The sequence below is a fragment of the Spinacia oleracea genome, chromosome 6, assembly GCF_020520425.1.
Source record: "Spinacia oleracea cultivar Varoflay chromosome 6, BTI_SOV_V1, whole genome shotgun sequence".
Classification (NCBI taxonomy): domain Eukaryota; kingdom Viridiplantae; phylum Streptophyta; class Magnoliopsida; order Caryophyllales; family Amaranthaceae; genus Spinacia; species Spinacia oleracea.
In genome coordinates this window covers 24,636,007-24,708,095 of record NC_079492.1, presented here as the reverse complement: position 1 = coordinate 24,708,095, position 72,089 = coordinate 24,636,007, and the positions used below count along the sequence as shown (strand labels likewise).

At 37.2% G+C, this 72,089-nt stretch overlaps 4 protein-coding genes across 4 annotated transcripts; 1 reads left to right on the top strand and 3 right to left on the bottom strand.

The window, feature by feature from the left end:
- Window positions 1–2,728: 2,728 nt before the first annotated feature.
- On the bottom strand, window positions 2,729–6,302 carry LOC130463017 (uncharacterized). The gene is made up of 4 exons (XM_056832029.1): window positions 5,028–6,302; window positions 4,258–4,889; window positions 4,062–4,149; window positions 2,729–3,400 (listed from the first exon to the last, which is right to left on the bottom strand). Exons 1-4 carry the CDS (start codon window positions 6,300–6,302, stop codon window positions 2,729–2,731), a joined length of 2,667 nt encoding a protein of 888 aa, XP_056688007.1.
- A 28,067-nt stretch (window positions 6,303–34,369) lies between these two features.
- On the bottom strand, window positions 34,370–36,767 carry LOC130463016 (protein FAR1-RELATED SEQUENCE 9-like). Its single transcript, XM_056832028.1, has 3 exons — window positions 36,351–36,767; window positions 36,166–36,244; window positions 34,370–34,650 (listed from the first exon to the last, which is right to left on the bottom strand). Exons 1-3 carry the CDS (start codon window positions 36,765–36,767, stop codon window positions 34,370–34,372), a joined length of 777 nt encoding a protein of 258 aa, XP_056688006.1.
- Window positions 36,768–40,031: 3,264 nt separating this feature from the next.
- Window positions 40,032–40,898, top strand: LOC110802453 (pathogenesis-related genes transcriptional activator PTI5-like). The gene has a single exon (XM_022007887.2). It carries the CDS (start codon window positions 40,078–40,080, stop codon window positions 40,588–40,590), a length of 513 nt encoding a protein of 170 aa, XP_021863579.1. The 5' UTR covers window positions 40,032–40,077; the 3' UTR covers window positions 40,591–40,898.
- An 11,552-nt stretch (window positions 40,899–52,450) lies between these two features.
- Window positions 52,451–55,018, bottom strand: LOC130464351 (protein MAINTENANCE OF MERISTEMS-like). Its single transcript, XM_056833895.1, has 3 exons — window positions 53,631–55,018; window positions 52,898–53,557; window positions 52,451–52,812 (listed from the first exon to the last, which is right to left on the bottom strand). Exons 1-3 carry the CDS (start codon window positions 53,841–53,843, stop codon window positions 52,735–52,737), a joined length of 951 nt encoding a protein of 316 aa, XP_056689873.1. The 5' UTR covers window positions 53,844–55,018; the 3' UTR covers window positions 52,451–52,734.
- Between the last annotated feature and the right edge of the window lie 17,071 nt (window positions 55,019–72,089).

The following is a 72,089-nucleotide window of genomic DNA, read 5'->3' as shown; positions in this document are numbered from 1 at the left end:
TTACGAAATTTTGCATTCGAAAAACTAAAACCTCCGAAAAGTCATAGTTAGGCTTCGAATTTGAGAATTCTGGGTTCGGCCGAAAAGTACAATTTTTGTCAAAATTTTAGAATGCCTTTTACATGCGGAATTAACACAAAAATTACTCGATTTGGATGAGTAACGAAGAAACTGCCGAAAAACTGCGTACGTATAATTAAATAAACGCAATTTGCAATTAATTAACAATTACGAAAATTAATCACCCCTTTTAATTCTTGAAAATTTGTAATATTTAACCATGTTTATGCAATTTAGATTATGAAAATAATAAGAGGCTCGTGATACCACTGTTAGGTTATGATACATATGACAATTCATAAATCACGCGGAAAAACCATAAAGCCAGGAAAGCATATTATTTACACATAATCATTTAGCATAGTTTAGATGCATACACTTTGTTGCGTGCCTTCCCTAGCTGCGCCCGAACCGAACAAGAACAAGTCTTTAGGACTCCAAGTGTCGTCCCTCCGTAGATAGTCCACAGCACGTCCGGATCCGCCTTAAGCTTGACCAACTAGGATCGCCCTTAAGGTACTTAGAATTTTCGGCTAATGTAGGCAATTGTATGACTGAATTTTTGCTCTCAAAAATCACTTTGAATACTTGAATCGTGTATAAATAATGACCCTAGGCCCTTATTTATAGAGGTATGGAAAATGAATTGTAATCCTACTAGGATGTGGATTTGTTAATTAGAAGTTTATTAGGACTCTACATAACAAAGAAAATCTAATAGGATTAGGATTTTAATCTTCGCACGAATCCTAATAGGATTAGGATTTCCCGCACATGCATCGTACAAGCCGTGCACCCGCGCAGGCCTTGCGGCCCACGACAAGCGCACAGCCCATGTGTGGTGCTGCGCGCGCGCGCGCCCTTGGCTGGGCCTGGCCTTGCGCTGGGCCTGGTCGAGGCGTGCGTTGTTGCGTGCGGCTCGCTGGGCGATGGCCTGGCTTCGTGCTGGGCCTTCGTCTAGCGGGCCTCGTCCGATGCTAATTCGTACGATACGCTTCCGATAAATTCCCGATTCCGGAATTCATTTCCGATACGAACAACATTTAATATTTCCGATTCCGGAATTAATTTCCGTTTCGAACAAATATTTAATATTTCCGTTTACGGAATTATTTTCCGATTCCGATAATATTTCCGATTCTGACAATATTTCCGTTTCCGGCAATATTTCCGATTCCGGCAATATTTCCATTTCCGATAATATTTTCCGATACGTACCATGTTTCCGTTTCCGGCAACATCTACGACTTGGATAATATTTATATTTCCGATACGATCCATATTTCCGTTTCCGGCAATATCATCGTTTCCGGAGTATTCATTTCTTGCCTGTGACGATCTCAGCTCCCACTGAAACCAAGATCCGTCGATTCCGAATATCCATAGATGGAGTATTTAATGCCATTAAATACTTGATCCGTTTACGTACTATTTGTGTGACCCTACGGGTTCAGTCAAGAGTAAGCTGTGGATTAATATAATTAATTCCACTTGAACTGAAGCGGCCTCTAGTCAGGCATTCAGCTCACTTGATCTCACTGAATTATTAACTTGTTAATTAATACTGAACCGCATTTATTAGACTTAATATTATATGCATACTTGGACCAAGGGCACTATTTCCTTCACCATCTACGTTAACATCAGAATCATCCCCAGTATGAAGCCCTTTGGAATTATTCTTTTGACCTTGAATGGGCTTTAATACCTGACTGCCTACTCCAGTGGACGATTTAGCCCCAACTCCAATTCCTACTAAAGAAGTGGTTGTAGCTTGTCTTTTGAAAGTATACATATCTGCTAACCTTTGTCCACGTCCCCTAGCCAACAATTGAGGTGGTACATAGCTCCTTTTAGATCCCGGCAAAGAAGCTTTATGTGTTGGCTGAATCGTTTTCTCATTTAGACGAACTACTTCCTCCTTTGAACGAACCATTTTCCCTGCAATAAGTGAATACAATTTCAAGTATTCATAAACAATATTTATTATCTCAATAGAATGATAAATAAACCTAGTAATGTATAAAGGAAATGACAAATCGAGTATCTTACCGCTAACATTCTGCATTATGTGCACGAACAGGAAGAATATCACTCTGCATGAACATGAAGAATATCAGAAAGTGCAAGTCTGTACGAACAGCACTCACAACACACATTAAAAAAAAGAAAAGCACATGGAGAAATGATCTAAAGGTATATCAATGTGAGCATGCATTACAGTTGTGTGAGCATGAATTGTTGTCCCTTCTTAACTATACTTTGCTGAAAACAACTATGTAACCAAACTAGAAAACCTCAGTTATGATATTATACAAACCTCTAACATTTGAAATATCATATCAAAGGTGCAAATGGAGCAAGGTACCAAGGAAAATCAGAATGCAGTAAGTACCACCAAGCAAAAAACATGACTATTTAGAAATGAGCATCAAAGTAACAATAAATATAGCAATAAGAGCCATAATAACAACAACCAGTTGAACAAAGTAGTAGCCAATCTTAAATGTCAAAAAAAATCGGAAACTATTAAATCAAAAAAATAAGAATTAAAGAAAAAGTTTAAAATAAATCCTATAAGAAAATCCTAAAAGAAAAAATTAATAATTGCACTATTGTAAAAGAAAATCCTAAAAGAAAATCTTTAAAGAAAAAATAAGTAATTGCACTATTCTGTTCTTAGCCTCTTCATGGGTCCTTGCTCTCCACTTATTATATCATCGGTCACAAAAATTGGATCCACGCCATCCCTACTTCTACAAACTTCAGCACTAGCGCTTGTCAAAGAGGATGCTACGTATGTAGGTTTGAATAATTCACCGTGCTGATACGCATCACCTTCCTCATTATCATCAATTTCATCATAGTTGCGCGGTTGAGTCTTTGAAACGAGCTTCCAACCCTTATTTAGGTTGTCAACGGCATAAAAAGCTTGTCTGGCTTGACTAGCCAAAATAAATGGTTCATTAGTTTTTAATTGCTTATTGCAATTAACACTAACAACTCCATATTCATCAACTTTTACTCCCTTTACCTTATCATAAACATCCCACCATTTGCAACGGAATAACACAACTCGGTTTCGCCCAAGATACTGGATCTCTATTATATCTGTTACTACTCCATAATAATCAATGTTCTCATCTCCATCCCCTGTGTTTCCTATAACAACCACCCCACTGTTTTGTGTACTCAAAGACATTTCATGACTTTCTATGTGAAACCTATATCCATTAACAATATAACCGGTAAAAGAAGTAACATATCGTGTTGGCCCACGTGATAATGCAAGCAAATTTTCCATTTCCATGCTTTTATTATTCTCATATAACCGCGCAACCTACCAAAAAGAAATATTTAAGAATTAATTTATTAATTTATAAAGAGAGTTCAGTTTTGTTCGTTCAGAACTGATCAGTTCTGTTCTAATCAGATCACAACTAATCAGAACTGTTCTATTCTGTTCTGAACAGTTCTGATCAGATCAGAACAGTTCAGTTCTTGATTAGTTCAGTTCTGTTCGTTCATAACTTATCAGTTCTGTTCTGATCATATCAGAACTAATCAGAACTGTTCTGTTCTATTCTGAACAGTTCTGATCAGATCAGAACAGTTCAGTTCTTGATTAGTTCAATTCTGTTCGTTCAGAACTGATCAGTTCTGTTCTAATCAGATCAGGACTAATCAGAACTGTTCTGTTCTGTTCTGAACAGTTCTGATCAGAACAGAACAGTTCAGTTCTTGATTAGTTCAGTTCTGTTCGTTTAGAACTTATCAGTTCTGTTCTGATCAGATCAGAACTAATCAGAACTGTTCTGTTCTATTCTGAACAGTTCTAATCAGATCAGAACAGTTCAGTTCATGATTAGTTCAGTTCTGTTCGTTCAGAACTTATCAGTTCTGTTCTGATCAGATCAGGACTAATCAGAACTGTTTTGTTCTGTTCTGAAAAGTTCTGATCAGATCAGAATAGTTCAGTTCTTGTATAGTTCAGTACTTACTTCCATCTTGAACCAACTTTTAAAGTTTTTGCACCATTCCTCTTCAGAGATTCCAGGATTCGTCAATGCTTGTATTTCAGAATACTCTCTGTGAATATATTAATAAAAATTCATTTGAAGTGACAAACTTTATAAAAAAAAGAAAAGGAAGTTATTAAGAAAAGTGAAATTAACTTAATAAAACTCGTTCTCTTACCTAAGAAAAGGCTGAACCTCATCACAATTCTTCAAAATATAAATGTGAGCGTCATCCAATTCCCCCTTTTCAAGATCTCTAACACTTGCAGCCCCTAGGCTTTGACCATAATGACTAAAAATAGGCAGGGTATCATCATGACCTTGGCTATTTTCATAATTTCGATCAAGTCGATTAAATCGGGTCTCTATACTCTGCATATACCTAGAGCAACGATTCATGCACTCTTCTGCTACATAGCCCTCCGCAATTGAAGCCTCCGGATTAGCCCTATTCCTTATGTAAGACTTCAGCTTATACATGTATTGTTCTATTGGATACATCCATCTGAACTGAACTGGCCCTCCCATTATAGCTTTGTTAGCTAAGTGGATAGGTAAATGCATCATCACATCAAAGAAGGAAGGAGGAAAAACCTTCTCCAATTTGCAGAGAGTTATAGGAATTTGGGACTCTAGTTGCTTCAAATCATCCACATTAAGTACTTTCGCACATAATAAAGTAAAGAACAATGACAACTCAATTAATGCTTCACGTACAAGTGGAGTGAGAAGACCACGTATTGCTAAAGGAAGAAGATGCTCAAGTATTACATGACAATCGTGGCTCTTCAAACCCGAAATCTTAGCTTCCTTCGAGTTTACACAATAAGATATATTTGATGAAAAACCATCAGGGACTTTTAGCTCTTTCAAAAAGTTACAGAATGTTTAATTTTCGGAGGAGGAAAAAGTATATGGAGCTGGAGGCATCTTCCATTTGTCCCCTACTTTGATAGGGTGCAATGTAGGCCGCAACCCCAAATCTTTCAAGTCATGACGTGATTTTAAAGTGTCTTTTGTCTTCCCTTGAATATTCATTATTGTCCCAAGAACACTATCACATATGTTCTTCTCAATGTGCATCACGTCTAAATTGTGTCGTAAGAGATTAGTCTTCCAGTATGGAAGTTCAAAGAAAATACTTTTCTTATTCCAATTGTCCCCCCTAACTTCATGAGATATTTTTGTCTTCACACTTGGATCCTTAGACAATATAATGTTCTCGAGATCCTTAAGTTCATTAAGAATATCATCTATTGAAGAAGGTTGTGGAGGTCCTTCACGCTCGACTGTTCCATCAAATGATTTCTTATCCTTTCTCCATCTATGATTCATTGGCAAATAGCAGCGATGACGCATATAGCATTCCTTACCTCCGTGAGGTAGCCTCATTGACCGAGTATCCCTAAGACAACAAGGGCATGCTAGATACCCCTTAGTGCTGCAACCAGATAACATCGCATAGGCTGGAAAATCATTAATGGTCCACATTAAAGCTGCACGTAGCTGAAAATGACGTTGCGTTACTGCATCAAAGGTCTCCACACCAACTTCCCACAGATCTTTCAATTCCTCAATTAGAGGCTGGAAATATACGTCAATTGCATCACCAGGACCTTTAGGACCCGGAATAAGCATTGACAAAATCATATTAGACTGCTTCATACAAAGTTCGGGAGGCACATTATACGGAATAAGGATATTAGGCCATATACTATATGATGTTTTTGAATTTGCAAAGGGTTGAAAACCATCACTAGCAAGCCCGAGCCTGACATTTCGAGGGTCTGATGAAAAATTAGGATGCTCTGTGTCAAATGACTCCCAAGCCGTTCCGTCAATTGGATGTCTCATTGTACCATCTTTCTTCTTTTTCCCATGATGCCATGTCATCAAAGAAGCAGTCTTGGAGCACATAAATAGTCTTTGCAACCTCGGTTTTAATGGAAAGTATCGTAGTGTCTTCTGAGGTATTCTCTTACCATTCGATTTACACTTCTCTTCCCCATTGTGTTTGTTACTCTTCCATCTTGATGCACCACATATGTCACAGGCATTCAACTTCTCATTCTCCTTCCAATAAAGCATGCAATCATTGACACATGCATCAATTTGTTGATATGACAAACCAAGGTCTTTCATTACCTTCTTAGACTTATTATAAGACTTTGGCAAATTTGATCCCTTGGGAAGAAGATCCTCCTTTAAGAAATCTAAGAGCATGGTAAATGATTCGTTGGTCTAACGACCCAAAGTCTTAATATGAAGAAGTTTTAAGAGGGCAGACATTCTAGAACTCTTGCAACCTTCATAAACCGGATCTTGAGAATCCTTCAACAAGTTATAAAACCTTTTGGCATCTGCATTTGGTTCCTCAAGATTACTATCATTCGAGGAAGAACCAACATTATTGCACTCGGGATATAAATCCCGAATAATACCAAGCATTTCATCTAACTCGTTTCCATTTTCTTCCGCGATATTATCATCCCCATCATCATCCCCATCACACACAAGTTGAGGCTCTTGCTCCAACCTTTCCCCGTGATGAAACCAAAAGGTGTACCTTTTGACTACTCCATAAACTAGAAGATGTTGTCTCACTTTTTCTAGGTCCCCAAACTCACCATTCACACATACGCAACAAGGACAACGAATATTATCGGTTCCCAACTTTTGAAATGCATAGTCTAAAAAACTATTAACTCCCACTTCAAATGATGGGTCATTAACGTAATCTTCGATCGCCATCCAATCCTTACTAGGAGTCATTTTCCCAAAGTGAAAAAAAAAAAGAAGGAAAACAGATAAAGGACCTAACTCAGCTGCAAAGAAGAAAAAAGAACCCAAGTACTAATTAAGTAAACCATAAGTGGGGATAAACCATAAGTATCTATATAAAACACCTATATAAAATGCCATAAAAAATATTAGTGACACCAGAATACAAACTATAGAACACACAAGTCTCTACTACCCATTATTCACACACAGAAGAAACAACTTAGAAACTTTTAACTTAAAACCGATCAAAGAACACTGAACATAAATACTGAGAGAAACTAGAATTAGGACACGACAATGAATTAAACATTGATTTTTAAGGAGATAATAAGTTCTTAAGGAGATAAAAGAAAAAAGCTCTATGCTCTTTTATACACAAAGGTCTAATCACATAAACCCCAAAAATCATATCTCGAGAAATAGGCGTAGATCCTGCCTAGTTCTCCAGTGTTAATTCAAGCACCATTAATCTAGACATATATTTTTATTTTTATTATTCTTTTTATTATTCAAAGTTTCTAAAGTTCAGGGATAAATATTTGTTGTTAATTCAATTAGGTAGTGGCAAGTTATTAGGAAGTCAGTTTATTTGTTTAGTTGTGTTAGTGGGCTGTTAGTGGAATATCAAACATGTAGGTTCTTAAGTTTTAGTTAGTCAATAATGCACTTAGCCTAAATAAAGCTTTCTAATTCAGGTTCCGTCTTATAGGACATACATATTGGTTCTAGCTTTCTAATTATAGGGTAATCTGCTATTTTTTGACTTAATAAGTTTAGGAAATAACAACATAATGGAAAGGTTTGGCATTTGTACTATGTATCTAACAAATATATTAAGTATCAGGATTCAAGAGTATTGGGAGTTACGGCTAATAGTTCAACTTAAGTCACCCTTTGGTTTTCTTAGTCGGTATATATAAGTGAATGGCGTGTGAACAGAACCTTGCAAACCAACTGATGTATGGTTTTGGACTACAATGTTGAGCATATTTATCTGACATTACAGGTGCAGTTTCATTTACTTTGTGAAATATGGTGATATGAAATACTGTAAGACACTGGTAAGCTGAGAATTAAGGAGACAAATATGCAATTAATTCATTATTACTAGAATCTACATAGATGAACACATTGCAAAGATATCTCCATTTAGAAAGAAGTAGAGAAACACATGAATGATCCAACAGTATCCTTAAAATGAATTGAATAAGGCACTTACAAAAAGACCAGCTTAGAATGAATTGAATAAGGCACTTACAAGTAATGCCTTCTCTATTACAAGAATTAGAGATCCAATTTGGTCAGCTAAGCTTTCTAACAGAACAACGACGAGTTCTTTTTAACACAGAAAAGACAGCAACCTACCAAGATCAGGAACAAGATCAAGAAACCTTAATACAGAAAAAATATAAAATATAGTCAGAGGGATAGTAAAAGGCCAAGAATTAAAAAAAAAATCATTATCCAGATCTCATAATCACTGTCAAAACCATGTATCCCATTCTCATCATTCAAGAATGTTATGAATGTTTTACTGCACAACAATCACCAAAAAAAAATAGGTTTCATTTGAGAATGTTATGAATGTTTTAAGCTAAATTGTGCATTTGAGAATGTTATGAATGTTATGAACAAGATCCGGCCCCAAGTACGCAACACTTGAGCCAGTTTCGAGATTTTAAAACTTGTATGAAACAAATAGTATAATCATCTTAAAATCAAATATACTCGGGTCTTGTTCTTTTCACTTAATTTAGCTTAACTTCAAAAACTCTTACTGCTTTTTACTAATTCAAACTAATTGAGCTTAATTTTTACAGATTAATTAATTTATTGATTCAATGTTGTATTGGTCCTGTCCATTAGCTAATTTGTTTCTACTGACTAAAACTCAATTTTACTTGTTAAGGGTGTGTTTTACGAAGTATTCAACTAATTTTTGCTTATCTGAACTTAAATAAACTTATTTTAGTTGTAAATTTAACATGAGAGCACTTATTTTAGTTGAATTCAAGAACATGGAAAAGAAATAACATAGGTCTTATCTTGCTTACACAGAAAATTACCCTAATCAATGACATAACTACAAACCTATAATCATAGTAGGAGTATTATTTACAGAATTACAGTAGTCATTTATAAAGTCAATAATCAAAGACTGACCTTTGTCAATAATCAAAGACTGACCTTTGCCAAGTCAGTAATCATAACTACAAGCCTGTTATACAACCTCCCACACTGAGTTTAAGACATGAAACTAGACAACTAAGCAGCCAAGGGAACTATATATCTATATTTACACAAATGGAAATCACATCATGTTAAGCACGGGACTATATGGACACGAGAATGGGGCATGCGATGTGAAACAAGAACATTACTTTAACCTTGTTGAGGAGTTGCCGAGCATATTTTAGCAAGGGTTTTTCCATTCCCCAATATCCAAAGGCAATGCCTACACTCGTGCAAAAATGGGGGATTGGAATTTCGCTTAATTAAAGAACCTCCAACACAAAATAATAATATCCAGAGGCAATAAGTTTTTGGTTGTAACACTGCCATTCAGTGTAAAATGGCAAAAACTTGAGGTAGTATGAAAAATACCATATAGAATAATAGAAAACAGGCAATAAAATGCCCCCCTCCCCTCACAACACCTCCTGAACAAATTGAATTTGATGAAACTCTAGTCTAAACATCTATGTACAGAATTCTGATTGGGCAGATTAATGAGCCATATAACGAATTCAAGCAAATAAATACTGAGATTTGAAAACTATTCAATGTACAAAAACTATTCAGCATAAAAACAGAGAAGCAGCAACAACAACAACTGGCTCAAGTGTTGCGTACTTGGGGCCTGGTCAGCTGTTACTTGGTTAATTGAGCGTAGGAGGGCAGAGGGCAAGGAGTCTTAGACTAAGGCAGGCAGAATTCAATACAAAATTTAAGATACCATTTACACAAAAATTACCAATTCACAGTTGTTTTTTTTTAACTGGTCACTCAAATAAAACAATTGGCCTAATGATCGAGTAGTAAACCAGTTTTGACTGTATTTAGAGTGCAAAGACAGCGACATGGCAAACATGATTTCCAAAGACTTCACCAACAAAGCTAAATAAACGTAGGCACACACACACACAACAGACTCACACCAACTCGCCTATAATCATACGGGTAAAGACTAAAGACAAATAAATTAGTTCAAAGTTAGACAGATAAAATTACTTTTGGGATAGTAAAAGGCCAAGAATTTTGACCTGAAGCAAACCAGAAGGCACGCGGGCAGAAGGCACACAAGAGCAGCAAAATTCCAAACGAGTAACCTAGAGAGTTGAATTTACATTATCATCATCCTCAAACAAACTGATAATGAAAATTACAGTATAGGATTCAAAAAAAAATCACGTTATTTGAATTTAATTGTCATCAACCATAACAAAACCAAAAATCAAGAAACCGTAAATTTAGAAATAGGGGATTTCATGGCCAAAAAATTCACCCAAAATTGAAAATCAGAATTTTCGAAAAGGAAAAGGAGACATACTCAAGAAACAATAGAGAAAAGGAAAACATACCAATCGAATTCAAGAAAATTCTTCAACCTTCGAATCCAATAATCGTCAAATCTGGTTAAGGATTGAAGATTCAGTTTTACCAATTCAATTTCTAGGAGGAATTGAGATTGAGAAGGAGAAATACTCCGATTTTTCTGAGTTTTGGTATTGACGCTTGCGAATAGGGTTATGAGTTTTGGTATCTTTCTGAGGTTTTTTGAGTTTTGGTATCTTCCGAGTTTTTTTGAGTTTTTGGTGAAAATCACCCGCTATCAAATCCCGCTTCCCATTTTGTAGGAATAACGACGACAAGTTATATTTTTATTAATTTTTATTTTTTGCTGCACGCATTAGCGACGACGTTGGAATTAAAAAACAATATTTTTATAGTTTTAGGCTTATTCATTAACGACCTACAGTATGCTTCTTGTTAATAAGCAGAAAATAATAGTTTTTACGACAGATATTTTAGTTCGTCGTTATTAATTTGTTGTTAAAGATGCTAATTCTAGTAGTGTTTTGAACGGAGCCAATATTGCATATCCGTAAACGTTAAGGCCTTATTTGTTCGGGAGAAATTGGAAGGAAAAGAAAAGAAAGGAAATGAAAAATAACCTTTCTTATATTTGGTTCCAAAAATTATATGAGAAGTGGAAGGAAAGGATGAGAATTGGAAGGAAAGCTCCTTTATAAAAGTTTCACTTTTTTTTTCTCCCAAAATTGGAAGAATTTTGAAGGAAAGAGAAAATTAAATTATGTCAAACAAAATATTAAATTTTATACCCACGTTTTTCCTTCCCTTCTCTTCCCTTCCTTTACTATTGTTGTACCAAATATTGGGATGATGACGATATCATTATCCTTATTTGTACCTAATTTGGGATGATAACTAGTCCCATATTAGTTGTTACACTTACCTTTGCACAAAGTTTTAGGTGATAAGTGGTTGTTTGGTTATCAATTGTTATTTTATTCAAAAAGTAAATGTGATAAGAGTTAGTGGGGTATTTTTTTTAATTGAATAAGAGAGGGTGTGGGGACAAAAAACAATTTAGTGGGAAAAGAGAGAGACAATAAAATAATTGTGGGGTCATTCCTATTTTAGAAGTGTAACAACTAATCTGGGACGGACGAAAAAGGAAAGTGTAACAACTAATCTGGGACGGAGGGAGTATTTTATTTCATTTCCTTTCTCTTCTCATCATTTCCCTTCCTTTGCCCTATTTGTTTCATTATTAGTAAAGGAAAGGAAGGGAAAAGAAGGGAAGGGAAAGAGATTTTATTTTCCTGTGTTTGATTTAAGGGAAAGAAAAGGAACGAAAGGGAAAGGAAATATAAATGACAGCTTTTAATTTTCTCTTTCCTTCCAAATTCCTCCAATTTTGAGAGGAAAGGAAAGTGAAAATTTTATAAAGGTGTTTTCCTTCCAATTTCCTTATTTACAATATAATAAACCCGGTCCATGCTATGGACCAGGGTATTATAGTCTTTGCGTGTTGTTATGTTGTGTAACTGCCACGTTCTTTCATTATTATATATATGTTTTTTTTTTATTTCCTTTTTTCCCGGCTTTTGAACTTCCCACTCAACTTCTCTCTCTAAACTGCTCTGAACTTCTCTCTGAATTTCTCTCTCCATTACAAATTTAATTTTAGTGTTTTCGCGATCAATTTCCATCAAATTACTCTTCCCAACTTCGTTTTCGTAAAAAATGGTGAAGAAAGCGGCACCAAAGAAACCTGCAGCGAAGAAACTGGTTGAAGTTACTCAAAGCGATAATGTCGCCGCTGAACTGGCAGTTGAAGGTCCTCGAAGGCGAGGAAGACGGCCAAATCCTGTTTCTGATATAATTCCTGGTAATTTGAACTTATATTTTGTTTATGATTTTGAATTATTGAAATTTTTGTGGTTTTGTTGAAATTAGGGTTTGTGTTTCATACAGTTAGTGTATATTTGATATATAGTTACCTTTTATTTTATTTTACGAAGTTTTTAAGTGTTTTTATTAGTGACTGGAATGTTCGTAGTGCTAGTAGTTTTTTAGAGTAACTATATTTTGAAAAAGGTTACTATCTTTTTAAAACAGTAACTATGTTTTTAAAATAGTTACTATCTTTTTTAGAAAGTTATTATAATTGTTAAACAGTAACTATTTGTTTAAAATAGTTACTATCTTTTTTAGAAAGTAAATATAACTTTGAAACAGTAACTATGTGTTATAAATAGTTACTATCTTTCTTAAATGTTATTATAAATTTAAACAGTTACTGTCTAATAAATAGTTACTATCTGATTTAAATGGATACTCTATGTGTACCGTATTTACATATTATTTGAAAGGTTACTATATGTTGTACAATAGTTACTAACTATTTTAGAACTTATTATGTGTACAATAGTTACTATATGGTTTCAAAGGTTACTATATGTTGGTAATAGTTACTATATGATTCTAATGGTTACTATATTCTATTATGGTTGCTATATGATTTTAATGGTTACTATATGATTGTATTGGTTACTATATATTAGTATTTTGTATTATAATTGTTTTGTTTTCAGTTGCTAAGGAATCTCTGGCTATTAAAAAGAACAAAAAGGCTGACAATCGGAAGACAAAAGATAATGAGGTAGAACCGGAAATAGAACCAATTGAAGAACCAGAACCTAGTCAACAACTAGTTTTACAAAATTCTTCTTTGGTTGACGTTCCACGGCCTGATTGTCATCAACTCCAGGCACACGTTATGAAAGAAGTTGGCGCTGATGGCCTGCCAATTGTGTAAGTGTTAATTTAATTTATATATAGTTACTATATGTTTTAAGTAGTTACTATATCTTTGTAATAGGTACAATAGTATCTTTATTTTTAAACAGTTACTATATGTTTTAAATAGTTACTATATGTTGTCAATAGTTACTATACGTGTTAAATAATTACTATATGTGTACAATAGTTATTATATCATGTTTAAACATTTACTATATGTTTTAAATAGTTACTATATTTTATAGTTACTATATGTGTACAATAGTTATTATATCATGTTTTAACAGTTACTATATGTTTTAAATAATTTCTATATGTGTATAATAGTTATTATATCATGTTTAAATTGTTACTATATGTTCTAAATAGTTACTCTATGTTCTAAATAGTTACTATATGTGTCCAATATAATAGTTATTATATCATGTTTAAACAGTTACTATATGTTTTAAATAGTAACTATATGTTCTAAATAGTTACTATATGTGTACAATAGTTATTATATCATGTTCTAACAGTTACTATATGTTTTAATTAGTTACTATATGTTTTTAGTAGTTACTATATTTGTACAATAGTTATTATATCATTATATTAGTTATTCTTTCATATGTATATATTAAATACCTGACTTACTTTCATTATTCATTATTTTCAGGTTTACTTTTGATACACAATGTTCAGGAGGATCATTGTGCAAATTAATTAAAGACTTTTCACCTGAACAAAAGGCAGCTGTGTAAGAGATAGGCTTTGGAGGATTGTTAGGCCTGCAACTAAGTCGAAAAAATACTCAAATGATGTACTGGTTCATCAAATGTTTTGATGGAGGGAGTTCTTTGTTCACTATCAGGGATTCCAAGCAGTTTGAAATCACTGATTATGATGTGTATGATATGTTTATGCTCCCCCTTTCTGAGCTGGAGGTTGAAGGGGTTAAACGTGGGCGGAATTCTACTAATCCTGATTTGGAGTTGAAGGTCAAGTGGCGAAAGGTGTAATCCCCCGTAAAATTATAAATGTTATTAATATATTTTAACGTATAGTTAATTATATTTAAATAAAAAATTTATGAATTTTAGAAATAAATATATAATTAACGTATATTTATTTTATTACTTTTTGAATATTTTTAACGATTCATGATATCAAAAAATAATTTTGGAATTTTACGTTGAAAAGATTTCGAATTACGAAAACACGTTCAATTGAATTTGGAAAAACAATCCTAACAGTTTTGGATTCAAATTCTAAAACTAAATTTTATTCCTAGCCCAATTTAATAAAGCCCAAAACAAACAGTCCATAACCCCAAATCCTTATTCACGTAAAACCTCAAACACTTAGTCCTCCCCCTTCAGGTGAACTGTTGCTTCCTCCTCCCCCTCTCTTTTCAGTTCCGCCGAACACCAACCACCACCATCTGTTGCTGCGTCACCACCGCCGGCCAACCAACTCACGACCACCGCGCCATCTCTCCTCCGCCGCCCTGGTCAGTTCTGATTCTTCTTCTTCTCCTCCTCTTTTTCTTTCTTTCTCCTTTTCGTTTTCTCTCCTCTTGAAATTGTTGGTTTTGTTTGCTCACACAGCCGCCACTACACAACCACCGGCGGATACACCTGACCGCCGTCGACCGTGTCTGCGGCCGTGCCAAGCCGCCGTCCAGCCTTGCTTCTCCTCTCTCCTTCGTGAGCAAGCACTCCCTTTGTTTCTTTCTTTCACGCCACCACAATCAGCCGCGCAACCACCTGCGCCACCAGCTTTGTTGCCCTGCCGACGACCACCGCCTGCTGCCGCCACTGTCGCCGGCCAGCAGCTTCCTTCTTCCTCACTTTTGGTTATTTCTAAACCCTTAAAACTAATTAATGTTTTGATTATGTTTTTATAATTTAATTTATGTTTCTTGAATTAAATTTATGATTTTTTTTATGATTTATTATGAATTTCGGATTTCATGTTTTACAATAATTATATTATTAATTTTAAGATTATATGATTTGATTGAAATAATGGTTTTAATTATTAAAGTATGAGTTCCTAAGGTTTTTATAGTTTTGAAACCATGGTAGGACAATTGTGGATTATTAAATTTATTGTTTCGATGTTCTAAGAACGTAGATTGGCCTTGGTGAAATTTTTAAATGAGTTTATATTGCTGAAAATTTAAAGTACGATGTTTGGAAAGAGTTTTCAACGAATTTCAATCTTTAATTCAATAATTGTTATGCTAGGAAATCAAATATTCAATTTTTTATGTTGGGGAAGGTTCTAAATATGTTTAGGATGTATTTAGAATGCTTTATTAAAATTGCGAATGATTAGAAATTGATTGGGAATATTTGTTGGTCGTTTTAGGAGGAGAATTCTCTGTAGGCGACTTTTGAAAGTGTTAAAGTGGTCTATCAGTTTGTTTACACAAGGTACGTACACACCTGTGTGCTTGGAGATGTGTGTTATTTGTTGAAACCATGTTGAAATTATTGATGAACTTGGTTATGTTGAAATTACATGTTTAATATTGTTGGATGGACATGTTGAACATATATTTTGTTATGAGAATTATAACATGTTAGTAGATGATTGATGCGAACATGTTAGTTGGGAACATTAAATTATTATTATTATTATATACTATATATATATATATATATAATATATATATATATATATATATATATATATATATATATATATATATATATATATATATAGATAGATTGATTGTTCGTTGTTCCCTTTTAGCTTTTAACTACTTTATGAGGGCCGAGGACCTTGTTTAGTAAGTTGAAACCTTATACCCATATAGAGGGGTTAATCAGTATTAAAGGAAAGGTTGAATTAATTGGAATAAGTCTTGATTGATACCTTTGTGATCACTTACTTAATTCCAAGATAAAAACAGTTGTGATTAATTGTTGATTGTATGACTTATGTGATTGTTGAGTCATAACAAAGTATTAATATGTAAACCATGTAAAGTGAAACTGAGTAGCAATAGCTTTAGACTGTGCACGTATGAAGTGACGGACAATCAGGAGTTGGGGTCATGGGTTGCCTATGGCTTTTTCTGGGCCGGATTGATCACCGGTTCTATTTTATTCAAAAGTCCCTCGATATCGCAGGTCATTGGGGTTTACGGAGTCGCGCCCGTACCTCGTCTTCCTTAGTGAAGAAGTTTCTAGTAGACAACTAAGTCCATTGACTATTTCAATTAAAATAATGTTAATGATACAAAGGTCTCGTTCAGTCAAATATAGTCTTCAAGTCAATATGTTTTGGTTATCCTTGCTTATGTTTTATTAGTATCATGTTAGGATTGTTCGTTTAATAGAATCATGTTAGGATTATTATTGATTTAGTATGCAGTCCTCAGCTTTGCTGATTACGTGCTTTTGCTTGTGCATGTTGATCATGGCTATGCCTTATTGATCCTGTGATGACCCAATATTTGGTGAGCAGTCTCTAGGGATCCATAAGCATTGTCCATTGCAGGTTTGAAGATGATGCATCACTGGGGTTCGGGATCTGGAGAGATTTGTGTAGTCGTTATTTTATTTCATTTGAATTTGGTTTTGTTGAACTTGTTTTAATGGACTTGAATTTGATTTTAACTAATTATGTCGACTTCGGTTTGTTGGTTTTGGGTAGTTGATTTATTTAATTTATTAAAGTTATCTATTATGTTTTCCGCTGCAAAATTCTGAATAAGCCGAAACGTTTTCACACGGGCGTTAATACCTTGATAATTCTCTATAGTTATATTTATAAAAAGGTTGTTTTAGAAAGAGGAGAATTGTCGGGGAGTTACAAAAGGAGTTTGCTCAAATTCCTGTGAGGTTGCTTGAGGAAAGAATCAAAATGTTGACAGAGGGTGGTGATCTGTTTAAACAATTGTTTGTTTTTGTTACTTTTTCTACATTTCTGACTCCTACATCCAATAGAAGTGTAGATTTACGATTGGCTAAATCTTTGGAAGATCCTAAAATGATTCTCAAATATAATTGGTGCAAATACGTTCTTGACGTATTATGTGAGGAAACAATGAAATTTAAGAATTGTTTATTGAAAGGCAGAGATGAAAAGACTTTTGGAGGTTGTGTTGTTTTTTTGCAACTTGTTTATTTTCAAAGGATTAAGTTTAGGAATTCGAGTAGTATTCCTGATCAATTACCTCTTATTCAGCATTGGACATTGAAGATGGTAACTGATCGGATTCATGCTGAAAATGCAAATATGAGTGCATTATATGGTTCTGGAATTTTGGAGAAGGAGAAGTATCCAATTTCCAAAAAATTTGTTTTTGTTGATGGTCAAATAGATTTGACACAAATAAAATCTATTTCCAAAGAAAATGAACCTGGCAGCAGTGGGAGAAGAGCTGAAAAGCCGTCTGTTGGCCGTCGAGTTCCAAGTCGGCGTCCTAGGATTCTTCAGTTTAAGATCCCTCAATCTCATCCTACTGATGAAGAAATTCTCTCCAAAGCCAGTGATGTAAGTTTACTTTATACTTGATATATTTGTCATTATATACTATAATTATTTTTTATATCCTATAGTTATCTTTTATACACTATAGTTATCATTATCTTTGTTTTAGTAATTGTATTATATATTCTATACTATAGTTACCTTTGATATATTATAGTTACCTTTTATATACTAAGTTATCTTTTATGCACTATAGTTATCTTTTATACACTAAGTTACCATTACTTTGTTTTAGTAATTGTATTATATACAATAAATACTATAGTTATCTTTTGTATACTATAGATATCTTTTATATACTATAGTTACCTTTTATTTACTATAGTTATCTTTTATTTACTATACTATAGATACCTTTTCTTATAATATTTGTTGTACTTTTAATTAAATTTTCCTAATATGTTGCATATTTAAATTTATGTATTTTGTTTTTCAGGATTTTCATGGTCAGTGGTTGTTGATGAAGACAAATTTGGATGTCGTTTCACCCATCCATGCTGAAGAGCTGTTCAAAATAAAGGCTTTGATGCCGACGCAGAACCATGGAGATGATATTTTGGAAAATTCCACTTATCAAAAGATGGTTGATGAGTTAGTGGAGATTCATCAATTGGTGAAGAACCTACCAAATGGTTGGGACGATATTTTTGGTGCAAGTAACAATCCAGTTGTTACCAATGCCCCTCAACCTTCTGCTGTTGTTCCAACTGAGCCTGCAGGTTTGTGTACTGCTGCTATTGTTGATCCAACAACATCTACCCAAGCATTTGCTAATCTAGTTGATGTTAACTCTCAAATATATGAAGTTCTTGATTCTTTGAATACCAAATCTAAAACAACTACAGAGGATGATGATGATGAAATGGAAGAATGTGAGCGCGTGTGGGCTGCATTCCAAAAATGCATCATTAACAATCTTGCTGTATCAAAAGTGGATGTCAGTGTCTATGGCATAGAGGAAAATGTGTTGTTCATGTCTCCGTTTATGATTGCATTTGAAGATTTAATTAGACATCTTCCAGCATTTGTTCAAGAAGTTGTGGATTTTGCTGCTTTGTTAGATGGAGAGGGTATTTTGAATGAGTAAGTAGAAGTTTTTTCATTTCATAATTTATTGTTTTTCTGTATATGTGTTATAGTAACTTTATATTTGATATAGTATCTTTATATTTGTTATAGTAACTTAATATTTGTTATACCTTTATATTTGATATAGTTACCTATTATATACTATAGTTTCTTTGTATACTATATAGTTTTCTTTTTATATTTTGTAGTTACCTTTTATACTTTATAGTTATCTTTTATATATAGTATTTACCTTTTATACTATATAGTTACCATTTGAATACTATGGTTACCTCGGTACTTTATAGTAACCTTTCATATACTATAGTTACCTTTTGTATACTATAGTTACTCGATATTTTACAGTTACCTTTTATATACTGTAGTATCCTTTTATTTACTATAGTTACCTTTTATATTCTATTGTTACTTTTTATTTATTATAGTAATCTTTATAATATTTCTGACATAGTTATTGTTTCTTTTTTATGTTTTTCAGTGATAAAGTTATTGAATACAATCCTTTTATTGCGGTAGCAAGAGATGACACGTGGACACTTCCTTCTACATTTGATATTCTTTTGATTCATATTGAAACATGGGCCTTCTTATTGAATGAAAATGAAAGGAATCCTGCTGGTTGTCCCCAGAAGCTGTTTTTAGGTGGCACATATTGTGTAAGTTATATTTTTAATAATATTGAATGTTAATTATTTTAAATTTTTTTGGCCTTTGTTTAATTTTTCTTTTAATATTCATTTGCAGAAATATGTTGCTGCATTGATTGAGAAACCAGATGATGCAAAAATCCAGTCTGAATTGTCTGTTTGTCTTAATTATGGTGTGAAAGAAATTAATGGAGTTAAATCGTTGAAATATTGTAATATATTATGACTTATATTTTCTTTATATAACCATATTATTTTCTTTTTTTTTGTCTCCTTTCTTGTAGTTGTAATCTGTTGTTTTTGTTTTTTATATAGATTTTTACTCTTGTTCTGATTGAAGACCCGAAACATTACTACATGTTTGTGCTTAGTATGAAAGACAAAAGTGTCTATTTCATTGATAATATGTTTCTTGATCCAAAAGAGTTTGAAGAAAGGAAGAAATCTTTTTCTGTCTTGGTATGTTTTTTTTGTAGCTACCTTATATTTATTGTAGTTACTTTATAAATGTATAGTTACCCTTATATTAGTCTTAGTTTTTTAGAGGAACTATATTTTTAAAAAGGTTACTATTTGTTTAAAACAGTAACTATATTTTTAAAATAGTTACTATCTTTTTTAGAAAGTAATTTTAACATTAAAACAGTAATTATGTCTTATAAATAGTTACTGTATGATTTAATATGATACTCTATGTGTACTTGTGCAATAGTTACTATACTATTTTAGAATTATTATGTGTACAATAGTTACTATATGATTTCAAAGGTTACAATTTGTTGGTAATAGTTACTATATGATTTTAATGGTTACTATATGATTCTAATCGTTACCCTTATATTCCAGTCCTTATTGAATACAAATACTATGTTTTGTACAGTGTTCTTCATTGGAAAACCTATTGAAGGATATGGATAACATTCATCATGAAGATATTAGAAGCTTCACATTTATCCCGGTCGGTGGTAATTGGAATCGAGGTGCTTATGACAAGGACTGTTGTGTCTATTTAATGATGTTTATGATGGTCTTTCATGGTGTTGAAACTGTACAAGATGGTGTTGGGATTTTTGACTTTGATCCCTTGGCAAATGTAAGTTTTTGTGTTAAAATTAATTAATGTTGTTTATAGTTTCTCTTCATTCTTTATAGTTATTGTTTTGTTATCATAGTTACTGTTTTAATTCTAATAGTTACTGTTCAAATATTTGCAGGAAGATTTCAGGAAGTTTCTCAAGGCTTGTATGTGTGGCATCATTGTTTTGTCAGATTTGAATCTTTTCAGGGATGAATTTCTAAAACAAATAGTTGCATTCAGGGAAAAGAGGAAACAAGATGTACTGGATGCCCTAATTAAACAGAGGGAAGAGTTGACTCAGGAATACCTAAATGACCCTTCAAAAATTGAAATTGTGGCAAGATCGAGTTAATTCAACAAGGAAATCAAAGGATGTTGAAACAGAAGATGATGCTGAGCCAAATGTCATTGTTGAAGATAAAGGACGCGGCAAAGGCGGGAGACGCACCAGAGGAGGTAGACGCAGTAGGGGACGTGGACGAGGTGCTTCACGTGGTTACTAATTATTATTGGTGAAAAAAAAATTTAATTTTTAGTGTTAATGCGTAGTCAAATTACTGTTTAGAAAGTAAAATTAATTCTAATTTTGATATAGTTACTCTCAGTGATTTTTAATTGTTTGATATATGAGAGTGATTATAACTTCTGCAGTATCTGTGTGATATTGTTCAATTTACTCAGTATAAATATAGTTTCAATTTTAAAGAAATAGTTACCTTTATAAAAATATAGTTACTCTTATAAACTTATAAGTCATTTTGATTGCATAAAGACTATTTTGAAAATATAGAGTTACTATATGTACAGAAGGGTAACCACTAAATGTGAAGAGTTAGCATGTATAAACAGTGAATAATTTTGTGTATAAATCATAATAGTTACTATCTTACAGATATAGTTTTCTTTATTAAGATATAGTTACTCTTTTTTTTTTGTATTTTATTACTTGATAAACAGATAGTTACTATAAGTCATTTTGATTGCATAAAAAAAGTTCCTATATTTTCAGAATAGTAACTATATTTTATAAAAAGTTACTATATGTAAAAAAGGATAACCACTAAATCTGAAGAGTTAGCATATATAAACAGTGAATAATTTTGTGTATAAATCATAATAGTTGCAGACACCTACTTTTGTCCCCATTCCCGAAAGGGAAGGTTCGATGATGAAAACATAAATCTCCACTTGACAACGCATCTCCTATAAAATAACGAATCTCAATCACCCTTCTCGTTTCACCCGAAACCTGCTATTTATAGAAACCTGCTATTTATGGAAACCTGCTAAAAATAGTAACTGCCGTAAAGGGTAGCTTCTAAAAGTGGCAAGTCATAAAAGATAGAAACCTGTCAGAATTAGGTGTTGCACTCCAACATAAATCCTAAATGAGATAGAAAACTGCGAGAATCCTATTCCTAATATGATTCGGAAATAAGAGTTACGTATTAATTAAAATCCTAACGAGCCTAGAGTTCGTAACGGGCCCAGACGCATTCCGTCATGAAATTGATACGCACTAAAAGACTCGATTAAGTCTCAAACACTACGGATTTCAGGAATCCGAATCTGACTAAGAAAACAGCCCAGACCCTATTTTTAACGCCTGGCTCTGGGCGCCGAAATCTTCGGCGCCCAGGCCTGGGCGCTGGAATTACCTGGGTACGTGTTTTTTCCTAATACTTTGTGGATTAGAGCTCTACTATTCTATCTTTCCACGAACTCTTTTCTATAAATATAGCCCAAGTTCGACGTAAAATCAGAACACACAATTCATATTCTGAGTATTGACTCCAACCCCTAGCCTAAGCCTCACGCTACGAAATTGTTCACGCGTTCTGTCGCAATCGATCCATAAATCGAACAGAACGTATCCTGTCCCATAATTTGAGATTCGTTAAATAAAAAGGAGAAATAGCAAAGTCAAAGTGGTTAGTTTTCTGAGAACCGTGACGCACCTCTCAAGGGTGCGTCGTAATGTGCCCCTTTTCTATGATTTAATTGCTTTCCTCGCCCTTTTTATGAACTGTTCGACTAACTAAATCTGATTGTTCTACCACGCCTAACAAATATAATATCTTGGGAAATTGGATTATCATGCTAGGTCCCTTAATGCTATTTAAATCAGATAATCGCGATCGATCTAGTATTATATGTTGCATATTGCTAAAATCAACTCAGATTAGTTTAATAGTTAACGCATGTCCCTTCAATTATTTATGCTGAGCTAGTAAGGATATCCTGCCTCTGGAGTTATCGACGAGCGAGTACTCCTCTCGGTAGTTACAGTCCCCCGAACCCTCAATCTCTACCCTACGGGTGTATGTTGAGAGATCCCCACACCAGGGATCACAAGGGAACCTACGGCCGTCGTGGTCAAACATAATTGCACTCCCTTTATGTCACGATAACCGGGTTTTTTCAGTTTTTCTCATTGTCGTTAAAAACTGAATGGCGACTCCTATATTACTAGTCAATTGGGTGTAAACTCACAGGAAATCCAATTACACTTGATTGAATAAAAAGAATCGTCACACCCACGAGGGACGAGGTCACGCATTAGCCTCGTGCTTTTTCGACCCCCTCACAGTGGCGACTCCACTGGGGATAGTGAAGGAAAGACTCGTGCTTGTAGGTAATCAAAATAGCCGAAGGGTGAAACGATCCTACCCTGCGTTTATTTCCCAATCAAGTTGGGACGACCTGAAAATCGGCATATTAATGTGAACGGGCAGAACCGCATAACGAATCTCGGCTCCCTCGGGAGTTGGGACTAAGGATACCTTTTTTCGCCAATAGAGGGGTGCACACGCCGCGCATGTTGCCCACTCGGTACTTGTGCAGGTAGTACACCTATCCCGAACCCAATCGCTCGCCCACTAGGTCCCTCTCGCCTGCATGCCCCCTTGGCTTGCACTTGCGGGTTGGCCTCATGGGCGAAATTCGTCTGTTGAAGACACTACCTCGACCGGGGCATGTGTTGGATCTACGATAGAAGCGGTACCAAGCCAGGCGCAAATAATTACCCATAGAAGCCTATCATAAACTACATGACGTGTTATTATTGCCTCATGATGTAATGTTAGTTATGTGTAGCGAAATATGTGATTGTGTGCGACAAACTATCCTAGAAAACCAAAGACCTTAAAAATTGCCCAAACATTCATAGACTAATTTTCCAAAGAGTTATACCAAAATACGTGTTCCGCAAACCCGAATGATCGCCACAAAAATAAGCGACGCTCGGGATGGCCTGTAACGAATCCCACAAACGCTGCACAACGCGTAAAGGACGTTATTAGGCAAGCACGCAAATCGAAGTCGCATAAACAAAGTAGACGCAAACAGAAAACGAGAACCAGCCAGGGACGCATTTTCAACGCCCATGGCTGGGCGCCAGAATTTCTCACGCCCGAAGCTGGGCGCTGAAGTTGCTGCTTGGCCTTTTGGTCAGGCGCAGCAGCCTCGGTGCCCGCGCAAAAGAAAAAAAACACGTAGCACCAAAAAACGTTCGTAAAGAAAAAAAGAATTGCTACGAAGGCGTAAGAAAAAGCACTCGATTCTAGAGGCGACTCAAAAAAAACAAATAATAAATAACTCTTTATGCGTTGATAGGCCTCCTACGACGACAATGTTCGGCACCAAAACCGAACACGCTAATAACTATGAATGTCACACGGGCAAGTGTTTTGAAAATTCAAAGAATGACCAAAAAAAAAACCAAAAGTGTACTAATAAAAGAAAGAGCAAAAAAAAACCAATAGAGAGAGTCGAAGTCTAGACTAAGTAATGCTTGAAACTTTGGGAACCTAAACTTTAGCTTATCTTATGCCTAGGACTGGTCCTTCCACTTGGTGCCGATCAGGGAATCAACGGTTAGTGCACCTCGAAGATACATCACCAACATCAGGTTTAGTGACTCCAAGCTCCGTCCGTCATCCCTCATTCCAAGGATCTCCGCTTCCCCAACCTCGATTCCCACCTTCAAACATGTCCATCGAAGATTTGCAAGACCAGATGCTCCAAATGACCCAACTTATGGGCCAATTGAAAATGGGAAATGAAGCTTTAGCGGCTGCACAAGCCAAAAATGACCTCGATAACGAGAGGAGGATTGAAAAAATGGTCCTACAGCAAACCATGGAGAGCAAATACTTCTCCCTCGATCCTGGACCTTTTCCTGGAAAACTACCAGAAAAGTTCAGTTCATCTGACTTACCAAAGTTCAAGGCCACGGAAAATCCCCGTGATCATCTACTGAGCTTTGTGAACGCCATGAACTTGAAAGGCGTGGACAAGTCCATGTATTTACCTGCCTTTCCTTTGTCCTTGGAACCTGTGCCGCTCAAATGGTACTATCACCAGGACCCTAAGCTCTTCCCCACTTGGGAAGATTTTGTCAATGTCTTCATCAAGCAATACTCGTCGAACATGGATTTCCAAGTCACCATGCGCGAGCTGGAAGTTCTCTTCCAAAAGAAAAATGAGGGTTTCACGACCTACTTTGCTAGATGGAGGGACCAGGCGGCCCAGCTAATCAATAGGCCTCCCGAAACAGAATTGGTCCAAAAATTCATTGACAACCTGGACCCGGCTTACAGACAACACCTTAGGTACCTGGGACTTGACACTTTCAAAAGAGTTTATGATGTGGGAATAAAGATCGAGGACGACCTCGCCAAAACCATACAAAGCAAACCCACATATAAAAACAACACCTATAATCGGGGTAACACATCCCAAGCCTAAGAAGTCCATGCTGTAGAAGAGACTCCCACCCGAAGAAGCCCTGGAAGATGGGTCCGAGACCGAAAGTTTTCCCCACTCGGGTCGAATTTGGTACAAGCCTTTGAAAGATTAACCAATCAAGGAAAATTGAGACCTATAGGCCCCACCCGTGACCCTCCTGTCAAAAGAAAATATTGGGTCGAAGGTACTTACTGCAAATTCCATCAAGGAAATGGGCATGACACTAAAAACTGCTGGAACCTAAAGAATACCATCCAAGACATGATAGAGGATGAAGTGATACCTCTCCCTAATGTTGGCAAACCCAACAACAACAAGAGCCCACTCGGCTCTTCTCACATCTCTCTCGACCAACCAGAAAATGAGAACTTATACCCTACGGTGTACATTACACCTCAAGGTGCACTACTCGCTGTGGTCCCTATGGATCGAATCGAGAGAGAAGTGTGCGGTGTGTGAGATGATGATGCTGAAGATATCTACCTATCTCAAGTGTCGGGCCAGGACCTCTTTACTGAAACTTGGCCCGGCTATGCTCTCATCGACACCACCACTCAAGAACCCGAAGTCGACAACCTCACCAGATCCGGAAGAATATACCAGCCAGACATTCGCCCACCTCCTATGGACGATATCCCAGTCAGACAAGCTCCTGAGAATGGACGGCACACCACCGTCGCAGAAGTCATTGAAAATCCTCTTTTGAAACAATTGAAAAGAACCAAGGCCGAAATTACCATCTGGGATCTCATGTGTACCTCAAAAGAACATCGCGAAAAGCTTATTCGCTCACTTGACCTCATCTCAGTGCCTACAGATATCACACCTGACTCATTGGTTAACCACGTCACGAGAGATGCTGGAGAAAAGGCCATAGTTTTCACTGACAAAGATTTACCCAGAGAGGGGGGTGCCCATAACAAAGCCCTCTATCTAGTAGTTGGATGCAAAGGGCAAAACATCCCCCTAGCGCTCGTAGATAACGGTTTGGCGGTTAACGTTTGCCCGTTGCGAACCGCCCATTACTTGGGACTAGGAATCGATGACTTCCAAACCTCCACACAAGGGGTACGAGCCTATGATAACTCTCGAAGGCCTGTGTTGGGAAAAATCAACCTTACCATACAAACCGGGCCTGTGGCACGCACCACGGAGTTTCAAATAATCGACATCAAGCCCACTTTCAACCTCCTATTGGGGCAACCTTGTCTCCATGACTTAGGAGGTGTGGCTTCTACCCTGCACCAAATGGTTAAAATTAACCATAACGGGGTAATACTAGAAATCCGCGCCCCTCCTCTCGACGTCAGTTGTACTATGGTTGGAACGGCCGAAACTGCAGACGACCTTTATGGGTTTCAAATGGAAGAAGCAATCCAGTTCATTGAAGACTATGATCCAGCATTCCTAGACCCGCATGCATCCCGGGTCATCCCTAGAATGCTGCTAGCTCAAGGTTATTTCCCAGGAACCCCATTGGGCATAAGGAAGAAGGAATGCACATTCCATCCTTTACCCAACAAATCTACTCCCTTTGGCTTAGGCTATGAACCAACGGAGGAAGATATTGCTGACCGCCTGTCTGGGCTACGCCTTAACAAAACCAAACAAACCACCCTCCTTCCCCCGTATCAAAGAACCCTTAACGGGATGTTCGTTCGGGAAGGAGAAGAACACCCATGCTGCGATTTCCCTGAACCCTTCGTTCAGGATGGCTTGCTAAAACCCGGATTCGAAATTTTCCATGACTGCCACACCTTGGATGAGGCACCCCACCTCACCAAGACTAAAACAGCTGAAATATTGGACAACCAGGCTCTATGGACATTGTTTAACGAATCGAGGCGTATGGAGGACGAGACTGTGATGACTACCCTAGCTTTACAAGATGAAGGTTTCGATCCAACCCGGTTAATCTCTCCTGCATCAATACTAGAAGAGATCGAGAACGGATGGGTGAAGACATATCAGTGGGTCAGTGCAAAAGGAATAGAATTCAAGATCAGTACCGGTGAACGACCAAAGTTTTATGAGACTAAACCCCAGGCTTGAGCCACATAGAGCACCATTAGTAAAAAGCGCCTAGTAGTTCTTTAGATTGGTAGAAAAAATAATAGAGACTTTAGATGGTCCTAAGGCCCCTTAGAATATAGGTTAGTTTTATTTCAGTGTGTTTTCCTTACTTTCCAAATCAATAAAGGCGTAATATTTGTCCTAAAAATCTTATTCTAACACTAAATAAGCACCAAATGTACTTGCAAAATACAAAATACAGAGGCGGCCCACTCTAGGCCCAACAAACAAAGCCCACTCGGTTTTGAAATAGTGCCACGGGAGCCAATTCCCGAAACCCACAAAATAAACCGCACCATCCCATTCATATCCCCAAAACATAAAAGTCAACCAGTGTAACCATAAAAATCAACCCATACAACCCAAAGAAGTCAAAGGAAATCAAAATCCAAAACGAAAGCAAATGTTGCTTAAAAGGGGAATTAATAAAATATAACCCCCACCAATCCTTCAAAAACGACACGCACCTCAACCCACCTCAACCCACCTCAAAAGCCTACACAAAGATCTTTATAACTTCCGCACCCTAACTCCATTTTCAAAACTGTTTCGAGTCACGAATAGAAAAAATTAATCCGGACAAAAATGCATTTCACGCTAACAGTAAAAAAAGCCTCCAAAATAGCCTCAAAATTGACTTTAGATGCGAGCAAAAAAATCAAGGCACAAAAAAAGAAATAAATGCAAGAACATGTGAAGCAAAGCGTAAAAAACGACCGCCAGAAATCATTTTCAGCGCCCAGGGCTGGGCGCCAAAATTTCTGACGCCCCAGCCTGGGCGTTGAAACTCTCTGCCTGCCAAAAATTTTCTTTTCAGAAGTGCTCGTCATTTTATCCGCACACAACGGAAAAATAACGAACACTTGGGAGGTACAGTACGTATCCAAATAGGCTTACCAAAAATATAGCCATACAAATTAGTTGAATTTCATTTTTACGCGACTTATAGCAAAAAACGGGAGACGAAAATAATGATAATACTTCACTCATTTGACCGATTAAGTAATATGCTTCCACCTCAGGGCATATCTACCGAAATCCGGCATACTAGAACTTATTCTAAGCTAGAACTACGCGCGACCTGATTCTGACAAGATACGTAGGCAATCCTTACCAAGGATTCGGTCCAATAAAAAAAACACATATTCTTTGTGCAAAAAGTGTTAGACATATAAAAACATAAAAAAGAGGAGAAACAAAAATAAATGAAAATGAAAAATAAAAATACGCCTATATTGAAAAAAATAATAAGAAGGAAAAAAAGTGCTAAGAATAAAAACAAACACAACTGAAATAAATAAAGGGCACCTACACCCTAGCAAGAACTACACTACTCTAGTTCTTCCGGATCATCAAATAAAGTCTTGTGGAGGGCAATGTTCGCAGGATCCACCCCCACAGTCTTCTGCGCTGCCCCAATATCAATCTCTATAAGAACCGACTCCTGGACACTAACTTGCAAAGATGCCAAGGCTTCAGAAACATTCTCAGTTATAGCCCACTCAGCCTCAAGGGCACAGACAATGGTGGGAGAAGGATTATTATCATCAACTAGACTAGCCACTGTTTCTACAGGCGGCTGAGCCTTCCTAACCCATACATTGTTCCGGCGACGATCTCCGCGAGAGCTTGCATTTCTTTTAACAACAGCAGGCCCCTTCATGTTAGGCATCTTTTTAGGCTTGAAACTGGAACGGGGAGGAACTTCCTTTCGCTTTCGATCAGGACGAGCTTTTACAGTCTTAATACTATAGGTACGAGGTTTAGCAGAATCACGACCCTCATACTTAACACGAATACGAGGTATCAAAAGCTCAGCCGGCTCCCCATTTCGAGCCTCGGTCCTCACATCTTTATCATCGGAGCTCATCCACAACTTGTAGTTTTCAGAAAGACCCACAAAGCCATTTGTAGCTACGGCCCAACGCGGGAGACCATCATAATACTTAGCCCACGCTAGAACCCGTGCTTGTGAAAAGGCCGCTACCTTAGGTGGTACCGTATCAGAAAAAGGGATAGTCTGCCTTAAACCATATTGACGCATGACTCGGTAAGGGAAAATATAAATGGGACGAGATAGCCCCAACAAAGAAACATAAACCGATACATCAGAACCCCCTGTCATAGTAGTCAAACCCCACCATGGTACCACCCACTTAATAGAACAAATGCCATAAGTAAAAAAGGAGGTCCATTCGGCCTCGTCCTGGCCTTGGTGCAAGTATTTTTCGGTTACCCAAGGCTATAGGGCGATAATGTTTAGGATCGGCAGGAGCTTCCAAAAGTCTAAGCCGTTCCACGAGCCAAATCTGCACAAAACGGGGACGATTAAAAAAATAATAAAAGAAAACGGTTCCTGGTGCGCAGTTTCAACGCCCAGGACCAGGCGCCGAAAATTCCAGCGCCCAGCCCTGGGCGCTGAAACTCATTGTGTACGCAAAAAAAAAACGTGTATACGTGCGCAAGGAAAAATCGATTACCTGCAGTAATAGGGGGCTTCCCTTAAAATGTTCAGATTTGGCATCCTTCTTCAGCTCATCCGCACTCAGCAAAGTCTCGGCAACAACCAACGGCATAATAGAATAGCAACTTTCCATCTGGCTAATCAAGGGGATCAACCTTATGTCACCGAACGCGCCATTGTTATTCGACAGCAAATAGTGATTCAACAAGGACAATACAAGGGCTCGAATATTCAATTTCTGTTCGGTCATATTCTTACTAGGCCTAAAGTGATGTTTTACAAGTTTTGCCATGTTAACCTCGTCACCTACAACAATTTTAGCAAACATGTTATCATCTAGTCCTAGGAAAGCCCCTATGGTTGTTTTACCCTCTTCAATAGTGCCAGGGGTAGCAGGAGTAGCATTAGTAGGATAACCAAGGATCGCAGCAAATTCATCTGGCAAAGGACTTATTTCGTTGCCCCGAAAGGCAAAAACATGATGATCGGAGTCCCAAAAGCTTAGGGCAGCATGCAGAAAGTTATAATCAATATTAATTTGTTGTAAGCCTAAAAGTGCCTCTAAGTGGTATTCTTTTAACAAAGCCTTTTCTGTGGGAGTAAGGGCCCGTAGCCAACGCCTAACAGTCCGTTGGAGTGAGAAAGTAGGGATCGACATGGCAAAAGCAATGAGTAATTAAAGCACAGCAAAAAAGAGAGAAAGAAATTGAGAGTGGTGGAAAATAGGGACGTATCTAGCCCCTATATATAGCTGAACGTGCCCAGTGACATCTTGATCCCATTCGGAAACGTGTTAGGAAATCCGAAAGTCAAATATCACCAGGAAAAGACTTCCACCGCCCATGGCTGGGCGCCGAAATGTTTAACGCCTAGCCTTGGGCGCCGGAAATGCAGCCCAAGGCCCAGATTTCACAAAACGCGGAACAGGAAAGGAATTAAAACCGTGTTGCTAAACACGAGGCCCTATTGCAAGTAGGATCAAGCCCAAAAGCACCTTTAGCTCCCAAATAAGCAAAAATAAACATTAAAACTTGGTCGAAACTTAGACTTGTCTCAGAAAATGCTTATGTACACTTTTCAAATCAAAATAAATATCATGGTCATTCTTCGAAACACCAAAAATGTGTGTCGTTAAGCCGTTGGTTTCCCAAATGAAAGATGTTTGTCTGTCAAAGGATTAATCGGGGCCAAGCTAAAACCGGATGTCGCCTGAAAACTGAAGTCGCACTCCACGGCTTCGCTAAAGTAGCACACTACTATAAAAGGTCGCTCGCACATACGAGCATGACCCCAAACATGATTACAAGATGCGAAAAACGACCGACGAGCCCCATTGCTTGGGGGCTCGCGAAAAAATATACTCCAACAAGGAGCGCACAATCAAAATCACATTCCCGGACTACGCCATACACCATCTCATGTTTGGATATCTCAAAAAAAAAGCAGGTTCAACCTCAGAGAAAGGTCGTCATTGACACTTGTGCATGGTCCTCTGATCAAAGACCAAGTAGTGGCAAAAATCGAGCCGTAAAGACTAGCTCAAAACCACGAAAGCAGACAGTCGCAAGACAAAGGTCCGTCTAAACCCGTTGTCAACCCACGTTCAGGTTACAACTAAATCCGAGCATCCCTCGAAAGAATTCGCTCTTGCAAGAATGAATAAAAGAAATTCTCAAAAAAAGAAATCACGATGAAAAAAGTAGGAAACTTGCCCATCTTAGTGGGCAGGATCGCGTCATGAACCACGCGAGTCCCAAATTGAAAAACGAATTCAGGAGCGTCCACCCTCAGCGGACAGGGCTCGCCCACCCGCAGCGGGCGGGGTCTGCGTCACTAGCCGCGCAGGTCCTCAGTTTTCGAAAAATAGAATCTTCAAAAACAAAATGAAACAGGCTCGCCATCTTCAGCCGGCGGGGTCTACGGCGCAAATCACGTAGGTCCTTATTTTCAAAAAATAAACACAAACAAATTTCAAAACAGATTCGTCCACTTCTATCGGACGGGGTGTCCACCCTTAGCGGACAGGCTCGCCATCTTTAGCCGGCGGGGTCTGCGTCACTAACCGCGCAGGTCCTTAGTCGCTGCAGCGATAACTCTTTTTGGTTTTCCGTTTTTCCCAAAAACGATGTGACTAGCTTTTGGTTTTCCGTTTTTCCCAAAAACGATGTGAGTAGCTTTTGGTTTTCCGTTTTTCCAAAAAAGAACGATGTGAGTAGCTTTCCTTTTTCCACAAAAAAATTCAAAGATTGGTTTTCCGTTTTTTCCAAAAAAGAACGATGTGCTGGATTTTCCTTCGTTTTACGTCCCATAAAAACAAGGGGGTTTTCTCGTTTAGCTAACCCTAAAAATAAGAATCTTTAAAAACAGTTTTACCTCGTGATTGGGCTTGGCCAGGCCCAATTACACTTTACAGCTTTGATTTCGAAAACATCTGTAGCTACTCCCAATGACAAAGTGAGGGAGTTTCTACGCACCTTTAGATCCTTCCAATGACAAAGTGAGGAAGTTTCTATACTATCAGTTGACAAATCCCAATGACACGTGAGGGATATGTCGACACTTCAAAGTGATGACCCTTAAGTCAAATGTTATCACTCGGGGGCTCGTGAGACCCTCGCAAAAACAGGTCACCCTGGCTTGTGTGACGCACTCCGTCTAATACTTTGACCATCGTCTTCCAAGACTCAGTCAAGGTGGGGGCTAATTGTAGACACCTACTTTTGTCCCCATTCCCGAAAGGGAAGGTTCGATGATGAAAACATAAATCTCCACTTGACAACGCATCTCCTATAAAATAACGAATCTCAATCACCCTTCTCGTTTCACCCGAAACTTGCTATTTATAGAAACCTGCTATTTATGGAAACCTGCTAAAAATAGTAACTGTCGTAAAGGGTAGCTTCTAAAAGTGGCAAGTCATAAAAGATAGAAACCTGTCAGAATTAGGTGTTGCACTCCAACATAAATCCTAAATGAGATAGAAAACTACGAGAATCCTATTCCTAATATGATTCGGAAATAAGAGTTACGTATTAATTAAAATCCTAACGAGCCTAGAGTTCGTAACGGGCCCAGACGCATTCCGTCATGAAATTGATACGCACTAAAAGACTCGATTAAGTCTCAAACACTACGGATTTCAGGAATCCGAATCTGACTAAGAAAACAGCCCAGACCCTATTTTCAACGCCTGGCTCTGGGCGCCGAAATCTTCGGCGCCCAGGCCTGGGCGCTGGAATTACCTAGGTACGTGTTTTTTCCTAATTCTTTGTGGATTAGAGCTCTACTATTCTATCTTTCCACGAACTCTTTTCTATAAATATAGCCCAAGTTCGACGTGAAATCAGAACACAAAATTCATATTCTGAGTATTGACTCCAACCCCTAGCCTAAGCCTCACGCTACGAAATTGTTCACGCGTTCTGTCGCAATCGATCCATAAATCGAACAGAACGTATCCTGTCCCATAATTTGAGATTCGTTAAATAAAAAGGAGAAATAGCAAAGTCAAAGTGGTTAGTTTTCTGAGAACCGTGACGCACCTCTCAAGGGTGCGTCGTAATGTGTCCCTTTTCTATGATTTAATTGCTTTCCTCGCCCTTTTTATGAACTGTTAAACTAAATAAATCTGATTGTTCTACCACGCCTAACAAATATAATATCTTTGGGAAATTGGATTATCATGCTAGGTCCCTTAATGCTATTTAAATCAGATAATCGCGATCGATCTAGTATTATATGTTGCATATTGATAAAATCAACTCAGATTAGTTTAATAGTTAACGCATGTCCCTTCAATTATTTATGCTGAGCTAGTAAGGATATCCTGCCTCTGGAGTAATCAACGAGCGAGTACTCCTCTCGGTAGTTACAGTCCCCAGAACCCTCAATCTCTACCCTGCGGGTGTATGTTGAGAGATCCCCACACCAGGGATCACAAGGGAACCTACGGCCGTCGTGGTCAAACATAATTGCACTCCCTTTATGTCACGATAACCGGGTTTTGTCAGTTTTTCTCATTGTCGTTAAAAACTGAATGGGGACTCCTATATTACTAGTCAATTGGGTGTAAACTCACAGGAAATCCAATTACACTTGATTGAATAAAATGAATCGTCACACCCACGAGGGACGAGGTCACGCATTAGCCTCGTGCTTTTTCGACCCCCTCACAATAGTTACTATCTTACAGATATAGTTATCTTTAATAAGATATAGTTACTCTATTTTTTTTTTTATTTTGTTACTTGATAAATAAAAGTTCTGTGTTTTTCATAGAGTTACTATACGTTCAGAATAGTAACTATGTAATGTAAAGGAAAACTATGGTATAAACACTCAATAAATTTGTGTATAAATTATAAGTTACGTATTTACTCAATTACATATATAGTTACCCTTTGCAAGATATACTTACTTTCTTTTTGTATTTTTTACTTGATAAATAAAAATTGTGTGTTTTACAATGAGTTACTATACGTTCAGAATAGTAACTATGTAATGTAAAGGAAAACTATAGTATAAACACTCAATAAATTTGTTTAAAAATGTTGAAGTAAATGTATATGATAATAAAACAAAAACATCACTAAAATAGTAGTTCTTTAGGTGTAAATAATTGAATATTTGGTGTCTTGGATCCAAATTCTTTGTGTTTCTTTTTTCCTTTCTTTGATGGCTGCTTGTAATTGTCATATTGACCCTTTATTCTCTTCTTACTCTTTCCTTTAGTATTAGCGCGATCAGGATCAAGCATAATTGTTATTTCAGAATTAGCTGATTCCCAGTCTTGTGTTTCTCGTTGTGCTTCAGCTTTTGCCTTTTCTTGTTCTGCTATCTTTGCAGCTTCTTCTTTTGCCTTCCTTTCTTCTTCCTTTTTTGGAAAATTTGTAATTATTAATCCAACATTTTCCCGATTTTCTTTAATTAAGCCTACATATGGGATATTTCTAAATAATCCAACCTTTATGATCCAACTACTATTATTAAGCCTAACAAGTTACTAACCTGCTATAGGCGGTATTCACCCTTACGTGGCATATAAGAATTATAATTATTTTCCCTTATTTTCTTTAATTTCTATTTTAATTTTCGTTCCTCTCTCCTCTACAATTTTCTGCTTCATCTCTGAACTCCTCTCCATTATTTCTCTTCTACCTCTTCTCCACCATTGTCGATCCCTCATACCTCTCATTCGAAGTTCATCAAAAATAATAAGCAATTGCTATGGCTGGGGTAAAGCAATTGCCTGTTGGATCTGGATCTTCTTCAAATTCAAGGTTTTTTTTTTCTTTCTAAATTTTCAACAAGACCACAATAACCAACATTCCACAACATAAAAAAAACTCTATTATTGCAATAGCTCGGGTTTTTACGAACTGACCATCAAGGAAGCCCAAAATTCAAAATTTACCAAAACAGGAACAAAAACGCTAAGGTTCGTAAGTTTACCTTCAATTGTACGATTTTGGAGACGAAATTTGAATGCGCGTGGATGAAGTCACCTATTTTCACAAGAAAATTGCTGATGATGTCATGAACCAGTACAATTGTGGTTGAAGTAGCAGTAATGGAGGAGAGAGGAATTGAAACACGGTACAGAGAAGAGAAGGGTTAAGGGTTTTTTGAAGAAAAAAATGAAATCCTTGTTTAGGTGGCAAGTGATGATGACGTGTCCAATATTTTAGCAGGGAAACCAACTTTAGGTTGTCAACGTTTTTAACGTCGACTTTGTAGCAGGTAACCGGTCATCCAGGCTTAATAATAGTAGTTAGGTCATAAAGGTTGGATTATTTAGAAATATCGCATAGCTAGGCTTAATTAAAGAAAATCGGGCAAAGGTTGGATTAATAATTACAAATTTTCCTTGACTTTGTAGCAGGTAACCGGTCATCCAGGCTTAATAATAGTAGTTGGGTCATAAAGGTTGAATTATTTAGAAATATCGCATAGGTAGGCTTAATTAAAGAAAACCGGGCAAAGGTTGGATTAATAATTACAAATTTTCCTCCTTTTTTATGATTTCATCAACTGCTTTATTATCCGTTTTAAACTTCTCCTCGATAAATTTTCTGGCCTTTGCTATCTTATGCCCTTTCAAAATTAAGTTATAGTATCTGTGATATAAAGTTTAAGTGTTAAGTAAATATCAACTGTAATTGTAACTATATGAAAATGAACTAATGTATATTGAAAAAATTACCTTCTGATCATATGTAATCTCCAACTAGTAAAATTGTTGATTTCACCTTTCTCCCTTTTATTGTATCAACCCTTTCCCATATCTGTTTCTTTGCATATCTAGTCCATCTTGTTGTTATGTAACGATCTGGAATTGTATTGATTGAATGTAAATGCAATATTCTCAAACAATGGAAGCACAACCATCCAGATTCTTCAAAGTTTTTGCATGTGCAAGTGACGGTTGAATCTTCCATTTTGAATTCAACTTCTTGCCTTGATCCTGTTAGATTATTTACATATAATATAATATTATTCAAAAGAACATCTACTCCAAATATTAAACAAAGATTTATAGTTTTTTTCCTTGTTATTCCTTCTATCCACACCTCAAAATACACTGTTCTTCCAACATTTCCTTTGAACTTTGCACTACTTGCCACAGAAAGCTTAAACTCTTCTTCAAAATCACGGAAAAGTGTTATCGTGTATACATTTGCTGCCTGTTTTAATATAGCACTCATACTTAGCTCTGAAGTAGGTATTCCTCTTGTACAGTCAAAGTCGTCTTTTTCTTCTGTTTTTCTCCATCGATTTATTGTAGCTTGAAAAATACTATAGAACTCTGTTAATGTTGTACTTTTATTTGATTTAAATCTAACAGCATGGTTTGTACTTTCACTTCTTTGTGAAGAAAGTATACCGGCAGAAAAAAAATCTTTACTTAAAGTTGTACACCATTTTTCTTTAAGACCATACAATCTGTTAAACCAGTCATCATTTTCCAGCTTAAAATTGTTGATCATAGATTTTCAAGTTTCTTCAAAATCATTTGGTGTTATACACCCACTTAAACACTTGTAGAATGCGTTTTTGAAGTTTTTATCAGACTTCAATAAACCAAATCTACTGTTTGCATTTTTACTCAAGTGCCACAAGCATAACCTGTGTCTTGAAGATGGAAAAACCTGAAAAACAATAATGAATATATGTAGTTCCTTTCTTATAGAAATAATTACTATTTCAAAGATATAGTTGCTCTCAAATTAAAATATAGTATTTTCTGAAAGAGTAACTATATTACATTAAGAGTTACTATATGTAAAGAAAGGTAACTATAAACAATAAATAGTAATTTATGTAAAGTTATAGTTATAGTTTTTCTCAATATATATATTAATGTTTTTAGTTATACTTAGGAACTATATTTTATAAAGAGTTACTATTTTCAAATAAGGGTAACTATAAAATATAAAGAGTAATTATATGTAAAAGTTATAGTTATTTCAATATATACTGATACAAACAGTTACTATATGTAATAGACAGTAACTATAATATATGAAGAGGTACCTGTTCTATTCCAGCAGCAATAGTTGCATCTTGATCAGTGAAAATTGATATAGGGTGCTCTCCTCCCATAGCCTTCAGAAAAGTTTCAAACACCCAAACGAAAGATTATGTGGTAGCACAAGCAAACATTGTGTTTTTCCAATGGTTATTGATACCAACAAATGGAGCACATATGAGATTGTACTTATTGGTTCTGAATGTAGTATGAAAAACTAGAACATCTCCAATATTTTGTAATCTTCTCTCATCATAGTATCCCTCCAAAATAGACACTCAACTTTTCCTTCACCATTGAGTCTTACTCTGAAAAAGAACTCAGGATCTATTGATTGTAAGTCATACAGTTTGTTCACTAGTGTTTGTGAATCCTTGCCATCAATTTGCTTCCTTTTTAACTTATAGCAGTAGTTTAGATGATCAATCATCGTATGACCTACACAGTCTTCTCCACCAGTTTCTGTTGACATATATCTATAAGACTCCATTGGTCTTAGACCACATTCTGACATTGTCTCAATACCTTCTTGTTTAGGCTCTGTCATTTGTCGTTCCGATCGGTGGAGATAATTACTTATTTCTCTTGCCAATGGATGACTATGTACCACTACATGCTTTTCTATTTCAAACTCTCCATTTTCATTCTTCTCTGCAAATATCTGAGCTTCACATTTTGTTCTTGTTATCATAACTCTCTTTCTCCTTTCTTTCTTCTTTGCATCTGATTGATCATCTTCATTTTTGAGTTCTTTGTTTTTAGGAGTGTCTCTTATTCCAGCAGCAGAGCAGTAGAAGTATTTTCCATTAACAATAGTGGTTCTTTCTTTATATCTATTCTTCCCTTTTCGTACACTAAAACCAATAATAGCAGCATGTTTGCAATATAGATCATAAATCTCATCGGTTGTTTTCCTTGCTTCTCCAATTAAACTGTCATCTAATTCTTTATCAATGTTTTTTTGCTGCTCATTTTTTGGATTTTCCAAGATGTTGTGGTTTGTATCAATTGAATGTATTATTGAACCTGTACTATACAAATATTAGATTAGTTTATCTTTTTAAGATAAAATTACTCTACAGTTTAAAAAGTTACTGCTAATTTATATATAATAGTTATTTTTTATTTAATATAGTAACTTGTTATATGTTATATAGTCCTCTTTACATGTTATAGTTACTCTATAGTTAATATTGTTTGTGCTTATATGTAATAGTTACTCCTCATTTTATATAGTTACTCTTTATATGTTATAGTTTCTTTCAAAAATAGTTTCTTCCTTTATGTGATAGTTACTCTACAGTTAATATAGTTACTTTTTATAAGTTAAAGTTACTTTACTATAAATATAGTTCTCTTTATATGTTATAGTTACTCTGTACTTAATATGTTTGTGTTTATATGTGATAGTAACTCTTTTTGTTTTATATAGTTAGTGTGTATATGTTATAGTTACTCTACAGTAAATATAGTTCCTCTTTATATGTCATAGTTACTATACGTTAAATATAATTTATTTCTAATATAGTTTCTTTCTTTATGTGAAGTTACTCTATAATTAATATAGTTACTTTTTATAAGTTATAGTTACTTTACTATAAATATAGTTATCATTATATGTGATAGTTACTCTTCATTTTATATAGTTACTGTTTATATGTTATAGTTACTCACAGTTAATATAACTCCTGTTTATATGTGATAGTTACTCTACAGTATACAGTTCCTCTTTATATGTTATAGTTACTGTAATATAAATATAGTTCCTCTTTAAATGTTATAGTTACTCAACTGCAATTATAATGTTTTAATGTGTGTACACTATTATAGCATCTATATTAAATAAAAGGATAACTATATCAACATAACAGTTACTATATATTTATTAAGAGATACTATATCATACCTTTTTCAATACAATGATCTGCAACCATAACTTGCTGAGATGTGCCTTCAACTTCATCTTCAACGTCGTATACTTCTCTATGATTCTCTAAATTTTCTAAAATAATAATAATTACGCAATCAGTATTAAAGTTACTATAATTCTTCGTAGTTATTAGGATTCAAATATTACCTTCATAATTATACAATTTTTCTTCTATTGCGCGATTTAAATCGATATTCAAATCGATTAAATCGTCCTCCATTGTTGAAGCTCGAAGAGAGAGAAGCTGTTGGGGGAGAGAGAAGCTGCTGGAGGAGAGAGATTTTAGGGTTTAGTTCAAAATTGGGTCGCGCGTTTTCTGTTTTTTTGGATCACGTGAAATCAACCAAACTCATCCTAATCATCCCTATAAAATTACATAATTACCCTGGTCCACACTAATGTTATGGTGGACCGGGTCCATGCAAGCGGAATTGCAATTCCCTTCCTTTTCTTTCACTTCCCATATAATTGTTTGTACCAAATACAAGAAACCTTATTTTACCTTTCCTTTCTTTTCTTTTCCTTCCAATTCCTTCCAACCAAATTACACTACTTTTAAATGCCATCGTGTGAAAATTTTAAATTGGATAAAATGAAAAAAAAAAAAAAAAAAAAAAGAGAATAATCTCATTCAACGATAACAAAGTTTCTTCTAGGAAAGATAAGCCATGATCCAACCCACCCATCATAATAATAGTGAATGAAGACTAGTCCAACATAAGACTAAATATCATGTCCTCTTTAATAATAATAACAAAAAAAAAATAGTCAATTTAATTGATATAGATTTGTTTTTATAAACCAAATTCATTACTTAAAAACATAACCAAAAAACAAAATGCCAGAAACAGAGCTCCCTTTAAACGAAAATGATTCAGAAGACATGGTTTTATCCCAAGTTCTTGATGAAGCCAATACGTTGAACTCAAACCAACAACAACAATTTCAGCATCATCTTATTCAACACTCTCAACGGATGATGATGTTGATGAACCAAAACGTCGCGAAACGAAGTAATACTAACAAGGTTGCTCCGCTTAGTGGTGGTGTAGCTAAGAGGCATTATAGAGGTGTGAGGCGGCGGCCTTGGGGGAAATATGCAGCGGAGATTAGAGATTCGACACGACAAGGTGCCCGGCTTTGGCTTGGGACATTTTTAACTGCCGAGGAGGCGGCGTTGGCTTATGATCAGGCTGCGTTTAAGATGAGGGGTGCTAAGGCGTTGCTCAATTTTCCTGCACATATTGGAAAACAAACTGCAGGGGAATTTCTTGGGTTGAATAATAATAATACTAACAATACTAAGGTTATTAGCTGTTCTAGTAGTTCTTCACAACAAGAGTTGAAATAATTTGTCTCTTATTTTTATGCAATTTTTTTACATTTTTATTACGGAGTAGTAGAAATACATACATAATGTATACAATCAAACATATTGGATTTCACTAGATATAATAAAACAATATGTACATAAAACAACATTCGCCAATCCGCCAAACTGAGCTTTGACAAATACGGTTTGCTTTACCACATGTATCCCACCATTGGAAAAAAAAAAAAACACGATTTCACTAGATATAATAAAAAAAACATAGTTTCACTAGCTATAGTAATGATTTAATCTATATTTGACACTTGATACAATCATGAATGAAGAAGGCTTTATGGGTGATGATCTTGTGTTTATAATTGGAATCGAAACTTATTTGGATTCGATGGCCTGTTGTGTGTGTATAGTGTCTTGGATTGGGTCCGTTGAATCAAGGTTGCACGTTACACTTAATCTGGCTGCTGCAAGTTTATGTCTTTTATTTCTTATGTTTAAATCAAGTTAATAAGGGAACAAAAAACTTAATACCTCCATTTAGTTAATTCCTTTAATTAGCTTTTATTTGCTGCATTAAGGGAGAGTTTTGAGCCATTTTGTAACCAGTTTTGGCGGGCTTTTGAGGTGCTTGTAACCGCCAACTTTGGCTGCTTGTTTAGGCTATTTATAGCCGGTTTTATTATGAAAATAAGCATCCCACAATTAAGAAAAAAACACTTGTTTCCGTTTTCTTTGAATTATTCCTTATAATTCAGTTTTGTCATTGTTTAGGACGTGATTCGTAATTGTGGCTTCGATTGTAAGTCAATAGGTCTTGTCTTACAGTCACAATTGACGACCTACAAGTCTAGTTTACTAGTGACGTAACCAGAAATTATACATAGGGGGGGTGGGAGCAAATTTTAACATATAATTTTTATAACATTAAAAAACAAAAATAAAATAAGAAAACTAAGTATTAAAATTGAGGGGCTAAGAATCGAACCTTGTACCTCCTTGTACCTTCAATTTTAAAGGGAAATAACCACTTGAGCTATACTAGACATGTGCATTTATAGTGCATATTTAATACTTGGACATATCATGGGGGGGGGGGGGGCATGGCCCCCGCCAGCCCCCCTAATTCCGCCCCTGTAGCTTACTAATATAATATATGTGTTCGTATTTTCTGTTGCCAATTCGTATAATTTGTGGTATCAGAGCAAGGAATCGTGTTTCTTACGAGCAAAGATGGATTTTGACGATTCTGACTTCCTACAACATCTCCGTGAGGCCTTGAAGAACGTTCAAGATGAGGGTTTCGTAGGCAGCCTAGACGTGAACCACTACGGGTTGTGGATGAATTCGAAGTTACAGAACGTCCTCAGTTTGTTGGTGCAACATATCCGAAAGTTTATTTGGAATGGGAACGTAAGATCAATCGAATGTTCGATTTCAAAAACCTTGAAGATGAGAAGCGTTGTAGATATGCAATACTGAAACTAGGACGAGGAGCTTCATTATGGTTCGAAGGGCTGAAGGCCAAACGAACTCGTGACGGAAAGGAGAAAGTTACGTCTTGGGAGTCCTTGAAACGTAAACTCCGAAAAAATATGTGCCAACGACTCATAGGATAACTACTTATCGTAAAATTGTTGAGTTGAGGCGAGAGAAATTGAGTGTGGGAGAGTATATTGATGAATTTGAAAAGTTGTCTTTGATTGGGGAAATTGATAAAACTGAGGAACAAAAAATGTTACGATTTCTACCTGGTCTGAATTTCAATATTGCTAGTAGGTTTATCTATACCCATATTCTCATTTTGATACACTTTGTGGACTATGTTTGAAACTAGAAACTCAAGGGAAAATAAAATATGGGGGAGGGTCGAGTATGCATTACGGTAAGGCCAAGTCTTAGTCTAAACCCGAGTCTACCTCGAAATTAGCCGCATCCCCTAGTCTTGAAGGCTCTAGTAGTTCCACGCCAGCCCCAAAATTGGCTAGATCGACCAAGGAAACGAGTTTGTCCAAGGTTCGATGTTATAAGTGTCAAGGGTTTGGTCATTATCAAAATGCGTGTCCAAATAAAACAGTAGTGACCTTAAGGGAAGCCATTGAGTACCATGAGGAATTGTTTGAAGAGGAGAGAAGGTCGGGTGACATCTTTGTGTTTGATGAGGTCGACAAGGATGAGGAGGTGGAAGGGTATGAGTCTCCAATTTATGATACAGCTCTGGTTCATAGAACTCTACAGACCCATATTGTATCTACCGATTAGGACCAACGAGACCAACTATTTCATACTAAATGTCTAGTCAAGGACAAGTGGTGCATCGTGATTATTGATGGGGTGGAGTTTCAATAATGTTGCTTCCAGCGAGATGGTTTCAAAATTGGGCTTAATCACTACGGCTCATCCTAAACCATACACACTCCATTGGCTCGATGATGGCAATAGTGTGAAGGTGTCAAAACGGGTGAGGGTTGGATTGACTATGGGTTCGTATGAGGACGAAATTATTTGTGATGTTATTACTATGGATGCTTGTCGTATATTATTAGGGCGTCCTTGGCAGTTTGATAGAGATGTTTTACACAAGGCGAGAAGCAATGAGATGGTTTCAAAATTTGGCTTAATCACTACGGCTCATCGTAAACCATACACACTCCATTGGCTCGATGATGGCAATAGTGTGAAGGTGTCGAAACGGGTGAGGCTTGGATTGACTATAGGTTCGTACGAGGACGAAATTCTTTGTGATGTTATTCCTATGGATGCTTGTCGTATATTATTAGGGCGTCCTTGGCAGTTTGATAGAGATGTTTTACACAAGGGGAGAAGCAATGAATATGAATAGAGGGACAAGGGAAAGAAGATTGTGTTGAAGCCAATGTCCTCACAGGCGGTTCGATCAATTGAGTACTAAACAAAAAAAGAAGCCAAATCTCACCATGTTGGCTAGTGAACGAGATATTGATCAACCCATTGATCATGGAGAAATAGTATATTTGCTCGTAGCCAAGGAAAGTTCAATAGACGGTCAGAATTCGAAAGAAGGTAGCCCCATTGCATAATTTCTTTTTGAGTACAAGGATGTATTTTCCGACGACTTGCAACCGGGTTTGCCTCCTATTTGTGGTATTGAACATCAAATTAATCTTGTTCTAGAAGCCTCATCACCTAATAAGGCTGCCTATCACTGTAATCCGGAGAAAACCAACGAATTACAAAAGCAAATTGACGAACTTATGAGTCGATGTTATGTTCGAGAAAGCTTAAGTCCATGTGTTGTACCCGTTTTCTTGTACCTAAGAAGGATGAAACGTGGTGGATATGTGTTGATAGTAGGGTTGTTAATAACATTACCATAAAGTATCGTTTCCCAATTCTGAGGCTTCATGATATGCTAGATGAGCTCCATGCATGGTTCGGTGGTGTTCTCAAAAATTAATTTGTGAAGTGGCTATCACCAGATTCGAATGCGTGAAGGGGATGAGTGGAAAATGGCTTTCAAGACAAAGCATGGGTTGTATGCGTGGACCGGCATGCTATTTGGTCTCACTAATGCTCCTAGTACGTTTATAAGGTTAATGAACGAAGTGCTTAAGTCGTTCTTGGGAAGATTCATTGTGGTTTATCTCGATGATATATTGGTGTATAGTAGAAGCGAAGAAGAACATTTGGTTCATTTGAGGCATGTTTTTGAAACCCATAGAGCTCAAAAACTCTATGGGAAACAGGATAAGTGTTCGTTCCTTGTTGATAATGTGGTATTCTAGGGTTATGTGGTTTCGAAAGATTGAGTGTGCGTGGATCAATCCAAGATCGAAGCTATGAAGACCTGGCCTAGTCCTAAAACTATAAGTGAGGTGCGTTTGTTTCATGGCCTTGCTTCGTTTTATAGGCGTTTTATTCGTGATTTCAGTACCGTCACTAGTCCCATTACTAGTTGTTTGAAGAAAGGTGCTTTTGTGTGGGGAGAAGAAGCTCAAAAGGCGTTTGAAGTAATTAAGAGTGTTTGTGTGCTGCTCCTATATTGGCATTACCTAATTTTTCTCAACCTTTTGTGGTCGAGTGTGATGCTAGTGGTGTGGGAACTGTTGTTGTATTGATCCGAGCTAAGCTCCCATAGCTTATTTTTCGGAGAAGTTAGGAGGTGCTCGCTTGAACTACTGCACTTATGACAAGGAGTTCTATGGCATTGTTAGAGCTTTGGATCATTTGATTCATTATTTGCGTTTGAACCATTTCATATTGCATTCAGATCATGAGTCTTTGAAGTACATTAACGGGCAACAGAAATTGAGTCTGAGGCATGCTTAGTGGGTTGAGTTCTTGCAATGCTTTCATTTTTCTTTAAAGTATAAGGAATGTAAGAGTAACGTGGTGGTTGATGCACTATCACGTAGATATACATTACTTGCTATATACCTTGATGTTCGTTTGTTGGGATTTGAAACCTTGAAAGGTTACTATCGCGATGATGTTGATTTTGGAGTTGTATTTGAAAAATGTGCAGCTGCTGCCTACGGAGAGTACATGGTACAAGATGGGTTTCTCTTCAAGGGTAACCGTCTTTGTATTCCCAAGGACTCGATTCGCGAGCTGCTAGTGCGCGAGGCTCATGACAGAGGGTTGGCTGGTCACTTTGGTATAGATAAAACCTTGGAGGTATTAAGGGAACATTTCTTTTGGCCTAAGATGTTAGGCTATGTAACAAACATTGTGGGTAAGTGTGTGACTTGTCATATGGCCAAGAGTTCATTCAAGCCTGGCTTGTACTCACCGTTACCAGTTCCGATTCGTCCTTGGGAAGATGTGTCTATGGATTTTATAGTAGCTTTGCCTCACACTCAAAGGGGTAAAGATGCTATCATGGTTGTAGTTGATAGACTTTTGAAGATGACTCACTTTATTGCTTTTCACAAGACCGACGATGCTTGTAATGTTGCTGACTTGTATTACCGGGAGATTGTACGTTTTCATGGGATTCCAAATACCATTGTTTCAGATCGAGAATCCAAGTTTTTGAGTTACATTTGGAAAACATTATGGAGGATAGCTATTGTTTAGCACATCACATCACCCTCAAACTGATGGACAAACAGAAGTTACAAACCGGACCTTGGAAACGTTGTTGCGGGGGCAGGTAAGTAAGAATCAAAAGTATTGGGATGTCAAGATTGCTCACGCCGAGTTTTCTTAAAATCGCTCTCCTACTTACGCTACTGGTCATTCCCCATTTGAGGTCGCTTATGGAGTTAATCCATACTTGCCGTTGGATCTGATTCCAATGCCAAAAGACGAGTTGGTTCACAAAGACGCCGAAGCTAAATTGAAGTCCATGATGAAGTTGCATCAACAAGTTGGTTATCGTATTGAATCTGTTAATGCATCTTTAAAGCAGAAATCAAATAAGAATCAAAAGCCTCGGGTGTTTGTCAAAGGTGATTTAGTCTGGGTTTATTTAAGAAAGAAGCGTTTTCCGAGCAAACGCAAGAACCACTAGTAGAAAAACATCATTTACAGCGCGCCTAGAAGGGGCTTTTTACAGCGTTTTTGGCCGCTACAATTGTGATGGCTGCAAATACGCCTTCTTTTTTGTGGAGACCAGAGGAGCTGCAAAAAATTGAGTAATTGCAACTCACATTGCTCAATACGCGCTGCAAAATGTACTTTATTTGCAACCTTTTCTAGTTGTTGTGCGTTGTGAATAATACTTGTAGAGGGCAAAAAAAGGGACATTATTTGGAACTTTTCCCCCTAAGGCAGGCGCTGCAAATAATGCATATCTATTATTAAAAAAATTGCAGCTACAGCAGAGCTGCCACAGGTTAACAAATCTACAATTATTAACAAAATCAATATTTAATTATAACCAACAAAAAATTCCACAGAAGTATATATTTTACATTCCTTTGTAATTTAGGAAGCGTGACATGACCCACAAAATCAATGTCCATGTTTTTAATACAAGTTAAGAGGACTTGTGCCTTCTCTATCATCCTTGACTTTCAGAGTTGGTGTTTCCAATATACCATAGTGTGCATATGGAAGATGAGTCGGGTCCATGAGATTTTCAAAAAGAAACTCACACCTGCAAGTGAAAGAAGCACTTAACCAGGTCCATGAATCGTAGTAATCATGTACGAACAATTAGGCATGTGCACTGAATCGTATTAGTACAGGCAATGAACAAGGCTGAGAATAGGGAATCGGATTACCTGACCATATGAAAATGTAGTTGGGACCACCAGACCCACAGTCAAGCCACAAAAACGAAACCTGAAAACAAATAACATCTGGAGAGTGAAGCTTAATTAGGTCACCAATCCTCTTATACACCTCTTATGCACCTCTAAGTCTTCTCTGAACCAGACATTGTAAGCCAGGATCTTTATCACACCTGAAACTTCCTCAAGTTGAGCATTTTCAGTGAATTCCTCGGAAACCGACCCACTGTCTATTTTGTTCTTTCCAACCTTCTCTTTGTCTAAGTTATATACAGAATCTGAAACAAAAATCAATATTACAGTTGGTATCAAAAGAACTATATTATTCGCTAGGACTTGCATAGTTGCATTGTATGAACTGAATGGAGCATAGGAAAAGCAAGCAAGTGGATGGTAAGAATTATCCTAGCAACAATGTAAAACAACACACTTTTTAACACTGTCAAACTAATCCATAACTTCCATCAAAATATTTGTGACTATTGAAATATTCAAGTTTCAGATGTAGATAAGAGAAATTGACCGCGATGATTAGAAGTGAAAATAAGCAATTTACATGAGTAATAAGCAACCTACAAAGTTCATACTAATCTACAACTAAAACAGCCTTCCTGAAAGATTTAACCTAGCGAAAGCCATCTAAAATCACCTAAGTGACGGAGTTTCCTCGTAAATGTGACACTGTCATCAGCATTATCAGCAATCTTTGCTGATGCTAAAACTTTTCTCTCTCTTCGTAGTAAAACAGCTAACAGCGTCAGCATTTTATGGCATACAAAACCCAGTAATTATGTGCATTCATGGTCACAGAAATTAATTTGAGATAATATAATGGTAATACTCACATAGTGTACATAAGTCATACAAATTTGTACGGAATTATAAGTTTGTGAACAAGATGTTTTCCTTGGTGACGTAATTCATGTAAACCCCTAGGTATGCCCTAACATCCCCGAATGTATTATTCAGAACTCTTTGATCAATATAATTCTTATTTCCTTGTACTAGGAAAGATTAATTACATTCAAAATTTAACTTGTGAATAACTAAACAGTACCTCGGAGTTTAAAAAACCCATAAACAAACTCTCTTTACAGCCCCGTTCCTCTAGAGTACCCAATAAGTAAATGTCAGTTCCGAGTTCTGAACTTCTGGTACACCTTAACGGACGCCGATGAGCCGGAACTTGCCCAATGTTCAATGAAATCAACAGATAACCTACACTTTATGGGGAGAAAGATTCGATCTAAAGGAGAAAGAGAGATTAAATAATGCTAGGGTTTGAGGGTGAAATGTGACTGAGCAGACACTGATTAGAAGGGTGGACTGATTAGAAGGGTTGCGAATGCAGTGTTGCAATTGACATATTTTCTACGGATATTTCATGAAATGCTCTCGAGTTTTTCCATAATTCACCAAACTCCCATCAAGTTTCAATAATTCATAAAATACCCCTGACAATTCGTACAAATACCCAACACACCCTTACTAATAACGGACCGTTAGTCTGCCGTTACCCAAGTTTTCAATTCACCCAAATGCCCCTATTCTGAAACTTATTTCACCAAATGCTCCTATTGTGAAACTTTTTTCACCAAATGCCCCAAACTTAAATATAGCTATTTTGATGTTTCAGCGACTAGTTTTTGTGGTTGTTGGTCACGGTTGACTATAAAAGCCCCTTTGCTGAATGGTTCTTGTAAGTTAGATGTTATTTTGATTTGCTTTGCTAATTTCATAAGATTTTTGTCATGAGTTTTCTTTCAAAATCATCATCCACACTCAATGAGTCCACATATATTTGAGTACCTACCAAATTTTGTTATTGTGGTAGGAAATTTGTCATTCGAAGCTCTGATACAACACTCAATCCACAAAGGTTGTACTACAAGTGTGATCCTTGAAACAATCTGAGATGGTGAAAGGGAGTAGTTGAGCAAAAAAACAAGGGGCAACAACACGAAGGATAATGCGGGGGAAGCTTAGACGAAGGAGAAAATATTGAAAACAGGCAAAACAGTAAGATGCAAGAAGAATTGAAGCAAATGAAGAAGAAGCTAAAACAACAACAAAAAGTAGTCAAAGTTGTAATAAAAATGGGGATATTGATGTTTGTAATTTTACTGTTTGTAATCATGAAGTAAACACAAGTAATGAGAAACAAATTCACATTTCATAAATAATTGATGTTGCATAATCTGCACAAAATACCAAACTGGGAAGCATTTCTGTTTTTAGGTTCACTTACAAAACATCTTTGCACCAACTACATTTAATGTTATTTTCTACTCAATGAATATGTGCAAGATCAAAACAGATGTGCAAAAAACTACCCCAAAAAGCATTAGCAGCTATCTAGAAGAGCTTGTGGAACACCACTTCAACCTCCATTCCTACCACAATAACAAAATTTGTTAGGTACCCTAATATATGTGGACTCATTGGGTGTGGAAGATGATTTTGAAAGAAAACTCATGACACAAATCTTATGAAATTAGCAAAGTAAAGTAAAATAACATCTAAAATACAAGAACCCTTCAGCAAAGGGGCTTTTATAGCCAACCATGACCAAGAACCACTTTTCAAACACAAAAACTAGCCGTCGGAACATCAGAATAGCTATATTTAAATTTGGGACATTTGGTGAAATAAGTTTTCTAATAGGGGCATTTGGTGAAATAAGTTTCAGAATAGGGGCATTTGGGTGAATTGGAAACTTGGCTAACGGCGGACTAACGGCCCGTTATTAGTAAGGGTATGTTGGGTATTTGTACGAATTGTGAGGGGAATTTTATGAATTATTGAAACTTGATGTGCGTTTGATGAATTATGGCAAAACTCGAGGGCATTTCATGAAATTTCCGTATTTTCTACTAGTGTTATACAAATCCAATTGCATCAACAACAATATTTAACCAGAGAAACAACAGATATTACTTGAATCTAAAACATAGAGAGCCTATAGAAATAGGAAATGAAATACAACTAGTTTTAAACCCACACGGTTCTTGTTTTGTTTTTAAGGTGACTTTTAATTTTTGTCCATCATATATATACTTAGTATGGAGTATTCCCTCAAAAAAAAAACTTAGTATGGAGTACTCAATTTAAATATGGCTGAGGCATAAACAAACACATTCATCTATTTGGCCTTTTATATCCAACTTAAGAAAAGATCCATATCTATTTCGAATTTACTGAACAAAGTCGTGCTGAATAATCAAAATCATCATATAATAATTACAATAAAAGAAAGAAAACCATCATAATTAACTATGAGAAAACTTATCTTCCTACTATAAATTGAATAGGCTAGCAGATCGAATTTCACCAAATCCATCACTTGGAATTAAGAAGAACAATGTTGGTCATATTTTGGCAATAAGGATCAATGTTGATCAGTTATCAATTGAATGAAAATTGATCACAATACAAAATCAAAACTAAAACCAGAATTAAATGTGAATAAATGGAAGAACTCCAATTAAAACTAAAACACAAATATAATGCAGAGAAGAAATTATTATCACTAGAACACCCGACATAATAGGCCTCTCATGAAAATAGCCAGAGAATAAATTAACATTGATTAAAATACTAGGCAACTTGACTGAATTCTCAATCGCAACCGCCAATACTCAAGATTAAAATTTATCGCTTTATCCGCAAGCAAAAACGAAAATTATATATGCACAATTCAACATTTAAATTAACATATACAAACCCTAAAGTGAATTTTAAAATTCAGAAAAATATAGTGATATATGAATATAAACTCACATGTGGCCGAACCGTCGCGAATTCGGTTAATATCCATGATAGTAAGGAGTGTCGGAAATCATGCACCCATAAACACAAATTAGAATCAACTTAAAATTCGAATTTATTAAATTAAAAAAAATGCAGGAATTAATTAGGAGAAAACAAACTCTTTTCAATCAGAAATTACAGTTAGCGCCTAACTATCATGTCAAAAGCACTAACAAAGTAATTCGTATACATGAGAAATAATTTATCAAATTGCAGAAGAAAAGGCTGGTAATTTCAGAACTCATAGCCAAAATTAAGAAATGTAATGGGTGTAATATTTACCCAACAATATTCAACTCTTAAAAAAAGAAAGCAAAATTAAGCAAACCATAAACAACACGACCGGCGGGAATCACAAACCCGAAGCAAAAATATCAAGTGAAAAAAGGAAATTAAAATGGCAGAACATCTAAAAATACCAGAAAATCCATCTGTAGACATCTAATTTGTGTCTCCCCTTTGGGATGATGACGATACCCTTATCCTTGTTAGGCGATTGGAGTAACTCCTGGCGGAAATCCCAATTGCTAAGAATACCTCCGAAATCCAAAGTCCAAAATCCAATCCCCAAGACCGTTCCCCTCCCGGAACTTGGTACAAAATACAACTTCCAATATCCAATTTCAAAATCCAAATTCAATCTCAATTAGTGGACCATCCCATTGGTCTTACTAGGCCTTTTCCACTCAAAATCATATAAGGAAAGTCAAATTCGGGCGCCGACCCACAAAACCGAGCATGTCGGGCCCCGCCCCGTAAAACCGGAACTCAAAAACCTGAGAAAGGTTTGTTTTTAGACGCAAATTCAAGCCTTAACCTCCAAGAAAACACTATGTGCCAAACATCGTACTATTCGTACGAAGGTACACCCATACAAGACAAATCAAGGACGGCATATTTCCGTCCTTTTTGGCGGCATTCAGCCCACGTCAGCAGCGCCCAGCGCTGGCCTGGCGCCAGGCGCTGGTGTGTGCTGGCGTTTTGCACCATTTCCCTCCTATAAATACCCCTCATTTCCTTCGAAAAAGAGAGAGCACAACACACATAACGTTGTAATTTTGACATTACTCCACACAATACAAACTTCAAAACTCTTCAAAACACATACAAAAAGTCCTAAATTCAAGAGCAATTGGGAGCTCGAGCCTAAGATTAACTAGGTAAATCCTTCCTCAGGGAGGGGACATACCTCATTATTTCCAAAGCGGAAGACATGATGATTCGGATCCCAAGCCTCCAGAGCAGCAAGAATGAAGTGCAAATCCAATTTTACAAATCGGAAAGAGACGAGCACCCCAAGATGCATGCCATCAAGCTGCCTTTTCTCCAATTGCCTAGCGAACCAAGCCACGAGTTCAAGGCACTTTCAAAAGGCACAACCATATTTTCTTTTCTTTTCGAGAGGAAGCAGTATGCAATGATAGCAGGGAAGGATTGATGCAAGAAATGATCCAGCAAGCTCCCTATTTATACAAGAATTGGCTTGCACGACAGCTCACAGGCGCCGGGCGCCAAGCCTGCGCCAGGCGCAGGGGCCTACATCTAAGGACGAGACCACCGTCCTCTCTTATGACTCCGAGTACACACTCTTTAGTGTTTCAGACAGCAGAGTACAACCTCCATTATTCAAGATTCCAAATCCGCAAGCCGCGCAATTTCAAGTAGTCCGGATCAACGCTTCGGGCAGATTTCGGGTCAATTTTTCAAAATTCAAGCATTCTAGTCCTAGATCGGCGTCCTAAGTCGAGTCTTCATATACATAGCAAGAGTTGAATATACTTTGACTTGCGCGTTTTCTAACCAAAAAACCTCAGTCAAAGTGGGGGCTTATAGTGGGTATATACACCCGGAAAAATGGGCAAATTTTTTCGCAAAATTGTCATGCATGCATATAGCCACAAATTTCAAGGCACACACAACGCATACAATTCCAAACATTCAAAGATACAAAACGCAATCTTCAAATCTTACAAACCAATTCAAGTTCAAAACCATACAAACCACACAAAAATTCAAGTTTCAATCCATACAAATACAAATAAAAGAAAGCAAAACAATACAAGAATATTACCCTATCAGCAGGCAAAACCCTCCAAGATCTGCGAGAAGCCACCAGGGACACACCGACGCGCACCGCTCCTATTCAAGAGGCAGCATACGGGTAAGCCGCATCTCTAATACGCTCCGGCGCCAAAGTCGGGAAGGGCTCATAGATCCAAATCTTTCAAGGAACAAACAAAATATCAGTCAAGTTCAAGATACAAGCATACAAATACAAAGTTCAAAGTACAAGGAGTCTCGAATACCTCCAACACGCTCCTCAGAGCAGCCATGCTCGGGTCACTCCCCAGTGCAGTCCGGGAGGCCCGCCCCATTTCATACAAGAGGTGGCTATAGGCCAAGCCACCCCAGTTATAACTCGGAACAGCTCTCAAGTCCCTCAGAGCGGACAAGAAGCTAATATGCACCCGACTGTTCCTACTCGGGGCAATCACTTTGCTAACCAAAACAAGGAGGAAGAGCCTAACCTTCTGCTCCGCGGACACACCCTCACCACAGATAGCGTCTACAAGCACCTTCACAGAAGCCTGAGTGTCGTCCTCTGACAAATCAACAACAGGGCCGAGCAAGTCCCTGGCAGCGGCCGAGCGCCACGTCAGCTCAGAGTCAAAGGTCACATTCCTCTCAGAAAAAGGAAGACCTGTAATCATAGCAAACTCGAAAGGGGTAACAGTAATCTCCCCCCATGCCATGTGGAAAGTGTTGGTGGTATCCCACCACAGCTCTAGCAAAGCCCACAAACGGTTCTTAATCCCCGTTCTCCTCGAGGAACCTCCCATGGTGCGCCAGAAATCGGCCAGGCCCATCTGCGACCAAATCTCCATAGCCTCTCCAGCACGGAGAGCCTTAAAGGCCCTCTGAACCTCCACCAAGGACCAGTAAGTACGGAATGACTTTCCGTCGGCCTACAGGTGAACGAGTTAGCTCAAGACCTATACACATACAAAGTGCAAATTCGAAACACAGTACAAGACTCACCATGCCAGCGCGAGGCCGCTGAGACAAGTGCCAATCCGGCCGAAACACCAGGTCGGAAGGGGTCCAACCAGCACCAGGGAAAGCGGGCGCATCCCGGGGAACCATACCCCCACCTGGTGCATTTATTGCAGCCGCTTTGTCATCCGAAGCATCTTCCTCAGCAGCTCGAACCACAGACGACTCAGCGAGCTTTCTCCGAGTGTGACGAGGCATACTAAATCAAGTAGCATACAAAGAGTCAAAATTCTAAACTGGGGGCTATCCTATACTAGCCTAAACAAAGTCAAAAAATTGAACTCAAAACAAAATCCCCAGTGGACCTCTAGTTCAAGGTACAAGTTCTACACCAACGCCTAGACTACCCACGCCGAAGCAGGTATTCAAAGTTCTACACCAACTCCTAGGCTATCCACGCCGAAGAAGGTATTCAAGCTCTACATCAACGCCTAGGCTATCCGTGCCGAAGCAGATACAAGTTCAAAATTTCAAAAGTACAAGTTCCAACAGTTCAAGTTCAAGTGGCTATCAAACAGTTTTCTACAAGATTCAAGAAGCTAAAGCATACAAGCATCATTTTAAAGTACGAGAAAACCAAAACTACATGCAATCCTGGAGTTATTTCATAAGGAAAAATATGAAAAACTTACATGGACAAGGCAAGAACAAGACCAAGGGAAGAGCTGATCGACTTTTGAGAGAAAAGAAGCAAAAATTTCAAGTGAATGTGCCTCAAAATGGCACGGCAAGGGGGCACTTATATAGTGCTGCTGTTAGGTTATGATACATATGACAATTCATAAATCATGCGGAAAAACCATAAAGCCAGGAAAGCATATTATTTTCACATAATCATTTAGCATAGAATTGATGCATACATGTTGTAGCGTGCCTTCCCTAGCTGCGCCCGAACCGAACAAGAACAAGTCTTTAGGACTCCAAATGTCGTCCCTCCGTAGATACTCCACAGTACGTCCGGATCCGCCTCAAGTTAGTCCAACTAGAATCGCCCTTAAGGTTACTAGGAATTTCGGCTATGTGTTTGCAAGTGTATGGCTGATTTTTCTTTCAAAAACTTACCCTTTGAATACTTCAATCGTACCTGCAAATAATGACCCTAGGCCCTTATTTATAGAGGTATGGAAAAGGAACTGGAATCCTATTAGGATACTAATTAGTTAAACTAGAATCCTAGTAGGACTCTAACTAATTAATTTTATCCTTTTAGGATTAGGAATTTAATCATCAAACAAATCCTACACAATTTAGGTTTCGTATGTGAACACAAACTCTACACGAGCATGACCCACGAGCGTGCAGGCCATGCCCGCGCACAGCCCACACGACCGCTCAGCCCACGCGAGCTGCAAGCCCACGCGAGCAGCAGCACAGCTCGCAGCCCATTGCTGCGCGCGCTGGGCGCGCTGCCATGGCCTGCTGGGCCTGGCCTTGCGTTGGGCCTGGCGTGGCCTTGGCTGTTCGTGTGGCGCGTTTGTCTTGCTGGGCTATGGCCTGGCTTCGTGCTGGGCCCTCGTCCGGCAGGCCTCGTCCGATGCTTATTCGTACGATACGCTTCAGATTAAATTCCCGGTTCCGGAATTCATTTCCGATACGAACAATATTTAATATTTCCGATTTCGGAATTAATTTCCGTTTTGAACAAATATTTAATATTTCCGTTTCCGAATTTATTTTCCGATTCCGATAATATTTCCGATTCTGACAATATTTCCGTTTCCGGCAATATTTCCGATTCCGGCAATATTTCCATTTCCGATAATACTTTCCGATCACGGCCATGCATTTCACAGTTTCTAGCTCTCCGAGTGGCCTTGTACAACTTTTAAGCATCTCATCCCGATTTATGGGAGGACAATCCCAATCTTGCGATCTTGAGATTAGACTTCGTTTGATAGGTGATTACCTGAGCGTTGCCTTTATAGCCTCCTTTTACGGTGCGACAGTTGGTCAACGTCAAGGCAACCAGTTCTCAAACAAGTAATCTCAAATCACTCAGGTATTGAGGATTTAGTGTCTAATAATTTTAATGAAATTTACTTATGACAGATTTTCATCTCTTACAGTAAAGTTTCATAGGTCTGTCCGATACTAGTCTTCCCAAAGTAAGTATCTATGAAAATGATTATGACATTGCCAGTTCAAGAAACAGAACTACTAGTCATCTTGCATTCTAGTCGTCTAACGTTTTCTATGCGTCCAATTTTATAGAAAACTCCGACTAGGGACCACTTTCAACATTTGACATTTAAGTTCACTTGATAGACATTTCTTAGTCACAGGACTGGTCCTGACAGTCTATCTTGAATATATTGTCAAATTGAAGGGACTCATCATTTAATACTAAACCAAGATTAAATGGAATATGAAAATACATTTCATATATGATAAATGTTCAACCCTATCGTTTTACAACCATGGGCCTCAAACCCATCTTTAAACAGTTCATGGAATTCAAAGCTATGCTTGATTTCCAGTGCTACAATGTGAGTGTTGTTTATCACTTGTTGCATAGGTTTAGTTATCATGCTTTGCCAATCTTAATATCCTTTTCATCGAATGTTCTTCGAGATATGATGATAAGATCTTTTGAGTTTGTTTATTATGTGAACTAGTCTTTCTTACTTCGATAGTGGTTCTACGCATTTTGCAATGAAGAACCATCAAGTTAGATGACATGTGATCCACCCAAGTTCAGTGAAGAACTCTTTAACTTAAACAACCCTGTTTTATTGCTTCTTAGGCAATAATTACTTTTACTTCAACTGTTTAGGTTGCTAGTGATGCTTTGTTTGGATTTGCTTATCCAAGCAGTTCATAGATATGTGGAAGACTTTCCAGCTGTATCTTAGAATATAGAAATTAATATTTAATTTCCCGCGCAACAACTCATGGTCTCCAATCCATGTTGCCATTTTAAAACACGATCATGGTCTCAATCTAGTTGATCTTCACTTAGATCAATAGAGATTGGTATATGTTCGTCATGCCTAAAGTCATACGATACGTTTTTGGCGATCCTCATATTATATCATACATGATAAATTCTTTGGCAGAATAATTCCCAATTGAATTCTATTCATGTAACTTTAGCTCATTCAATTTCAGTAGATACTGAATCCAGCTTAAATTCTTTGACATATAATATAGGTTAAGAATCTCATTTAGACTCTTTGATGTTTAACTTAGTAAATGCTTATACATAGTTTAAACATTCATTACTTAGATTTATTCACATGGGTCGAATATCTCCAATGGAGTCTTTCGTGTTTGATTTAGTAAATGCTATTACTTAATCCAAAACATTAATATAAGATCTTTGTAAATAGATCTTAATACCCATTATGTACTAAGTTTCGCCTTGGTCCATCATTGATGAATAATTTCAAATCTAAGTCATTAGCATTTGAATGTTATTTCACAATAGAGAGATATGTGTGTGATACACACAGGACCAATTAAGTTTTTATGTACTCCCACTAAACTTCTTATATATCTATAAGAATCATGTACATTTTATGAAACTAAAATACTTATTAGCTTCACTAAAATATAGTTCTAATTCCCAATTGCTTGCTTAAATCTGTACTTAGATTTTATAAACTAGCTTTTCTTTTAAGCATTACTTGGATCCACAAATCCTATGACATGTTTGAAGGAAATAATGCCCTTGGTCCAAGTATGCATTTTATGTTAAGTCTAATAAATGCGGTTCAGTATTAATTAACAAGTTAATAATTCAGTGAGATCAAGTGAGCTGAATGCCTAGCTAGAGGCCGCTTCAGTTCAAGTGGAATTAATGATATTAATCCACAGCTTACTCTTGACTGAACCCGTAGGGTCACACAAATAGTACGTAAACGGATCAAGTATTTAATGGCATTAAATACTCTATCTATGGATATTCGGAATCGACGGATCTTGGTTTCAGTGGGAGCTGAGATCGTCACAGGCAAGAAATGAATACTCCGGAAACGATGATATTACCGAAAACGGAAATATGGATCGTATCGGAAATATAAATATTATCCAAGTCGTAGATGTTGCCGGAAACGGAAACATGGTACGTATCGGAAAATATTATCGGAAATGGAAATATTACCAGAATCGGAAATATTGCCGGAAACGGAAATATTGTCAGAATCGGAAATATTACCGGAATCGGAAAATAATTCCGGAAACGGAAATATTAAATATTTGTTCGAAACGGAAATTAATTCCGGAATCGGAAATGTTAAATATTGTTCGTATCGGAAATGAATTCCGGAATCGGAAATTTAATCAGAAGCGTATCGTACGAATAAGCATCGGACGAGGCCTGCCGGACGAGGGCCCAGCACGAAGCCAGGCCATCGCCCAGCAAGCCAAGCGCGCCGCACAAACAGCCACGCCAGGCCCAGCGCAAGGCCAGGCCCAGCAGGCCGTGGCAGCGCGCACAGCGCGCGCAGCGCGCGCGGGCGCTGCGTGGGCTGCTGCTCGTGCGCACGCATGGGCGGCCCATCGTGGCTGCCGTGTGTGCGTGTGTAAGTGTTTGTGTTCGTGCACGTTTCCTAAAATGTGCAGAGTTCGGTTAATGATTAAATTCCTAATTCTATTTGATAAATTAATTAAATTAGAGTTCTTGTAGGATTCTAGGTTTAATCAATTTGTATCTGAATAGGATTCCAATTCCCTTTCCATACCCCTATAAATATGTGGCCTGGGTTCACAATTTATAACGAGTTTTTAAAAAGTATTCAAAAGTGAGTTTTTGAGAGAAAAATTCAGCCACACATCTTGCTCAAAAGTGCCGAAAATTCTAGTACCTTAAGGGCGATTCTAGTTGGTCAATCTTAAGGCGGATCCGGACGTGCTGTGGACTATCTACGGAGGGACGACACTTGGAGTCCTAAAGACTTGTTCTGGTTCGGTTCGGGCGCAGCTAGGGAGGGCACGCAACAAAGAGTATGCATCTAAATTATGCTATATGATTATGTGTAAATAATATGTAATCCTGGGTTAATGGTTGTTTCCGCATGATTTATGTAATATCATATGTATCATAACCTAACAGTGGTATCACGAGCCCCTTATTATTTTCATAATCTAAAATTGCATAAACATGGTTAAATATTACAAATTTGCAAGAATTAAAAGGGGTGATTAATTTTCGTAATTGTTAATTAATTGCAAATTGCGTTTATTTAATTATACGTACGCAGTTTTTCGGCAGTTTCTTCGTTACTCATCCGAATTGAGTGATTTTTGTGTCAATTCCGCATGTAAAAGGCATTCTAAAATTTTGACAAAAGTAGTATTTTTCTGCCGAACCCAGAATTCTCAAATTCGAAGCCTAACTATGACTTTTCGAAGGTTTTAGTTTTTCGAATGCAAAATTTCGTAAATTTAAGATGTTAAATTAAATATTTGCGATTCTTGTTGATAAATCTTGAATTTTTGATTGACCTACTGCATATGTTTAACAAGTTTGAATGCCTAGTCTTGTTAATTATGCAATCTAATTTGTAATTATGATTAATTTGTTGAAAATTAGAATAATTTAGAATTAATTTGATTTTCATAATTAATTGTAATTTAATTAGAAACCTATGATTAAAAACCACCATAAAAATTGTAAATTTATGATAAATTTTAAATTTTTATGACCTAGACTTGAATCCATAACAATCGGAAATCAATTGGATAATAAATTTTCGATTTTTTCGCCCTAAAATTATGAAATTAATATTATTTATTAATTTGTCATTAATTTTAAATATAAATTTTAAATTTTTATGCGATTCGTTCATAAAACTTGCACGCACGAAGCAATGGACGCTTCGTGTTACCCTTAAGGGGTGTTGTATAATGCGGGCATGCGACGACGAGCAAGGGAGCTCGTCGCCCGTGCGGCACGAATGCAATGAGCAAGGGCGTAGTGCACGAGCACAAGGCAGCAGCCCTGCCTTGTGTCGTGTGCCACGAGCAATGGACAAATGGGCATGGGCGAAGGGCGAGCCAAGGCAGTCGCGTGTGGGCAGCAAGCGAGCTGCGCCACAACGCGCACTGCCTCGCGCAAGAGCGCGCAGCCTCGCGCGCAGCGAGCGCAAGCTCGCGTGCCACGAGCGTTGCGCCCAGCGTTGCTCGCACAGCGAGCGATGTCGCGCGCCCAGCGAGCGATGGCTCGCGCGCTCAGCGAGCGATGTCGCGCGCCCAGCGAGCGATGTCGCGCGCACAGCGAGCGATGGCTCGCACGCACAGCGAGCGATGTCGCGCGCCCAGCGAGCGATGTCGCGCGCACAGCGAGCGATGGCTCGCGCGCACTGCGAGCGATGGCTCGCGTGCGACGAGCGCTGGCGCGCGCGCAGCGTGCGATGGCTTGCGATGGAAATGCAGCAGCTATGCGACGAGCGCATGGGCTGCGCGCACATGGCCAGCGATGGCTGTGTGCGAGCGGCCCATGGGCGTGCAATGCGTAGGGTGTTTGCGTTACGATTAGATCGTTTTGAATGTTTAATTTGAAAATTTCAGTTCACGTAATTTTAAAATTAATAATTTAAATTATTTTCTTGGATTTTAATTTTGAATATTGTAATTATAATAAATGTTATTTATTCTAATTATTTTACTAAAATTAAAATCATGAATTAATTTAAATACGACTGAAATTAAATTAAACTTTTGGATTCAATTATAAATTGATATGAGCTTTAAATTTTAATTAAATTTGTATGTTTCCGGTTGGACTAGAAATACATTTTTATGTTTAAAATTAGTAAAGCATATAAATTTATTGGTTTAAGTGGGAGCGTTTTTTAGTCATAAACTCTTGATTAGGTCTACAAATCCTTAAGGTTAAAACAACTTGATTAGAATTAATAAGGACTGAATAATTGGTAGATTATTGGTGCCCTTGATTAATTGCTGCAAATGTTTACGTGATGCATAATGTGTTTTACTAACCAGCTATGTGGGCCATTCATGATAATGAATGGGTGAATGGTATATATTGTATATGTACTGTTTTGCAGGTTATGAAGTGACTATTATGGCCCAAATAGGATAGAAAATATGGTCTGCGTACCATTAATTTGAATGTAATTGGTCTAAAGTACCAAAGTTATTTTTCAATTCAAATATGGTCTGCGAACCATCAAATAGTTGTAATTAGTTATAGCTTATCCTATTTGAAGAAAATGGTGCCTCCCACGGAGATTTTCAAGACGGACTTTGAAGTCAAAGCTTCAAGATGAAGTCGGGCCATACTAGATCACAAATATCTTATGCATGTTTTAAGTTATTTATTGTTTTAAATATGTCTTAAAATGCATGAGATCAAAAGCTTGATTATGTTGCATGATTAAGGATTTTAGTTCACTTAAAATCTAACCAACATAGTAAGAGCCTTAAGTTCCAAACTTAAAAATTGAGTTAAAAGGTGCCATGCCAAAATATACACTTGCTTGGATATCCTTTACATCAATCTAGTAATAGTTTTCGCTCAGCGAGGTGTTACTTATTGGTCCTAAAGGGGCAAGGTGCACAAATAATTGTGAGTACATGTTAGTTTTGGTGAAACTCAACGATATAAGTAAGGAGTCCTTTTATGTCGTGGCAAATTCGATAGGTTTACCTAATAAGTTCTTAGACGTACCTATCAACCAAGAATAGTTTCTAGACTATTAGCAAAAGGCTTTTGCTTACCTAAGATGTTCTAGGATTAAGTCGACAAACTGTGCTTAGTTCTTCAATGATTTTAGGATCTTGGAATCATTTTATTCACACCTGCCGGAACACATAACTTGAATAAAATGCTTAATAAACATTGAATTATGCATGTATGCTAGAATTTAAGTTTATTTAGAGAAACTGTGAATGGTTATTTATTTGTTTATTCTTTTCAATTGTAGTTTTTAATATGGCAAACAACAATTCGATAGAAATTATGGTCTGTGTACCATTAATTTGAATGTAATATTGGTCTAAAGTACCAAATTTTATTGCTTTTAAATATGGTCTGCGTACCATCAAATAGTTGTAATTAGTTTAATTATAGCTGATCCTATTTGAAGAAAATGGCGCCTCCCATGGTGAAATTCAAGACGAAGTTTCTAATCCATTTTCAAGACGGACTTTGAAGTTGAAGCTTCAAGATGAAGTCGGGCCATACTAGATCACATTTATATCTTATGCATGTTTAAGTTATTTATTGCTTTTAAATATGTCTTAATTATGCATGAGATTATGGCTTGATTATGTTGCATGATTAAGGATTTTAGTTCACTTAAAATCTAACCAACATAGTAATAGCCTTAAGTTCCAAACTTAAAAATTGATTTAAAAGGTGCCATGCCAAAATAACACTTACTTGGATAACCTTTACATAAATCTTAGTAATAGTTTTCCGCCATAACGAGGTGTTACTTATTGAGTCTAAAGGGGTAAGGTACACAAATAATTGTGAGTACATGTTAGTTTTGGTGAAACTCAACGATATAAGTAAGGAGTCCTTTTATGTCGTGGCAAATTCGATAGGTTTACCTAATAAGCTCTTAGACGTACCTACCAACCAAGAGTAGTTTCTAGACTATTAGGAAAAGGCTTTTGCTTACCTAAAAGATTTTAGAATTGAGTCTAAATACATAATGTGCTTAATTCTTCAATGGTTTTAGGGTCTTTGAATCATTTTATTCACACCTGCCGGAACACATAACTTGAATAAAATGCTTAATGAACATTAAATTATGCATGTATGCTGGAATTTGAGTTTATTAAGAGAAACTGTGAATGATTATTTATTTGTTTATTTTTTCAATTGTAGTTTTAACTATGGCAAACAACAATTCATTCAACATTCGATCAATTCTCGAAAAGGAGAAGTTGCACGGGAAAAACTTCCTTGACTGGCAAAGGAACTTGCAAATAGTTCTTATGCAGGAAGAAAAGGAGTATGTCCTGGATGAGGCGATGCCCGAAGCTGCAGGCGACGGGGTCACTCAGGCAGCCCTCAATCGTTGGATTGATGCCAACAAGGATGTGAAATGTCTAATGCTCGCCACCATGAGTGCGGATCTGCAGAAAACGTTCATCAACTCAGATGCTTTCACAATCATCAGTGAGTTGAAGAACATGTTCCAAGATCTGGCTCGAGTCGAAAGATTCGAGACTCATAGGCAAATTCTTGAGACCAAGCTTAAGAAAGGCGAGCCAGTAAGTCCACATGTTCTCAAAATGATTGGACTCATTGAGAATATGAGTCGGCTGGATCAGCAATTTTCTCAGGAAATGGCTATAGACACCATCCTCCATTCTCTTCATAGCGGGTATGATCAGTTCAAACTGAACTACAGTATGAATAGTCTGGACAAAACGCTCACTGAGCTTCACGGTATGCTGAAGACCGCTGAAAAGACGCTCAAAAGTGATAAGCAGGATGTGCTTATGGTGCGTGGGGGCAAGTTCAAGAAATCTGGAAAGAAGAGGAATGCTAAGAAAGGTGGCAACAAGGCCAGCCCAACTAAGAAAACTGGCGCCAAATCTGCAAAGAGGAAGGTCAGTCAACCCACTTCTGTATCCGAATGCTTCTACTGCAAGAAGAAGGGGCATTGGAAAAGAGATTGCTTGAAGCTAAAGGAAGATCAGAAGAACGGAACAGTCGTTCCATCTTCAGGTATTTTCGTTATAGACTGTATACTTGCTAATTCAACTTCTTGGGTATTAGATACAGGTTGTGGCTCACACTTATGTTCCAATCCACAGGGACTAAGAAGAAGTAGAAAGTTAAGCAAGGGTGAAGTCGACCTACGAGTGGGAAATGGAGCACGGATTGCTGCATTAGCTGTAGGAACTTACTATTTGTCGTTGCCCTCCGGGCTAGTTTTGGAACTGGAAGAATGTTTCCATGTTCCAAGTCTTACTAAAAACATCATTTCAGTTTCTTGCTTAGATGCTAAGGGATTTTCATTTTTAATAAAAGACAATAGTTGTTCGTTTTATTTTAAAGAGATGTTTTATGGATCTGCTAGATTAGTCAATGGACTTTATTTATTAGATCACGACAAACAAATATATAACATAAATACCAAAAAGGCCAAAAAGGATGATTCAGATCTCACCTATCTGTGGCATTGTCGATTAGGCCATATAAACTTGAAACGCTTAGAAAGACTTCAAAAGGAAGGAATTCTAGAGCCATTTGACTTAGAGGATTATGGTAAATGCGAATCATGTTTACTTGGCAAAATGACAAAGCAACCTTTCTCTAAAGTTGGAGAAAGAGCAAATGAACTATTGGGTTTAATCCATACAGATGTATGTAGACCAATGAGTACAAATGCTAGAGGTGGTTTCAGCTACTTTATCACTTTCACTGATCACTTCAGTAGGTATGGTTATGTCTACCTAATGAAGCATAAGTCTGAATCCTTTGACAAATTCAAGGAATTTCAGAGTGAAGTAGAGAATCAATTAGGCAAGAAGATTAAAGCACTGCGGTCTGATAGAGGCGGTGAATATCTGAGCTATGAATTTGATGACCATCTGAAAGAATGTGGAATTCTATCAGAATTGACTCCTCTTGGAACACCACAATGGAACGGTGTGTCGGAACGGAGGAACAGAACCTTGCTAGACATGGTCAGGTCAATGATGGGTCAGGGCGAACTTCCATTAGAATTTTGGGGACATGCACTAAATACAGCTGCACTCACTATAAATAGAGCTCCGTCTAAAGCTGTCGAAAAGACTCCATACGAATTATGGTTTGGAAAGCCTCCAAATGTCTCTTTTCTTAAGATTTGGGGATGTGAAGTATACGTCAAACGATTAATTTCAGACACACTTCATCCAAAATCTGACAAATGTATCCTTGTGGGCTATCCAAAGGAAACAAAGGGGTATTACTTCTACAATACATCTGAGAACAAGGTGTTTGTTGCTCGAGATGGTGTCTTTTTGGAGAAGGATCACATTTCCAAAATGACAAGTGGGAGAAAAGTAGACCTCGAAGAAATTCGAGTCGAACAACAAACTCTAGAGAATGCTCAAGATGACATTCAGGATGAAACTCAGAGATCTTTAGAAGAATCTGGTGAGAATCATGGTCAATCTAGAAATGTTACCCCGCGTAGATCGCAAAGATATAGATCTCAACCGGAAAGGTACTTAGGTATTTTGACGAACGAGAGCTATGACGTTCTATTACTTGAAAGTGATGAACCTGCGACTTACAAGCAAGCTATGACGAGCCCTAGCTCCAAGCAGTGGCAAGAAGCCATGCAATCTGAATTAGACTCCATGTCTGAAAACCAAGTATGGGATTTGGTCGATTTGCTAGATGGCTACCAAGCCATTGGAAGCAAATGGGTTTTCAAACTGAAAAAGGACAAGGATGGGAAACTTGAAGTTTTCAAAGCTAGATTGGTTGCAAAAGGTTACAGGCAAGTCCACGGTGTGGATTACGATGAAACCTTTTCGCCAGTTGCAATGCTAAAGTCTATTCGGATAATGTTAGCAATCGCTGCATATTACGATTATGAAATATGGCAGATGGATGTCAAAACTGCTTTCTTAAACGGCGTTTTAACAGAAACTGTGTTTATGACACAGCCTGAAGGTTTTGAGGATCCAAAGAATGCTAAAAAGGTATGCAAGCTAAAGAAGTCAATCTACGGATTGAAGCAGGCATCCAGGAGCTGGAATATACGTTTTGATGAAGCAGTCAGTGACTTTGGTTTCATCAAAAACGCAGACGAATCTTGTGTATACAAGAAGGTCAGTGTGAGCAAAATTGCTTTCCTAGTATTATATGTCGACGACATATTGCTTATCGGAAATGACATTCCTATGTTGAACTCTGTCAAGATTTGGCTTGGGAAATGTTTTTCGATGAAGGATCTAGGAGAAGCACAGTACATACTGGGCATCAAGATTTACAGAGATAGATCTAAAAAGATGATTGGACTTAGTCAAAGCACTTATATCAATAAGGTGCTTGATAGGTTCAAGATGGCGGACTCCAAGCGAGGCTACCTACCCATGTCTCATGGAATAACTCTAAGCAAGACTCAGTGCCCAAAAACACTTGATGAGCGTAGACGAATGAATGGGATTCCATATGCATCATTGATTGGTTCAATAATGTATGCTATGATATGTACACGCCCGGATGTTGCGTACGCACTCAGTGCTACGAGCAGATACCAGTCAGACCCAGGAGAGGCGCATTGGACTGCTTCCAAGAACATTCTGAAGTACCTGAAAAGGCACAAAGATGACTTCCTGGTCTATGGTGGAGATGATGAATTAATTGTTAAAGGCTATACGGACGCAAGTTTCCAAACCGACAAAGATGATTTTAGATCACAGTCTGGGTTTGTCTTCTGCCTCAACGGAGGAGCAGTAAGCTGGAAAAGTGCTAAGCAAAGCACCATTGCGGATTCTACAACTGAAGCGGAGTACATTGCTGCACATGAAGCAGCAAAGGAAGCTATATGGCTAAGGAAGTTCATAGGAGAACTTGGTGTAGTCCCCTCCATTAAAGGACCAATAGCCCTGTATTGTGATAATAACGGAGCTATTGCACAGGCAAAAGAGCCTAGACACCACCAGAGAGTCAAGCATGTACTTCGTAGATTTCACCTTCTACGAGAGTTCGTTGAAAGAAAAGAAGTCGAGATAAGAAAAATTGGAACTGATGACAACATATCAGATCCATTAACTAAACCTCTACCGCAGGCGAAGCACAACTCGCACACTGCAGCTATGGGAATCAAGCATATTGGAGAATGGCTTTGATGTCTCTGTTTAATGTTTTAAAGTTTTAGAGTTTAAATCTTTTGTAAAACATTATTGGTTAATCATTCACAATAAATGAAAAGAATTCATTTTTCCATTTAATTTGTGGTTTATTAAATGATGAGTCCCTTCAATTTGACGATATATTCAAGATAGACTGTCAGGACCAGTCCTGTGACTAAGAAATGTCTATCAAGTGAACTTGAATGTCAAAGGTTGAAAATGGTCCCTAATCGGAGTTTTCTATAAAATTGGACGCATAGAAAACGTTAGACGATTAGAATGCAAGATGACTAGTAGTTCTGTTTCTTGAACTATGTGGACATGGCAATGTCATAATCATTTGCATAGATACTTACTTTGGGAAGACTAGTATCGGACAAGACCTATGAAACTTTACTGTAAGAGATGAAAATCTGTCATGAGTAAATTTCATTAAATTATTAGACACTAAATCCTCAATACCTGAGTGATTTGAGATTACTTGTTTGAGAACTGGTTGCTTTGACGTTGACCAACCGTCGCACCGTAAAAGGAGGCTATAAAGGCAACGCTCAGGTAATCACCTATCAAACGAAGTCTAATCTCAAGATCGCAAGATTGGGATTGTCCTCCCATAAATCGGGATGAGATGCTTAAAAGTTGTACAAGGCCACTCGGAGAGCTAGAAACTGTGAAATGCATGGCCGTGCTCGGATGAATCATAGGCTATGATTATCTGTTTATTTGATCAGTTGAACTCTGAAACCGAGGAACACCTCTGGACATAATAAGGATGACAACTCTTACCTTATGTTCAAGAGCAAGCATCGAGCGACAAAGGAATTAGAAAATGCACACTTGTCCCTAAGGACAAGTGGGAGACTGAAGGAAATAATGCCCTTGGTCCAAGTATGCATTCTATGTTAAGTCTAATAAATGCGGTTCAGTATTAATTAACAAGTTAATAATTCAGTGAGATCAAGTGAACTGAATGCCTAGCTAGAGGCCGCTTCAGTTCAAGTGGAATTAATGATGTTAATCCACAGCTTACTCTTGACTGAACCCGTAGGGTCACACAAATAGTACGTAAACGGATCAAGTATTTAATGGCATTAAATACTCTATCTATGGATATTCGGAATCGACGGATCTTGGTTTCAGTGGGAGCTGAGATCGTCACAGGCAAGAAATGAATACTCCGGAAACGATGATATTACCGGAAACGGAAATATGGATCGTATCGGAAATATAAATATTATCCAAGTCGTAGATGTTGCCGGAAACGGAAACATGGTACGTATCGGAAAATATTATCGGAAATGGAAATATTACCAGAATCGGAAATATTGCCGGAAACGGAAATATTGTCAGAATCGGAAATATTACCGGAATCGGAAAATAATTCCGGAAACGGAAATATTAAATATTTGTTCGAAACGGAAATTAATTCCGGAATCGGAAATGTTAAATATTGTTCGTATCGGAAATGAATTCCGGAATCGGAAATTTAATCAGAAGCGTATCGTACGAATAAGCATCGGACGAGGCCTGCCGGACGAGGGCCCAGCACGAAGCCAGGCCATCGCCCAGCAAGCCAAGCGCGCCGCACAAACAGCCACGCCAGGCCCAGCGCAAGGCCAGGCCCAGCAGGCCGTGGCAGCGCGCACAGCGCGCGCAGCGCGCGCGGGCGCTGCGTGGGCTGCTGCTCGTGCGCACGCATGGGCGGCCCATCGTGGCTGCCGTGTGTGCGTGTGTAAGTGTTTGTGTTCGTGCACGTTTCCTAAAACGTGCAGAGTTCGGTTAATGATTAAATTCCTAATTCTATTTGATAAATTAATTAAATTAGAGTTCTTGTAGGATTCTAGGTTTAATCAATTTGTATCTGAATAGGATTCCAATTCCCTTTCCATACCCCTATAAATATGTGGCATGGGTTCACAATTTATAACGAGTTTTTAAAAAGTATTCAAAAGTGAGTTTTTGAGAGAAAAATTCAGCCATACATCTTGCTCAAAAGTGCCGAAAATTCTAGTACCTTAAGGGCGATTCTAGTTGGTCAATCTTAAGGCGAATCCGGACGTGTTGTGGACTATCTACGGAGGGACGACACTTGGAGTCCTAAAGACTTGTTCTGGTTCGGTTCGGGCGCAGCTAGGGAGGGCACGCAACAAAGAGTATGCATCTAAATTATGCTATATGATTATGTGTAAATAATATGTAATCCTGGGTTAATGGTTGTTTCCGCATGATTTATGTAATATCATATGTATCATAACCTAACAATGTTATGTACATAGTTTACTCCAACATTTGATTGAGGAATACTCTTTGTCATCCAATTGCCATATTTACCAATATGCAATCATTGCTTGAATTATAGACTTGAGCATTACGATTATGCATGAGGTTTCAATCCATGCCATGAATTTGCTTGTAACCTTTAGCAACTGATCTAGCTTTGTGTGTGAACACAATTCCATGTTTGATGGTTTTTATCCTTAAAACAAACTTGCAACCAATAGGTGTGAAACTATTCTTGCAAATCAACAAAATTTCAATTTTGTCATCAAAACATTGAGTATGTTTTATGGCCTCTAACCATTTAAAACATTGATTCTATATATGGCCTCTAACCTTTTTAGGGAATCTGGGTTTCGTTATAGCTTTCTTACATGTCACAAACTCATTAAACTATCATGATAATAGTTTGACTGTAAGTTGTAGGTTTCTTCACTATCTAATAAAAAAAATTCCATAGTTTCAGTGACTTGAACTCTATGCCTACTTGGGTATGGAACATCAAACAATAGAATATCAATAGCCACTTGAAAGTCCTTTGAATATTCTGTTCTCCTTGAAGCACTTGTAAAGTCTTCTAAGAGATGTCTATTCTTTAAAAGCCACTTCTAAAGTCCTTAAAAAATACGTGTTCGGATTTTCTAAAGAACTTCAAAAAGCCTCCGGAATGTCCGTCGTTTATGTTTGTTGTTCGCCTCGAATACTTTCGAGGTCTATTTTCTCCCACTTGTCATTTTGGAAACGAATCTCCAAAAGGACATTATTTCGAGCAAACAAACATTATGTTCTCAAAAATTCGTGGTAGAAACAATACCCTTGTGTCTCATTTGAATAAATCACAATGAAACATATATCTATACTTGGGCCTTACACTAGTGGAAAACTCTTCATTTGCATCGCCGTATTTGCGTCACACTTTTAAACACGCGACGCAATAGTTGAATTTTAGTCTGAAATTTGATCATTTGCGTCGCAGTTTAATTTTGAGCGACGCAAATTACTGATTATCTTTAAAGTAAGTCAATTGCGTCGTTGATTTATTAAACTGCGACGCAATATTAATTAATTTTGCGTCGCAGATTAATAAACCAGCGACGCAGTTGACAGATAGAAATATATTCAGTCAATTGCGTCGCTGATTTATTATTCTGCGACGCACTGAGTTAGTCGTTGAAATTCTTTTTTCAATTTACCTTTTTTTTCCATTCACACATGTTCCGCCTAACTTCCTCCATACCTCTCTTTCTCTCTCATCCCCTTCATTCCAAAGCTTGAAACCTCAACAGTCAAAACCTCTCTTTCTCCGCCACCCTCCTCGTCCAGTTGAAGGCTCCTACAACATTCTCTCTCCTCAAAAATTCCAATAACTATAATTAAGACCGAAAATTCCAAAATCCTTAAAAAGAGCTCTGGGAAAATAACAAGAGGACAAACGCTAGGTTCCGGCGCGACGATGAAGGCGAAATATCGAAGCAGTATGAATGGTTTGCCGTTCCGGTACTTTCTCTCTCTCATACCCTAGTTCCGAAGTTTATCATGTTTTGCCCCTTTCTTATGTTGATTTTGGTGAACCTAGGGTTTTAGTTTTTTGTTATCTATTGATTTAAGATTGTTTTCCGGTGAGTCGTCAAATCTGCAACTTATTTCTTTGGCATCAAATTGTATGGTTTTATATAGCAACAGGTACAATACAGATTCGTTCAATATTAGGGTTTTGGATGAAATTTCTGGTTTAAATTGTCTTTTTTAGAAGCTGGTAGCGTAATTGGGGAAATTTATATCCACTTTACTTGGTGATTCGTATACATTTAGGGTTCATGGTTGGGAATTTTAGGTTTAACTTGTTGTTTGATTGAATTTTGGGAAATTTGGAACTAGTAAATTTCACTTCAATATTCGTTAATAATGTAGAACTCTATGTAGATTATGTATTAAGATGCTCCATTTGAGTTTAATTTCCAGTTAGTACGAGAATCTGATTATTAGCTATAGTTTGTCAGTATTTGAAGTGTTATGCGATTGATTTCGAGTGTTTAGAAACTTAATATTTGGTTGTTATCTAATTGTGGAATTATTGACACTTGTTTTTTTAGGGTAATTGAAATTATTGCTTAATTTTATGGTAATGAAATGGTTATGCAATTATATGGCTGTGAATATAGGAAATTACATGAGAAGTTTGATGCAGAAGCTTTAAATTCTACTCATATTGGTGGATTCTGTAAAACCCATATTTCGGGGTTGTTTTTATTTTTGTGGATGGGATATTTGACAGATTCTAGTATCTCAATATCGAACCCTAATTAGAAATTTGACATGCTTTTAATTCAATTATGTTATGTGGAGATTCTAGACAACCGTCATTTGTTCCAGAGATGTTCTTATGGTTAACAAACTTATGTAAGTATTTGCATTTTGCAGATGTCTAAGATGTGCAACGAAGCAGCATACGGGGGTAAGTGCAAGCTTTCCGGCTTTGTACAGTTTATTATTACACTAGCTGTTGGTGCCTTCTGTAAACTTGGCTACTTTGTTAATTAAGTTTGTACTCGACACATGACAGCTGCTGTAGCTGGTTATTTATTCTGTTATTGAGTATGGAGCAAATAGAGTTCGTGGAACCAATGATTGGTTAATTTCTGAGCTGATAATATAATTTACCTATTTTATGAAGACAATGCTATATAATGTAAGCTATGTGGCATTATATTCTTCCTATAATAACTTGCATTACCTAGTGCCATAAGGCCCAGAATATGAATCTAGGGTAGATCTCAACTGATTGTGTACAAAAATTTGCAGGAAAGGAGCCGATCGTTCTTAACTTTAGTGAATGTTCCCTAGAGGCAGATGATTCTCATAAGTCTATAAGAGAGGTAGAGCTGGTACACCAAAGAAGCTAGCAGTTCCTAACTCTTCAATGAAACAGGCATCCAGAAGTGGTAATCCTCTTTTTTAAAGAACTTCTGCCTTGATGTTGCTCAAGAATTGTTTCTGTTTAAACTTTCAATTATTGGTATAATTTTTTCATGGATGAATGTTTAATATGGTATCTGGTAGAACTATCACTATCAACCTTGATTATGTTATTAGTGAAAAAATAGTTCTCCTGATCAAGAAAAAGAAGAAATGGTAACGAACAAGAGTCCTAACCGTTTAGCAAGCTGGTATGCTTTGAAATTTCGCATCAAAGGATCTTGGTAATATCTTCAAACCAATGCACCTTGCTTTATTTGAATGTAATAAACAAGACAAAGTGGACCATGTTACTAGAAAACGGACATTGAATCACAGAAATCATGTAACAACTCAACTTTGTTAATTACTACTTCCAAGTTTTAATAATTCGGGAACAAGACCATACCAAAATTATTCTTTTATAATCTGCTT

Bases quoted from the DNA above. Each gene is read 5' to 3' on its own strand.
- LOC130463017 (XM_056832029.1), bottom strand. From the start codon at position 6,302: ATGCTCTTAGATTTCTTAAAGGAGGATCTTCTTCCCAAGGGATCAAAT. The intron at 4,890-5,027 runs GTAGGGGACAAA...GTAAACTCGAAG, and splicing joins CTACATTGCACCCTATCAAA to GAAGCTAAGATTTCGGGTTT. The intron at 3,401-4,061 runs GTAAGTACTGAA...TCTTTTTGGTAG, and splicing joins AAAGTTGGTTCAAGATGGAA to GTTGCGCGGTTATATGAGAA.
- LOC130463016 (XM_056832028.1), bottom strand. From the start codon at position 36,767: ATGATCAACAATTTTAAGCTGGAAAATGATGACTGGTTTAACAGATTG. The intron at 36,245-36,350 runs GTGTGGATAGAA...ATAATCTAACAG, and splicing joins GAAGAACAGTGTATTTTGAG to GATCAAGGCAAGAAGTTGAA. The intron at 34,651-36,165 runs GTTGTGCTTCCA...CAAAAAAGGAAG, and splicing joins AACTTTGAAGAATCTGGATG to AAGAAAGGAAGGCAAAAGAA.
- LOC110802453 (XM_022007887.2), top strand. From the start codon at position 40,078: ATGCCAGAAACAGAGCTCCCTTTAAACGAAAATGATTCAGAAGACATG.
- LOC130464351 (XM_056833895.1), bottom strand. From the start codon at position 53,843: ATGCCTCGTCACACTCGGAGAAAGCTCGCTGAGTCGTCTGTGGTTCGA. The intron at 53,558-53,630 runs GTGAGTCTTGTA...GTTCACCTGTAG, and splicing joins AGCGGCCTCGCGCTGGCATG to GCCGACGGAAAGTCATTCCG. The intron at 52,813-52,897 runs GTATTCGAGACT...GTTCCTTGAAAG, and splicing joins CTCTGAGGAGCGTGTTGGAG to ATTTGGATCTATGAGCCCTT.